The sequence below is a fragment of the Chlorocebus sabaeus genome, chromosome 20 (assembly GCF_047675955.1).
Source record: "Chlorocebus sabaeus isolate Y175 chromosome 20, mChlSab1.0.hap1, whole genome shotgun sequence".
Classification (NCBI taxonomy): domain Eukaryota; kingdom Metazoa; phylum Chordata; class Mammalia; order Primates; family Cercopithecidae; genus Chlorocebus; species Chlorocebus sabaeus.
Genome location: NC_132923.1, coordinates 108,348,024 through 108,408,971, shown reverse-complemented (window position 1 = coordinate 108,408,971; position 60,948 = coordinate 108,348,024). Strand labels below are relative to the sequence as shown.

General features: G+C 46.4%; 1 protein-coding gene and 1 non-coding gene across 4 annotated transcripts; both read left to right on the top strand.

Annotated features, from left to right (window-relative positions):
- The first annotated feature begins 4,586 nt into the window (after window positions 1-4,586).
- Window positions 4,587-52,382, top strand: GMEB1 (glucocorticoid modulatory element binding protein 1). Of its 3 annotated transcripts, none has more exons than XM_007979756.3 (10): window positions 4,587-4,700; window positions 20,159-20,316; window positions 27,303-27,385; window positions 28,788-28,912; window positions 30,408-30,511; window positions 35,334-35,491; window positions 38,145-38,276; window positions 39,594-39,731; window positions 46,008-46,130; window positions 50,839-52,382. In XM_007979756.3, the coding sequence occupies exons 2-10, from the start codon at window positions 20,189-20,191 to the stop codon at window positions 51,537-51,539; spliced, it is 1,692 nt and encodes a 563-aa protein (XP_007977947.1). In that variant the 5' UTR covers window positions 4,587-4,700; window positions 20,159-20,188; the 3' UTR covers window positions 51,540-52,382. The 3 variants fall into 3 exon arrangements, with proteins under 3 accessions (XP_007977947.1, XP_007977944.1, XP_007977943.1); XM_007979753.3 differs by having other exon boundaries at window positions 4,602-4,700; window positions 20,162-20,316; window positions 27,273-27,385; XM_007979752.3 differs by having other exon boundaries at window positions 4,603-4,700; window positions 27,273-27,385.
- Window positions 26,861-26,990, top strand: LOC119626469 (small Cajal body-specific RNA 24). The gene has a single exon (XR_005242633.2).
- Window positions 52,383-60,948: the final 8,566 nt, after the last annotated feature.

Below are 60,948 nucleotides of genomic sequence, written 5' to 3'. Positions count from 1 at the left end.
AGACGGGGTTTCACCATGTTAACCAGGATGGTCTCGATCTCCTGACCTCGTGATCCGCCCGTCTCGGCCTCCCAAAGTGCTGGGATTACAGGCTTGAGCCACCGCGCCCGGCCCGGTTTTTTGTTGTTGTTGTTGTTGTTTTGAGACAGAGTCACGTAAGCCGGAGTACAGTGGCCTGATCACGGCTCACTGCAGCCTTGAACTCCTGGACTCAAGCCATCCCCCCGCTTTGGCCTCCCAAAATGCTGGAATTACAGTCATGAGCCACCGCAACCGGCCTTGCCTTTTGCTTTGGTTGCGGTGGTGGACCCTGGGTGAGGGTAGGGTTGCGGTGGGGTGGTGGAGGAAGTGATACACCTGACTACTGCATCTAGATTCATCCTAGTCTTTTTTTTTTTTTTTGCACCAACTGGCAGAATTTCCTTTCTCTCTCTGCCTCCTTTTCTGATTCACTCTCCATCTGTTAGTGGCTTCTGGCTTCTGAGAATGTGGATGCAGAAGGGTGGGGTAAGCTGTGGGGGGTGGGGAAGTAGATACAAAAATACAGGCAGTCCTTAATAGGCTTTTAAATATTTTTTCGAGTGCTCTCTAGGCACCAAGCAATGTTCTAGGAGCTGGGGGAATCCTACTATGAATAAAATCGACTTTGTCCCTGCTCTCACAGAGGTTCCATTGCGGGGTATATATGTATGGAGGGGAGGGGAGGAGACTGTGGATACAGACGGGGGCAAGATATGTCAGGAATGGGTAAGGACTATAAAGGAGGTAGGAGTGTCTGGGGAGAAGGCACAACTTGAGACAAGGAGACAGGGAAGACCAGGCTGAGGAGCTGGGACCTGGGAGATGCAAAGGAGGCAGCTGAAGATCCAGAGGAAGAGGGTGCCGGGCCTGGCGAAACAGTACGGGGAAAGGCTGTGAAATCCATGTGTTGGAGGAACTTTAGGAAGGCCAGTGTGGCTGGACTAGAGAGACAGAAAGAAGGCAAGTCAAGGTCAGGCATGGTGGCTCACATCTGTAATCCCAGCACTTTGGGAGGCTGAGGTGGAGTTTGAGACCAGTCTGGTCAACGTGGTGAAACCCCATCTCTACTAAAAATACAAAAATTAGCCAGGTGTGGTGGTATGTGCCTGTAGTCCCAGCTACTTGGGAGAATGAGGTGGGAGAATCACTTTAACTTTGGAGGCAGAAGTTGCAGTGAGCTGAGATTGTGCCACTGCACTCCAGCCTGGGTGACAGAGTAAGACTCTGTCTCAAAAAAAAAGGAAGTCAAGAGGTCAAGAGAGGATCCCAGTGCCAGGTCCTATAGACAATGACGGGGAGTTCACTAGCAAATTTTTTTAAAGGGGATAGGAGGCCACTAAAGGAATTAAGAATGAAGATTCAAAGGCAGCAAGACAGGAAGCAGGGAGACAAATTAGGAGGCCCTGGCTGTGACAGAGGCAGATGATGATGATCTTAGACCAGCAGGGGTTAGAGAAGAGGTGATATTCTAGGGGTCTTTGGGAGGTGACTGAGAGATGAGGGCAACATTCCCTGAGGTGGGGGACATCAGGACAGAAGCAGGTTTGCTGATGACATCTAAGGGGGGCGGGGAAAGAAACGAATTCAGCTGTGGGCATGTAGAGTATGGAGAGTCGGTGGACAGCCAGAGACACTGTTCCAGGCTGGAGGAGAGACCAGATGATGCTTGAAGTTTTTGTCTTTTAAAAAATCAGTTGCCGGGAGTGGTGGCTCATGCCTGTAATCCCAGCACTTTGGGAGGCTGAGGCGGGTGGAACACCTGAGGTTAGGAGTTTGAGACCAGCCTGGCCAACACGGTGAAACAACATCGCTGCTAAAAATACAAAAATTAGCCAGATGTGGTGGTGGGGACCTGTAATCCCAGCTACTTCGGGGGCTAAGGCAGGAGAATTGCTTGAACTCGGGAGGCAGAGGTTGCGGTGAGCCAAGATGGCACCATTGCACTCCAGCCTGAGTGACAAGAGTCAGACTCCATCTCAAAAAAAAAAAAAAAAAAAAAAAAAAATCAGTTTAGGCCAGGAACAGTTGCTCATGCCTGCAATCCCAGCAGTTTGGGAGACCAAGGCAGGTGGGTCATCTAAGGTGATGAGTTTGGGGCCAGCCTGGCCAACATAGTGAAACCCCATCTCTACTAAAAATACAAAAATTAGTCAGGCATGGCAGCGCATGCCTGTAATCCTCCCTTCTTAGGAGGCTGAGGCAGGAGAAACCCTTGAACTTAGAAGGTAGAGGTTGCAGTGAGCTGAGATTATGGGGCCACTGTACTCCAGCCTGGCAACAGAGCGAAACTCCATCTCAAAAAAAAAAAATCAGTTATCATCCAGGCATGGTGGCCCACGACTGTAATCCCAGTACTTTGGGAGGCCGAGGTGGGTGGATCACTTGAGCTCAGGAATTTGAGACCAGCCCTGGTAACATGGTGAAACCCCAGCTCTATGAAAAATACAAAAAGTAGGCGTGGTTGTGCAAGCCTATAGTCCCAGCTACTCGGGAGGTCAAGGTTGGAGGATCACTTGTGCCCAGGAGAAGACTCTATCCCCCAAAATAACTAAATAAAAATAAATGGCCAGGCGCGGTGGCTCACACCTGTAATGCCAGAACTGTGGGAGGCCGAGGCAGGCGGATCATGAGGTCAAGAGATCGAGACCATCCTGGCCAACACGGTGAAACCTTGTCTCTACTAAAAATACAAAAAATTAACCAGGCATGGTGGCACGCGCCTGTAGTCCCAGCTACTCGGGAGGCTGAGGCAGGAGAATCGCTTCAATCTGGGAGGCGGAGGTTGCAGTGAGCTGAGATCGCACCACTGCACTCCAGCCTTGCGACAGACTGAGACTCCGTCTCCAAAAATAAAAATAAATAAATAAATACATAAACAAACGATTATGGTGACTCACACCTGTAATCCCAGCACTTTCGGAGGTCAAGGCAGGAGGATTGCTTGAGCCCAGGAGTTAGAGACCAGCATGGGCAACATGGTAAAACCCCATTTCTACTAAAAATATAAAAATTAGCCAGGCATGGTGGTTGCTGCTTGTGGTCCCAGCTCCTCCGGGGGCTGAGGCAGGAAGATTGCTTGAGCACAGGAGGCTGGGGCTGCAGTGAGCCGAGATCCCACCACTGCACTCAGCCTGGGAGATCAAGCGAGGCCTGTCTCAAAAAAAAAAAAAAAAAAAAAGAAAGAAAGAAAAAAGAAAGAAACCTACTTAGTAGGGTTGCTGTGAGGATTATACGAGACAGAAACATCTTCACCAAGCCATAGACCATAGAAAGGTCTTTTTGTCTGTTTATTTTTTGAGACAGAGTCTCACTCTGTTGCCCAGGCTGTAGTGCAACGGCCTGATCTCGGCTCACTGCAACCTCTGCCTCCCGGGTTCAAGTGATTCTCCTGGCTCAGCCTCCTGAGTAGCTGGGACTAGAGGCGCATGCCACCACGCCCAGCTAATTTCTGTATTTTTAGTAGAGACGGGGTTTCACCATGTTACCCAGGCTGGTCTCAAACTTCTGGTCTCAAGTGATCCACCTGCCTTGGCTTCCGAAAGTGCTGGGGTTACAGGCGTGAGCCACTGCATCTGGCCATAGAAAGGTCTTACTACGGCTGGGCGCGGTGGCTCACGCCTGTAATCCCAGCACTCTGGGAGGCCTAGGCGGGTGGATCACGAGGTCAGATATCGAGACCATCCTGGTCAACATGGTGAAATCCTGTCTTTACTAAAATACAAAAAAGAAAAAAAAAAAAAAAAAAAAAAAAAAAAAAAGCCAGGCGTGGTGTTGCGCGCCTCTAGTGCCAGCTATTCGAGAGGCTGAGGCCGGAGAATTACTTGAACCCAGGAGGCAGAAGTTCCAGTGAGCCGAGATCGCGCCACTGCACTCCAGCCTGGCCAAAGAACGAGACTCCTTCTCAAAAAAAGAAAAAGAAAAAAAGAAAGGTCTTAATACTTGTTAATTACTATTACTGACCCCAGGAACTCTCTGAAGCACTTTTCATGCAGGTATCACTTTTTAGCACTCACATTATGTCTTATCGGAAACAGAGGTTTAGAGCTGTCAAGGAATTCCTCCAGAGTCGTTTACACTTCCAGCAGGGGAGTCAAGACTTCAACGCAGAAACTCACAAGCAGGAAAAACTTGGGAAACAGCCATGGGTCAGACAATGCTTAGGGCTTGCTCAAGGACTCGTGACCAGTTACCGATCTATGCAGATCCTCTGATTGCAAATTGATAGCTGGATTGTAACTTGAAGGGTCTGATAAGATGTAAATTTCATAAAACAGGATTTGGGGAGGTAAATGGCGTAGAGTCCTCCAGAGGAGTCGAGAAAGCTAGTTTGGCCCTCAATTGTGGTTGAAGTGATTCTTTCATTTAGGGTTTATTTTCCTCATCTATGGGTGCGGGAAAGAGAGTTACTGGGGTCTCTAGCGACCTTTCCAACACCGATTTTCAAGGGTGGAAGAATCCTGCTTAGGTAAGGCCCAAATCCCTTGGCTAAGGTTAATCCTCGGTGGGGCCGGCAATAGGGACGCGTCCCCTTTAAGGCGCCAGCTCGCCGGCGGCGGCGGCCGGAAGTGTTGAAGCCCGGCCTGGCGGCGGCGGTGGCGGTAGCTGCCGTGGCGGCCTCTGCGCATGCTCCGTCGCCCGCCCGCCCTGGCCGCTCGCCGCCCGCCCGCCCGACGGAGACGGTGAGGAGGGGGAGGGGTGGGCGCGCGGGCGCGGGCGCGGGGTGGGGTGGGGGCGGGGGGGGCGGGCGCGGGGGCCGCGCGGCGGCCGGCGAGGGCGGGCGGGCGCGCAGGGGGCGGGGGGCTGCTGCCTCCGCGGGCGCCTCCCCACGCCCTGTGCGTGCCGCCGCCGCCGCCGGGGAGCGAGCGGACGTCGCGGCGCCGCGGGGGGGTGGGGGGACGCTGCCGCTGGGTCCGCCCGAGCAGCCGGGCCGCCCCCAGCGCAGCCGGCCGCGTCGCCGGGGCTCGGGCCCCAGGCCGGGGCGGCGGGAACCGGCGAGTCCACCACTTGGGGGGCCCCGGCGCCCCCGGACCGAGGGGCCCGGAAGTACTAGGCTGAGGGGCCAGGAGGGGCCGGAGTGACTCCGGACTGAGAGGCCAGGGCCCCAGGACCCTGTCGAGGGGTCTGGGGAGCCTGGGGTATCCCCAGAGGCGGGGTCCGGGGAGCACCGGGCCCTTGGATGAGGAGCTGGTTGGAGGCCTGGGTCCCGCCTGGTGGGATGGGGACGATAGGTGCTGGAAGCCCGGATGCCCGCCTGGGAGGAGACCCTCTGGGAGCCTTGGCCGGGGAGCAACAGTACAGAGTGGGTTTTTCTGAGGAAAGCAGAGTCCAGCTTCTCCCGAGGGGCGCGGCAGAGGCCTCGGCCACTCAGAACAAGGGGGAAAAAAAAGCAGGTTCTTTTCCAAAGGCAGGGAAGGAAGAGGAGCTCCAAGGGGAAGTGAGCAGGCCCAGGTCTCGCCACAGATGAGCGCGTGGTAGGAAGACTCCTGGAGCCTCTTGAAGTACGAAAGAGCAGCGTCCAAACCTGAGGGGATGGAAGGTGTCTAGGTGTCTCTTGATGTCTAGGTGGAGAACAGAGTAACTCGCTCGGTCAGAGGATGGAGAAACCTATCTTTTTGAGAGAAGAGATCGTTGAGGAAAGACGCTTAGGGTGTTCCCGCTTTCTGAAATGACAGGAATTGGCCAGGTGTTATCTAATTGAGGGGCAGGAGAGATGCAGGCAAAATCTCAACCCGAGGGTCTTGGAGGATGGTCCACCAGACAAGTGGGTGAAGCCTTGACCTAGACAGCAGAGCAGGCGCAGCCCTGGATTCTCTCAAGATGAGAGAAATCTCAAAACCACTTCCTAGTAGACACAGATGGGGCCTTGATTGATGTCTATTTAGGCGAATCAAGACGGGTTTTAGGAAAAGAGACTGCCCGACGTAATTCTAGTCTTGAGGGATTATCTTCTTCCCCCTTGCCTCTGCTAATAGTTACCAAAGTGCATTTGGGGAACCTTTTCCTTTCCTTTTTTTTTTCTCTTTTTTTTTTTTTGAGACGGAGTCTCGCTCTCGCCCACGCTGGAGTGCAGTGGTGCAATCTCGGCTCACTGCAACTTCCGCCTCCTGGGTTCAAACAATTCTCCTGCCTCAGCCTCCTGAGTAGCTGGGACTACAGGCACGTGCCACCAGACCAGGCCATTTTTTGTTACTGTTGTTTGAGACCGAGTTTAACTCTTGTTGCTCAGACTGGAGTGCAATGATGCGATCTCAGCTCACCGCAACCTCTGCCTCTCGGGTTCAAGCAATTGTCCTGCCTTACCCTCCTGAGTAGCTGGGGCTACAGGCGCCCGCCACCACGCCCAGCTAATCTTTGTATTTTTAGTAGAGACGGGTTTTCACCATGTTGGCCAGGCTGGTCTCGAACTCCTGACCTCAGGTGATCCGACATCTTCAGCCTCCCAGAGTACTAGGATTACAGGCGTGAGTCACTGCGCCCAGCCCAACCAGGCTAATTTTTTTTTTTTTTTTTTTTCTTCTGAGATGGAGTCTTGCTCTGTCGCCCAGGCTGGAGTGCGGTGGCCGGATCTCAGCTCACTGCAAGCTCTGCCTTTCGGGTTCACGCCATTCTCCTGCCTCAGCCTCCTGAGTAGCTGGGACTACAGGAGCCCGCCACCTCGCCCGGCTAGTTTTTTGTATTTTTTAGTAGAGACGGGGTTTCACCAGGTTAGACAGGGTGGTCTCGATCTCCTGACCTCGTGATCCGCCCGTCTCGGCCTCCCAAAGTGCTGGGATTACAGGCTTAAGCCACCGCGCCCAGCCAGGCTAATTTTTTGTATTTTTAGTAGAGACAGGGTTTCACTGTGTTAGCCAGGATGGTCTCAATTTCCTGACCTCGTGTTCCGCCCGCCTTGGTCTCCCAAAGTGCTGGTATTACAGGCGTGAGCCACTGTGCCCGGCCGGGGAACCTTCTCATTCAATGGTTGCACCGTCTCCTAATTTGAGAGCCTTATATCAAGGATGCATATTTAATATCTTAAATGATTTTTTTTTTTTGGTTCATGTTTACTTCAGCAAATACATTGAATAGGCAGCTTCTACTCTGCTTCATTGGGTTTATTGTGGGGGCAGTATTTTGGTCTTGCCCTAAGCCAAACTCCACCGGATTGTAGCGGGATGACTCCAAAGAACTCTTATCTCATCTCTCACTCAAACATCTACATAGTAGTCTCGTCTGTGACTTGGAATTTCACCTCTGGATACTTCTCTCAGTATTTCTGCATAATTTACTTGTTGACATCATTACATCTTGTAGCACTCTGGATCACCCACTGAATGCATGAGAAGAAATAAAGGGGATATCAAGGAGTTTTGGCCTCAAGTAACAAAGTTTTAACTTGGATTTTTCCCCCTCGTTTTAAACAAAACCGTAGTTTAGATTGGAAATTTCTTTTTTATTTTTATTTTTTTAGGGGACAGTTTCCCTCTGTCGCCCAGGTGGAGTGCATTGCGGGATCTCAGTTCACTGCAAACTCGATCCTCTCAGCTCAGCTTCCTGAGTAGCTGGGACTACAGGCGCGTGGCACTGCGCCTGCCTAATTTTGTTAGTTTTCTGGCGGGCGCTGTGATTTATGCCTTTAATGCCAGCACTATAGCATTACAGCACTAATCCCAAAGTGAGCGGCCTCCTTGGCCTCTCTTTAGCTCGAGTTCCAGACCAGCTTGGGCAACATGGTGAAACCCTGTCTCTACAAAAAATAACAAAAATTAGCCGGGTGTGGTGGAGCTAGCTGCCTGTGGTCCCAGCTACTCCAGAGGTTGAAGTGGGAGGATCGCTTGAGCCCCGGAAGTCGAGGTTGCAGTGAGCTGAGAGCTAGCCTCGGCTCTCTGGCCTGGGTGACAGAGTGAGACTATGTCTCACCAAAAAAAAAAAAAAAAAAAAAAGAACGACTACACAGTCTCCAAAAATTATAATAGTGTGGAGCAAATAAATATTTTGGGCTTGGGGCGGTGGCTCACGCCTGTGATCCCAGCACTTTGGGAGGCGGAGGCGGGCGGATGACCTAAGGCCAAGAGTTTGAGACCCACCTGGCCAACATGGTGAAACCCTGTCTCTACTAAAAATACAAAAATTGGCCGAGTGCTGTGACTCACGCCTGTAATCCCAGCACTTTGGGAGGCCGAGGTGGGCAGATCACGAGGTCAGGAGATCGAGACCTAACATAGTGAAACCCCGTTTCTACTAAAAATACAAAAAATTAGTGGGGCGTGATGGAGGGCGCCTGTAGTCCCAGGCGGAGGTAAGAGAATGGCGTGAACCCCGGAGGCGGAGCTTGCAGTGAGCCGAGAATCGCGCCACTGCACTCCAGCCTAGGCGATAGAGCAAGACTCCGTCTCAAAAAAAAAAAAAAATTAAATAAATAAATAAATAAATAAATAAAAATTAGCTGGGCGTGGTGGCAGATGCCCATAATCTACCTGGGAGGCAGGAGAATCGCTTGAACCCGGGAGGCAGAGCTTGCAGTGAGCCGAGACCATGCCATTGCACTCCAGCCTGAGCAACAAGAGAGAAACTCCATCTCAAAAAAAATTAAATATTTTGGGGTTAGAAAATTTCAGAAAATCTTGTATTCATTTTTACTTTTTTAAGTCCCCAGAAAGTGCCAATATTATTATTATTGTTTGTTATGATTGTACTTTAAGTTCTAGGGTACATGTGCACAATGTGCAGGTTTGTTACATATGTATACATGTGCCATGTTGGTGGGTGTGCTGTACCCATTAACTCGTCATTTATATTAAGTATATCTCCTAATGCTATCCATCCCCCCTCCCAAAAGTGCCAATAGTATCCCCCTTTTTTTTTTTTTTTTTTTTTTGATGGAGTCTCACTGTCGCCAGGCTGGAGTGCAGTGGCACTATCTTGGTTCACTGCAGCCTCCGCCTCTTGGGTTCAAGTGATTCTCCTGCCTCAGCCTCCCGAGTAGCTGGGACTACAGGCACACGTCACCACGCCCAGCTAATTTTTTTTTTTTTTTTTTTTTTTTTTTGAGACAGAGTTTTGCTCTTGTTGCCCAGGCTGGAGTGCAGTGGCGCAATCTCAGTTCAACGCAACCTCTGCCTCCTGGGTTCAAGTGATTCTTCTGCCTCAGCTTCCCGAGTAGATGGGATTGCAAGCATGCACCACTATGCCTCGCTAATTTTGTACTTTCAGTAGAGACGGGGTTTCTTCATGTTGGCCAGGCTGGTCTCGAACTCCCGATCTCAGGTGATCCACCTGTCTCGGCCTCCCAAAGTGCTGGGATTACAGGCGTGAGCCACTGTGCCCAGCTAATTTTTGTATTTTTAGTAGAGATGGGGTTTCACCATGTTGGCCAGGATGGTCTTGATCTCTTGACCCCATGATCCACCTGCCTCGGCCTCCTGAAGTGCTGGGATTACAGGCGTGAGCCACTGCACCCAGCCAATATTACTCCTTTTTCATTACTAGTTCCAGTGTCCTTCCCTGCAATCATGTGACACTTGTCCGTTTTTGTTTTTTTGAGATGGAGTTTCCAGGCTGGAGTGCAGTGACTGTGGCACAATCTCGTCTCACTGTAACCTCCGCTTCCTGGATTCAAGCGATTCTCCTGCCTCAGCCTCCAGAGTAGCTGGGATTACAGGCGCCCACCACCACGCCTGGCTAATTTTTGTATTTTTAGTAGAGACAGGGTTTCACCATGTTGGCCAGGCTGGTCTCGAACTCCTGACCTAGTGATCTGCCCTCCTTGGCCTCCCAAAGTGCTGGGATTACAGGCATGAGCCACCACATGCAGCCTGATACTTGCATCTTGCCACATTTTAGACATTGGATTTTCAGGACACGCAAAAATGAATTTTGAGTGGGTCAGAAGTCATTTGTTTAGTTTTCTGGTAAATATATGAGCAGTGATGTGCTTAGTTTCAAAGCGTCTTTTTTGTCTTTGAAAATAACTACAGGCTGGGCACAGTGGCTCAGGTCTTTAATCTCAGCACTTGGGGAGGCTGAGGTGAGAGGATTGCTTGAGCCCAGGAGTTTGACACCAGGCTAGGCAACATAGCAAGACCTCATGTCTACAAAGAAGTAAAGAAATTAGGCCGGGCGTGCTGTCTCACGCCTGTCCCAGCACTTTGGGAGGCTGAGGCAGGTGGATCACGAGGTCAGGAGTTCAAGACCAGCCTGACCAACATGGTGAAACCCTGTCTCTACTAAAAATACAAAAAATTAGCCAGGCGTGGTGGCGGCACCTGTAATCCCAGCTACTCGGGAGGCTGAGGCAGATAATTGCTGAACCCGGGAGGTGGAGGTTGCAGTGAGCCAAGACCCTGCCACTGTGCTCCAGCCTGGGCAACAGAGCGAGACTCTGTCTGGAAAAAAAAAAAAAAGAGTTAATGAAAAAAAGGAAAACAGAAATTAGCAGGGTTGGTGCTTGGTACCTATAGTGGCAGCTACTCCAGAGGCTGAGGTGGGAGGATCACTTGAGGCTCCGAGATCGGGGCTGCAGTGAGCCAGAAACACTCTACTTCACTCTGGCCTAGGTGACAGAGGGTGACCCTGTCTCAAAAAACAAGACAAAACAAAACAAAAACCCAAAAAACTACAGAATAGTTATTTTTTTTTGAGACGGAGTCTCTCTCTGTCCCCCAGACTGGAGTGCAAAGGCACAATCTCGGCTCACCTGCAACCTCCGCCTCCCAGGTTCAAGTGATTCTCCTGCCTCAGCCTCCCAAGTAGCTGGGATTACAGGCATGAGCCACCACGCCTGGCTAATTTTGTATTTTTAGTAGAGACTGGGTTTCTCCATGTTGGTCAGGCTGGCCTCCAACTTCCGACCTCAGGTGATCCGCCTGCCTCGGCCTCCCAAAGTGCTAGGATTACAGGCGTGAGCCACCACGCCTGGCCCAGAATAGTGAGTTCTTAAGCATTTCATGTACATTTGACATATTTCCTTAGTTCACTTAGAATTCCAGATAGAGGCCGGACAGGGTGGCTCCCTCCTGTAATCCCAGCACCTTGGGAGACAGGCGCGGGCAGATCACTTGAGGCCAGGAGTTCTGACACCAGCCCAGCCAACATGGCGAAACCCTGTCTCTACTAAAAATACAAAAAGTCGAGCATGGTGTTGTGCACATGTCATCCCAGCTGCTAGTCAGAAGGCTGAGGCGCAAGAATGGCTTGAACCCAGGAGGCAGAAGTTGCAGTGAGCCGAGATCTGCATTCCAGCCTGGGCGACAGAGTGAGACTCTGTCTCAAAATAAAATAAAATAAAAGTAAGTTTAAATTTAAAAAAAGAAAAAGAAAAAAGAATTCCAGAGTGAGTTGTGTGATTTCAGAATGAATACTCTAAAGCCCCTTCCATGAAATACTCAAAAGGATCAACTCACTCATCTTGCCTCAGGAGTTTTTGTTGCTGTAAACAAGAGCTACTTTTCCATTTACACTTAGCTTAGAGATGACCTTGCATTTAGAGCTGGTTTCGGGTTACCTGCAAGGAATATGGTGTTTAGGGTAATGAGTGATACTCAACCCAAACTTGCTTCTCTGAAGAAGGTCAGAATTGCCATGGTGAATCAGACCCATGACTTAGACTGACATTGAGAGATGTATTGTGGATGATTATAATTATCCTCTCTGATAAACTCTGAGAAGGCTAGAGAAGAAGCCAGAACATTCCTCTTGGGTGCTAATATATGGTGTGGGTAAAGGGTAAAATGTGAGTTCCTATTGAGGAAGATATTAAGAAGTTAGTCAACCATCTATTCAGAATGTTGTAGAGGGGACTTACTTTAGGGTAGAAAGTTGAAGTTAGAGACATCCTTTTAAATCTGCTGCTTTAACCATCCAGTAACCCATTTTTTTGCCTAAGGTATTACAGATTGAGTATCCCTAATCTGAAAATCTGAAACCCCAAATCTCCAAAATCTGAAACTTTTTGAGCCAACATGATGCCATAAGTGAAAAAATCCCACAGATTAGTAGTTAATGCAGGCTCTGTTTCATGCAAAGAATTATGAAAAATATTGTATAAAATTGCCATCAAGCGGCCCGGCGCCGTGGTTCACACCTGTAATCCCAGCACTTTGGAAGGCTGAGGTAGGTGGAGTTCAAGTCCAGCCTGGCCAAGATGGTGAAACCCCGACTCTACTAAAAATACAAAAAAATTAGCTGGGTGTGGTGGCGGGTGCCTGTAATCTCAGCTATTCTGGAGGCTGAGGCAGGAGAATCACTTGAACCTGGAAGGCGGAGGTTGCAGTGAGCCGAAATTGCGCCACTGCACTTCAGCCTGGGCGAAAAATCGAGACTTTGTCTCAAAAAAAAAACAAAAAAAAAATTGCCATCAGGCTATGTGTTTAAGGTGTATATGAAACATAATTGAATTTTGAATTTTGTGTTTAGACTTGTGTCCCATCCCTCAGGTGTCACATTATGTGTATGTAAATATGCCAAAATTTAAAAAAAAATCTGAAATTTGAGGCACTCCTGGTCTCAAGCATTTCTTTTTTTTTTTTTTTTTGAGACGGAGTCTCGCTGTCTCCCAGGCTGGAGTGCAGTGGCCGGATCTCAGCTCACTGCAAGCTCCGCCTCCCGGGTTTACGCCATTCTCCTGCCTCAGCCTCCCGAGTAGCTGGGACTACAGGCACCCGCCACCTCGCCCGGCTAATTTTTTGTATTTTTAGTAGAGACAGGGTTTCACCGTGTTAGCCAGGATGGTCTCGATCTCCTGACCTCGTGATCCGCCCGTCTCGGCCTCCCAAAGTGCTGGGATTACAGGCTTGAGCCACCGCGCCCGGCCAAGCATTTCAAATAAGGGATGTATAATCTTAATTTTTTTTTTTTTTTTTTGAGACAAAGTCTCGATTTTTCGAGGTTGGACTGCAGTGGCGCGATCTCAGCTGGGACTACAGGTGCCCACCCCAACGCCCGGCTAATTTTTTGTATTTTTTTCGGTAGAGACGGGGTTTCACCATGTTAGCCAGGATGGTCTCGATTTCCTGACCTCATGATCCGCCTGCCTCGGCCTCCCAAAGTGCTGAGATTACAGGCGTGAGCCACCGCACCTGGCTCATAATCTGTAATTTTTGAAAATTTAAAGCACATTTTTGGAATAATGAATTCCATAAGTTTGCTACCTGCTAAAGTAGCAAATTAAATGTGTTATAGCATGATGCTTGACAATGAGTGCTAGCTCAATAAAGGTTAGGTGATTCTTTTAATTCCGCCTGTATTTTTATGGTTCAAATTTTGAAGATATTTATTGGTTCAATTATTCTAGGATTAGATGGCATTTGTATGCTTCATCACATTCCTTTTTGGCCTTTTCTAGACTCAGCGGTCTTAATTGTTTTGGTTCTACTGTTGTTAGCCAGCTGAACCAGTTCATTGATTTTTATTATTTTTTAGTTTGGTTTGGTTTTAAGGAGCGGAGAGTTTAATAGGCAAGAAAGAAGGGAGAAGAGGCCAGGCACAGTGGCTCACACCTGTAATCCCAGTACTTTGGGAGGCCAAGGCGGGTGGATCACCTGAGGTCAGGAGTTTGAGACCAGCCTGGCCAACATGGTGAAACCCCGTCTCTACTACAAATAGTCGGGCGTGGTGGCAGGTGCCTGTAATCCCAGCTACTCAGGAGCCTGAGGCAGGATAATTGCTTGAACCTGGGAGGCAGAGGTTACAGTGAGTTGAGATCACACCATTGCACTCCAGCCTGGGGTACAAGAGCAAGACTTCATCTAAAAAAAAGAAGAAAGAAAGAAAGAAAGAAGGGAGAAGAAAGGAATAAGCTCGCCTATACAGAGACAGAGGGAAGGGGGCTCCAAAGCTGAGAGAGGAGACCTGTGATTTTCTTTTCTAGTGTTCTTTTTTTTTAGAGACAGATTCTCGCTGTGTCGCCCAGGCTAGAGTGCAGTGGCACGATCACGGCTCACTGCAAGCTTTACCTCCTGGGTTTGCCGTTCTCCTGCCTCAGCCTCCCGAGTAGCTGGGACTACAGTGGCCTGCCACCACGCCCAGCTAATTTTTTATACTTTCAGTAGAGACAGGGTTTCACCATGTTAGCCAGGAAGATCTCGATCTCTTGACCTCATGATCCACCCGCCTTGGCCTCCCAAAGTGCTGGGATTACAGGCGTGAGCCCCTGCGCCCAGCTCTTTTCTAGTTTTATATAATTTTATTTTGAGACAGACTCTTGCTCTGTCACCTAGGCTGGAGTGCAGTGGCATGATCTTGGCTCACTGCAACCTGTGCCTCCCGAGTAGCTGGGACTACAGGTGCACACTACCACACCTGGTTAATATTTTGTACTTTTAGTAGAGACAGAGTCTCACCATGTTGCCCAGGTTGGTCTTGAACTCCTGAGCTCAGGCAATCCACCCACCTCAGCCTCCCAAAGTGCTAGGTATCAGCCACCGTGCCTGGCCCTTTTCTAGTTTTTTTTTTTTTTGAGATGGAGTCTCGCTCTGTCACCAGGCTGGAGTACAGTGGCGCGATCTTGGCTCACTGCAACCTCTGCCTCTCGAGTTCAAGCGATTCTTCTGCTTCAGCCTCTGGCTGATTATGCCTGGCTAATTTTTGTATTTTTAGTAGAGACAGGGTTTCACCATGTTGGCCAGGATGGTCTCGATCTCTTGATCTCGTGATCCACCCACCTCGACCTCCCAAAGTGCTGGGATCACAGACATGAGCCACCACACCTGGCCTTTCTTTTTTTTTTTTTTTTGAGATGGAGTTTCGCTCTGTCGCCCAGGCTGGAGTGCAGTGGCGCCATCTTGGCTCATTGCAACCTCCGCCTCCTGGGTTCAATGAATTCTCCTCCCTCAGCCTCCTGAGCAGCTGGGATTATAGGCGCCCACCACCATGCTCTGCTAATTTTTCTATTTTTAGTAGAGATGGGGTTTCACTATGTTGGCCAAGGTGGTCTTGAACTCCTGACCTCAAGTGATCCACCGGTCTTGGTCTCCCAAAGTACTGGGATTACAGGTGTGAGCCACTGTGCCTGGCCCCTTTCTAATTTTAAGCCTTCAAATTGTAGAAGTTCATATTCTGTACTGTAATATCTTGCAGTTAACTTTTTCCCTGCAATATCCAATAGTGTCATGTATCTCTTCCTTCTGTAGTTCCTCAAGAGCAGGTATTGTTGCTCCTCATATCTAAGGAAACTAACTCTAGCTGATGTGAGGTAGAGACTCAATATAATATTTGTTGAACTGGCCATAATGATGAGCCATAAGCTGTATAGCTTAGCCTAGCTGCCTAAGTAAATTTATATCCCCCCCAGATAGGACGGTAGAAAGTTCTAGAAGTGGCCAGGCATGATGGCTCACACTTTTTTTTTTTTTGAGACGAAGTTTCACTCTTGTTGTCCAGGCTGGAGTCCACTGGCACTATCTCGGCTCACCCACCACAACCTCTGCCTCCCAGGTTCAAGCAATTCTCCTGCCTGAGACTCCCAAGTAGCTGGGATTATAGGAATGCGCCACCACACCTGGCTAATTTTTTGTATTTTTAGTAGAGATGGGGTTTCTCCATGTTGGTCAGGCTGACCTCCAACTCCTGACCTCAGGTGATCCGCCCGCCTCGGCCTCACAAAGTACTGGGATTACAGGCGTGAGCCACCCCACCTGGCAAGATGGCTCACACTTATAATCACAACACTTTGGGAGGCTGAGGCGGGATGATCACTTGAAGCCAAGAGTTCAAGACTAACCTGGTGAACATAGTGAGATCCTGTCTCTATCTTTAAATAAATAAATATAAAAATAATCAAAAAGAAAATTCCAGAAGTCTTTTTGGGTAAGGCGAGTCACTAATTGGACAAAAATGTATTGCATACCTGCTGTGTGCTCAGGTTTACAAAGGTTCAGATAAGCAGTTTTGTAGATAAAATATAAGTCCGATACTTGAAAACCATTTATTAAACTCCTGTCCTGGGCACTGTGGTAGCCTTGGGGGAATTGCTGAATAAGAAAAGCAATCCTGTCCAGGCACAGTCGCTCATACCTGTAATCCTAGCACTTTGGGAGGCTGAGGTGAGTGGATCACGAGGTCAAGAGATTGAGACCATGCTGGCCGATATGGTGAAACCCTGTCTCTACTAAAAATACAAAAATTAGCTGGGCATGGTGGTGCTTGCCTATAGTCCCAGCTACTCGGGAGTCAGAGGCAGGAGAATCGCTTGAACCCAGGACAGGGAGGTGGCAGTGAGCTGAGATCACGCCACTGCACTTCAGCCTAAGGAACAGAGCAAGACACTATCTTAAAAAAAAAAAAAGAAAGAAAAGCAATCCTTGGAATTCTTGTCCAGGCATGGTGGCTCATGCTTATAATCCCAGCACTTTGGGAGGCCAAGGCGGGCGGATCACCCAAGGTTGGGAGTTCGAGACCAACCTGACCAACATGGAGAAACCCTGTCTCTACTAAAAATACAAAAATTGCCGGGCGTGGTGGTGCATGCCTGTAATCCCAGCTACTCAGGAGGCTGAGGCAGGAGAATTGCTTGAACCTGGAAGGCGGAGGTTGTAGTGAGCTGAGATTATGCCTTTGCACTCTAGCCTGGGCAATAAGAGCGAAACTGTATCTGAAAAAAAAAAAAAAATGCAATCCTTGCTTTCCCAGGATGCACAGACTGGGGAGGAAAAGCCAACAAAGTGAGATGATGGTTGTGACAGGGGTACTGCAGGTTCTGAGAGATCAAGAACACAAACTCAAACCTAGTGAAGGAATTCACAGAAGGCCTTCCCAAGGAAGTGATGTTTCAAGTAAATCACAAAATGGTTACAAGGGACTAGCCAAAAAGAAAGGGAAAAAGAATTGCTTGAACCTGGGAGGCGGAGGTTGCAGTGAGCCAAGATCATGCCACAGCACTCCAGTCTGGGTGACGAAGCGAGACTGCGTCTCAAAAAAAAATAGTTTGGCAGTGACTTTGTGGAGAAGTGAGCTTTGAACTGGACTTTGAAGGGAGAAGATGAGGGAGAAAGGCATTAAAGCCATTTCAGGCTTAAGGAATAAAAGGCAAAGAAATATAAAGGTACATTATGATATGCTCAGAGTACATTAGGTGGCTGGTATGGCTAGGACTTAAGATTATTGGGGTGTCATAGTTGCAGATAAGATCAGAAGAGTATTTTTGGGCCAGTGAGAGAAACTCTGAGTGCCATGCTTAAGTATGTGTGTTAAGGCAAACAAGTGCTGTGGGAGAGGTGAGATGTGGATTAGGCCTGACTATACTTTTTTTTTTTTTTTTTTGAGACGGAGTTTTGCTGTTGTTGCCCAGCGGGGAGTGCAATGGCATGATCTCAGCTCACTGCAACCTCTGCCTCCCAGGTTCAAGCGATTCTCCTGCCTCAGCCTCCCGAGTAGCTAGGATTACAGGCATCTAACACCACGCCCAGCTAATTTTTGTATTTTTAGTAGAGACAGGGTTTCTCCATGTTGGTCAGGCTGGTCTCAAACTCCTGACCTCAGGCGATCCACCCTCCTTGGCCTCCAAAAGTGCTGGGATTACAGGCGTGAACCACCACGCCTGGCCCTGACTACACATTTTGTACTCAAACTTGCATCCATTGTGTGCCTACTCTGTTCAGGCACAGTCATAGTCATCTTTACACACTCACATATTAAAATAAATACAGTGCTCTTACCTATACTCTCTCTTTTTTTTTTTTTTTTTTTTTTTTGAGACAGTCTTGCTCCGTCGCACAGGTTGGACTGCAGTGGCGTGATCTTGGCTCTCTGCAAGCTCCGCCTCCCGGATTCACACCATTCTCCTGCCTCAGCCTCCCCAGCAGCTGGGACCACAGGCACCCGCCACCGCGCCCAGCTTATTTTTTGTTTTTGTTTTTGTTTTTTGAGACAGAGTCTGGCTCTGTCGCCCAGGCTGGAGTGCAGTGGCGCCATCTCGGCTCACTGCAAGCTCCGCCTCCCGGGTTCACGCCATTCTCCTGCCTCAGCCTCCCGAGTAGCTGGGACTACAGGCGCCCGCCATCATACCCAGCTAATTTTTTGTATTTTTAGTAGAGACGGGGTTTCACCGTATTAGCCAGGATGGTCTCGATCTCCTGACCTCGTGATCCGCCCGTCTTGGCCTCCCAAAATGCTGGGATTACAGGCGTGAGCCACCGCGCCCGGCAATTTTTTGTATTTTTAGTAGAGACGGGGTTTCCCTGTGTTAGCCAGGATGGTCTGGATCTCCTGACCTCGTGATCCGCCTGCCTAGGCCTCCCAAAGTGCTGGATTACAGGCCTGAGCCACCGTGCCCGGCACCTATACTCTCTTAAGTGACTCTTTTCAACCGTGAAGACTAATAACTGCAGAATATCTTGGGGTCCTCTGAGTTTTCATTAAGATTGGGACAATGCTTAGAGTAACTTTAGAGTCAAGGAGCACATGGTGCTGGACGCTGGTTTTCTCAGTAACTCTGCAAGGGAGATACTGGGCAAGGTTACCTCTCCATTCAGTCTGAGACAAAGAGGTATTGAAAAGTCCTAGAGGGGCCAGGCCCCGTGGCTCACACCTGGAATCCAGCACTTTGGGAGGCCGAGACAGGTGGATCATTTGAGGTCAGGAGTTCAAGACCAGCCTGGCCAACATGGTGAAACCCTGTCTATACTAAAAATACGAAAATTAGCTGAGTGGTAGTGGTGCACACCTATAATCCAAGCTACTTGGGGAGGGCGAGGCAGGAGAATCACTTGAGCCTGGGAGGCAGACGTTGCAGTGAGCTGAGATCGTGCCACTGCACTCCAGTCTGGGCGACTGAGTGAGACCTTGGCTCAAAAAAAAAAAAAAGTCCTAGAGGTCATACAAGTGAATTCAGCATTTATTAAGCAACTACATGATGTAAGTCATCTTCCTGTTCCCATGCAGCTCAGTTCACTTACTCCCTCCACAGATACTAAGTATTTTAAAGGACAGAGAACTTGAGGCAAAATGGCTGTTTGCACAGAAAGTAGATGTGATTCCTAATTTTCAAGAGCTTACTGTTTGGTGTGAACTGGTAATGTGCTGCAAACCAGCTCTCTAGAAAAACAAAATACTCTGATTTGTAGTGCTTGTCAATTTTGGGTCTGTTTACGCCCAGCATTGCTGATTTCAAGCTGTCAACTTAGTGTCACTAAACTCAAAGTTGGAAGAGATATGTATGCACAATTGGTTCTCAGGAGCTGTTAGAGCTTGCTGCAGAACACCATAGAATGAGTCACACATACTAAGAAAACCTATACTAGCAAGTGACTGTTGAGGCGTTTCTGGAAGGATCGGAGCCTGTGATAGCCCATCTCATAGTTCCCATCCTTTTTAGAGACCCATGATCTCTAGGGTGCTCTAGGCATTATCTTGGCATTCCTTTCATATGGTTGACTTTTTTTCTTTTTTTTTTTTTTTTTTTTTTTTGAGACGGAGTCTCACTCTCTCACCCAGGCTGGAGTGCAGTGGCCGGATCTCAGCTCACTGTAAGCTCCGCCTCCTGGGTTCACGCCATTCTCCTGCCTCAGCCTCCCGAGTAGCTGGGACTACAGGCGCCCGCCACCTCGCCCGGCTAGTTTTTTTTGTACTTTTTTTAGTAGAGATGGGGTTTCACCGTGTTAGCCAGAATGGTCTTGATCTTGTGACCTCGTGATCCGCCCGTCTCGGCCTCCCAAAGTGCTGGGATTACAGGCTTGAGCCACCGCGCCCGGCCGGTTGACTTGTTTTCTTTTCTCCCCTCCCCTCCCGTCCCCCTCCCCTCCCCTCCCCTCCCCCTCCCCCTCCCCTCCCCTCCCCTCCCCTCCCCTCCCCTCCCCTCTCCTCTCTTCCTTTCTTCCTTTCTGTTTTTTGAGAGGGAATTTCGCTCTTGTTGCCCAGGCTGGAGTGCAATGGCATAATCTCAGCTTACTGCAACGTCTGCCTCCTGGGTTCAAGCAATTCTCTTGCCTCAGCTTCCCGAGTAGATGGGATTACAGATATGCGCCACCACGCCCAGTTAATTTTGTATTTTTAGTGGAGACAGGTTTCTCCATGTTGGTTAGGCTGGTCTTGAACTCCCAACCTCAGGCAATCCACCTGCCTCGACCTCCCAAAGTACTGGGATTACTGGTGTGAGCCACCGTGCCCAGCCTATTAACCTCTTTTTAAACCGGATTAAGTTATTGGTGCTTCTCATTCCCGACAGCAGTCCCAGCTATCTGACTTCATGTGAAAGATGGCTAATGCAGAAGTGAGTGTCCCAGTGGGGGATGTGGTTGTGGTACCCACTGAAGGAAATGAAGGGGAGAATCCTGAAGACACTAAAACTCAAGTGATCTTGCAGTTACAGCCTGTGCAACAAGGGTAAGTGGCTAGAGATTTGGGTATTCTGAAGTATTTTGGGAAGTTTCAAGGGTGGGGAAATTACAACTTTATGGTTGCTTAGCACAATGGAACATTTAACATCAATCAGAGCTGGCTCAGTTTTCATCTGTATAATATACTGTATTGCGTGCTGTATTTGTCATTTTCGTACTTATTACCAACAGTTACATGTTTCCTTATGTCTGCTTCTCTTCTCCACCTTGAGCTCCTTGAGGGTAGGTTACATGGTGCCCTCATTTTATTTTATTGTTATTTTTGTTGAGACAGAGTCTTACTCTGTGACCCAGGCTGGAAGGCAGTGGTGCGATCATAGCTCACTGCAACCTCGAATTCCTGGTCTCAAAAGATCCTCCCACTTTAGCCTCCTGAATAGCTGGGAATATAGGCACATGCCACTGCACCTGGCTGATTTTTCTTTTGTTCTTTTTTTTTTTTAATTAATTAATTTATTAATTTATTTTTTGGGACGGAGTCTCGCTCTGTCACCCAGGCTGGAGTGCAGTGGCCAAATCTCAGCTCACTGCAAGCTCCACCTCCCGAGTTTACGCCATTCTCCTGCCTCAGCCTCCCGAGTAGCTGGGACTATAGGCGCCTGCCACCTCGCCCGGCTAGTTTTTTTTTTGTATTTTTTAGTAGAGACGGGGTTTCATCGTGTTAGCCAGGATGGTCTCGATCTCCTGACCTCGTGATCCTCCCGTCTCGGCCTCCCAAAGTGCTGGGATTACAGGCCTGAGCCACCGCGCCTGGCCTTTTTTATTTTCATAACATATTTTATTTAACCCAATATACCCAGCACATTATCATTTCGGCACATACTCAATTTAAGAATTCCAGGCCTGGCTGGGTGCGGTGGCTCAAGCCTGTAATCCCAGCACTTTGGGAGGCCGAGACAGGTGGATCACGAGGTCAGGAGATCGAGACCATCCTGGCTAACACGGTGAAACCCCGTCTCTACTAAAAAATACAAAAAACTAGCCAGGCGAGGTGGCGGGTGCCTGTAGTTCCAGCTACTCGGGAGGCTGAGGCAGGAGAATGGCATAAACCCGGGAGGCGGAGCTTGCAGTGAGCTGAGATCCGGCCACTGCACTCCAGCCTGGGCGACAGAGCAAGACTCCGTCTCAAAAAAAAAAAAAAAAAAAAAAAGAATTCCAGGCCTACATGGATGGAGCTGGATGCCATCATCCTCACCAAACCAACACAGGAACAGAAAAGCAAACACTGCATATTCTCACTCATAAATGGGAGTTAAACAATGAGAACACATGGACACACAGAGGGGAACAACACACACTGGGGCCTGTTGCGGGGTGAAGGGGCGAGGGGAGGGAATCTAGAGGATGAGTCAATAGGTGCAGCAAACCACCATGGCACACGTATATCCATGTAACAAACCTGTACGTACTGCACATGTGTTCTGGAACTTCGATTAAATAAATAAAAATTCCAGTTCCAGTCCCACTCTTGCACAGTTATGATTCTTCAGCATAACCGTGAAAGCATGATTTACTTCAAGTTCAAATGTTGACTTTTTTATTTTTTGTAGAGATAGGGGTCTTGCTTTGTTGCCCCGATTGCCTCATCTTATTTATCTGCACTATTCACAGAGGCTCCTTATGTGTCTACCAAAAGACAGTGTAGCTAGAGTCAGAGGACTTCAGGCAAGGCAACGACCATAAATTCTCTGAGCCCCCATGGAGGGGAAATGATTATCAAGATGAGTCTAGCACCTACTACAATACAATGTATTATGAAGATATTGGAAAAAGAGAAGATTTAAAAAGGAGTTTTTTTTTTTTTTGAGATGGAGTCTCACTGTATCGCCCAGGCTAGAGTGTAGTGGTGGGATCTCAGCTCACTGCAACCTCCGCCTCCCAGGTTCAAGCGATTCTCCTGCCTCAGACTCCCTAGTAGCTGGGACTATAGGCTCCTGCCACCGTGCCTGACCAATTTTTGTATTTTTAGAAGAGATGGGATTTAGCTGAGATCGTGCCACTGCACTCCAGCAGTAGGTGAGAGAGTAAGACTCTGTCTCAAAAAAGAAAGAATACAATAATGTAGACTTACCTTTTAAGCTCTAGTAAACATAATGATGATTCATAGGGAATGTTAGTATCTTACGATGCCTTAACGTTTTGAACGTATTTCATGACTTTTGACTATGGCTATAGTAGATATAGAGAATTAAGCTCAATCCATCACTATCCTGAGTGAGTTTAGATAATTTTTCCCTGATAAAAACCTTGTTTACGGCCAGTTGTAGTGGCTCACACCTGTAATCCCAGCACTTTGGGAGGCCGAGGTGGGTGAATCATGAGGTCAGGAGTTTGAGACCAGCATGACCAACATGGTGAAACCCTGTCTGTACTAAAAAATGTAAAAATTAGCTGGGTGTTGGCACGCATCTGTAATCCCAGCTACTCAGGAGGCTGAGGCAGGAGAATTGCTTGAACCCGGGAAGCGGAAGTTGCAGTGAGCTGAGATTGTGCCATTGCACTCCAGCTTGGACGACAAAGTGAGACTCCGTCTCAAAAAAAAGAAACAAACAAAAAAAGGGAAATCTTGTTTGCTTGTAAAAATATAGACTGCCTCCTACTTGCCACCCTTAAGTACAATTTACTGGTTGTTGAAATTACTTGGCCAGGCTGGGCGCGGTGGCTCACGCCTGTAATCCCAGCACTTTGGGAGGCCGAGATGGGCGGATCACGAGGTCAGGAGATCGAGACCATCCTGGCTAACACGGTGAAACCCCGTCTCTACTAAAAAATACAAAAAACTAGCTGGGCGAGGTGGCGGGTGCCTGTAGTCCCAGCTACTCGGGAGGCTGAGGCAGGAGAATGGCGTGAACCCGGGAGGCGGAGCTTGCAGTGAGCCGAGATCCGGCCACTGCACTCCAGCCTGGGCGGCCGATGGAGACTCCGTCTCAAAAAAAAAAAAAAAAAAGAAAAGAAATTACTTGGCTGGGTGCAGTGGCTCATGCCTGTAATCCTAGCACTTTAGGAGGCCAAGGTGGGAGGATCATTTGAGCCCAGGAGTTCAAAACCAGAAAGGGCGACACATCGAGACCCTGTCTCAACAAAAAATTTAAAAATTAGCTAGGCATGGTGGCTCACACCTGTAGTTCCAGCTACTCAGGAGGCTGAGCTAGGATGATCACTTGAGCCTAGGAAATTGAGGCTGCAGTGAGCTGTGATCATGCCACTGCACTCTAACCTGGGCAACAGAGTAAGACCATGTGTCAAAAAAACAAAACAAAAAAAGGCCAGGTGTGGTGGCTCACACCTGTAATCCCTACACTTTGGGAAGCCAAGGCGGGCAGATCACCTGAGGTCAGGAGTTCGAGACCAGCCTGGTCAACATGGTGAAACCCTGTCTCCACTAAAAATACAAAAATTAGCCAGATGTGGTGGCACACGCCTGTAATCCCAGCTGCTCGGGAGGCTAAGGTGGGAGAATTGTGTGAACTCGGGAGGTGGAGGTTGCAGTGAGCTGAGATTGTACTACTGCCCTGCCAGCCTGGGTGATAGGGCGAGATTCTGTCTCAAAAAAAAAAAAGACAAAAAAAAAAAGACATTATTCATACATGAGAATGTATTCTTTTAAGAGATTTTTCACACAGCGGTCAATTTAGGATGAGTTTACCAATCTTATGTGAAGCAGTGGTTTCTCATGTTTATCAAAATCCTTATCCCCTGAATAGCCATTTATAGGGTACTTTGCCATGTTCCAGTCAGTCAACTACATGCTGGGCATACAACATTGCATAAATGAATAAGCCATAATCTATGCACTCGGGGACCTCTTAGCCTGTGCTCAATGGGAGACAGACAGATAAATAAGCATACATTAAGTGTGATAGGTGTTATGACAAAACCCAAAGTACAGCTGGGTCATAAAGCAGGAAGTAAGTGGTTATACTGAAGGGATTGGGAGGGAAAGAAAAGCATCCTAGAGGCAACTTATTAAAAGACAGATAGGAGATTGGCGCAGTGGCTCATGCTTGTAATCCCAGCATTTTGGGAGGCAGAGGCAGGAGTTTGACTTGAGTCCAGGAGTTCAAGGCCAGCCTAGGCCAAATAGGAAGACCCTGTCTCTATAAAAAAATACAAAAATTAGCCAGATATGGTGGCACATTCCTGTAGTCCCAGCTACTGAAGAGGCTGAGGTGGAGGATTGCTTGAGCCAGGGAAGTTAAGGCTGCAGTGAACTATGATCACACCACTGCATTCTAGCCTGGGCAACAGAATGAGACCCTATCAAAAAAAAAAACAAAAACAAAAACGTGGAGAATAATGTTCTGGGAAATGGCAGAAGTAAGAGAAAGAAGGTAGAAGAAGATGGCACTTTTGGGAACCACAAATAGTTTGGCAGTGCCGGGGCCTGGATTTTAAGGTGAGGTTTGGGAAGAGTTGAAACCAGGGGCCAGATCTTAAAGAAGCTTAAATATCATACAAAGGATTTGGAGCTTTATTTTAACAATGAGGAGAGAGGGTGTTTGAGGGATTTTAAGGAGGGAATCACATGATCAATCTGGTGGGAATGTAGAAGATTAGTTAGATGCAAGGATACTAGTATAGCGATGATGAGGCCTGAATTAAGGCAGTAGCAGTGGAGATAGAGACAGGGAGGGAGGATGGATAGTGTTAAAGTGATGCATCCAGCAGGATTTGGTGACTGACTATGTGGAGTTGAGAAAGAGGAAAAAAAAATCCAGTGTGATTCCCAGATTTCTGTCTACAGTGTGCTGAGTGGTGCTATTAACAAGGATGGAGAGTATAGGAAGAATAATAGTTTGAGGGTGGTTGGGAAAAGGGAACTTGATGGTTATTTTAGACATAATGAATTCGTCAAAGTCCTATGAGACTTCCAAATGTATTTATTTGGCTGAGTGTGGTGGCTCACGCCTCTAATCCCAGCACTTTGGGAGGCTGAGGTGGGAGGATCACCTGAGGTCGGGAGTTCGAGACCAGCCTGACTAACATGGAGAAACCCTGTCTCTACTAAAAATACAAAATTAGCTGGGTGTGGTGGCACATGCCTATAATCCCAGCTACTCGGGAGGCTGAGGCAGAAGAATTGCTTGAACCTGGAAGGCAGATGTTGCGGTGAGCCGAGATTGTGCCATTGCACTCCAGCCTAGGCAATAAAAGTGAAATTCCATCTCAAGAAACAAACACACACACAAATGTATTTATTCATTTAGCAGTTGGCTATGTTTGAGTGTGAAATTCAGAAGGGAGGTCTGTACTAGAGGTGTCACTGTGGAGGTAGTCATTGATACAAAGGAGAATATTCAGGCAGTGCTTTTAAGTAACAAGATGCAATAATTAGCACATCAAGTTTATTATAGAAATTAAATAATGGATGTTGATTGTTGATGTATCAAGTTACATTATCTGACCCCATAAATGTAGAGATATCTTGGAGAGATCTGCATTATATAACCTTCTCTAAGTGGTGCCTCTAGTCACTCCTAGTTACTTTGGATGTAGTTTCTCTCTTACTTTTCTTCCACTAGGCTTTGCTCATGTCAATAGTTTGGTTATGGTACCTTAAAAGATGCTAAAAACAAACAAACAAACACCTCCCACCCCAACGGCAAAATACGCTGTTTCCAACAAGGGACATCAACTTTTCAGTCAGCCTGGTTCTTCCTGTCTCAAACTATCTGCTGGTACTACTTTTTAGTCTTCTCAGGGTAATTCCATAATATGAATTAGTCATATACTTGTAGCCATACTATGCCATGGGCATGTAAAGTGTTTTTTGTTTTTTTTTTGAGATGGAGTCTTGCTCCATTGCCCAGGCTGGAGTGCAGTGGTGCAATTTCAGCTCACTGTAACCTCCACCTCCCTGATTCAAGTGATTCTCCTGTCTCAGCCTCCTGAGTAGCTGGGATTACAGGTGCACCACCATGCCTGACTAATTTTTGTATTTTTAGTAGAGATGGGGTTTCACCATGTTGGTCAGGCTGGTCTCAAACTCCTGACCTCGTGATCCGCCCACCTTGTCCTCCCAAAGTGCTGGGATTACAGGCGTGAGCCACCGCACACAGTCTAATTTTTTTGTATTTTTAGTAGAGATAGGGGTTTCACCACGTTGGCCAGGCTGGTCTCGAACTCCTGACCTCAGGTGATCTGTCTGCCTCGACCTCCCAAAGTGCTGGGATTACAGGCATGAGCCACCATGCCCGACCCATTTAAAGTTACGAAGGGAGCCAGGTGCGGTGACTCATGCCTGTAATCCCAGCACTTTGGAAGGCCGAGGCGGGTGTATCACAAGGTCAGGAGATTGAGACCATCCTGCTAACACGGTGAAACCCTGTCTCTACTAAAAATACAAAAAAAATTAGCTGGGCATGGTGGTGGGCGCCTGTAGTCCCAGCTTCTCAGGAGGCTGAGGCAGGAGAATGGTGCAAACCTGGGATGCAGAGCTTACAGTGAGCCGAGATCGCACCACTGCACTCCAGCCTGGGAGAGAGAGTGAGACTCTGTCTCAAAAACAAAAAAAAAAGTTATGAAAGGAGTGGACATTTGTTTTTATTCAGTTTCTTCTCAAGGTGAAGGTAACTGTTTGTAAATGTCCTAGAGAAATATGGTAGCTTTCTGTTCACCCTTTGCAAGTAAAAAGCGTGGATTATTCCACTGCTGACATTTAAAAAATAAAGTTATGAAGGGAAAAGTCTGGTGTAATACAGTAGTAGCAAGTGGTGGTGTAAATAAATAAGTAGCAAGAATTACTTTCCTTTGAGGTGAGGAGAGTTTTCGATTCATTTCCATGATAGAAGCTGCTAAGCAGTCCTGGGAAGTTTGGAGTTTAAATATAACGGGAAACTAGTCAGAGTTATAAAGTATATTTATTTTATTTATTTTGAGATAGATTGAAACAAATTTCTTAACCCCATGCTGTGAATATTAATTTTTTCATGATTTATGTAGTTTGTTTATCGATGGACACTTTTACAACAGGATTTATGAAGCTGGGTCGGAGAACAACACGGCAGTTGTAGCAGTAGAAACTCACACGATACACAAAATTGAAGAAGGGATTGGTAAGGTTTTGTTTTGTTTTGTTTTGTTTTTGTCATTCTAATGGCTTTGACCTTAGCTTCCTTGGTTGAGTTTTCTTGCCATCTGTGCCTTATGTTTTTCTCCCATCCCTGTGTGCCCTACCAGAACTACAGCCCTCGATTTTGATGGTGGTACATCTTGAGACACCACTGACTAAGATGCTAGGGTCATCAGTTGGTTGGTTAACGTCAGTTTGGAAGGGTAACTGAAAAGACTTTTTATCTATAAAAATCCCACATAGAAATTGGAGCCTCAAAGTTGATACCTGTCATTAAAGAAGTTGTTGATGACTGATAAGGTATTGTTTAGAAGGCAGTCAGTGGAAAGAAACTGGAAAGAAACTTTGAAATTTAACAAATCTGAGTTTAAATCCCAATTTCTCACCTCTAAGTGTGTCCTTGGGAAAGTCAGTTAACCTGAGGCCCATATACTTATATTTAACACCTAGGAAACAATTAATTAATTAATTAATTTTTAAAAAAACCTTATCGAGCACAGTGGCTCGTGCCCGTAATCCCAACACTTTAGGAGGCCAAGGCGGGGGATCACCTGAGGTCAGGAGTTCGAGACCAGCCTGGCCAACATGGCGAAACCCCATCTCTACTAAAAGTATAAAAATTAGCCTGGCGTGGTAGCGGGCACCTATAATCCCAGTTACTCAGGAGACTGAGGCAGGAGAATTGCTTGAATCCGGGAGGCATAGGTTGCAGTGAGCCGAGATCGTGCCACTGCACTGTAGCCTGGGCAACAAGAGCAAGACTTCATCTCCAAAACAACCACCACCACCAAAAAAACACCACCTACACCGGGCGAGGTGACTCACACCTGTAATCCCAGCACTTTGGGAGGCCAAGGCGAGTGGATCACTTGAGGTCAGGGGTTCAAGACCAGCCTGGCCAAGATGGTGAAACCCCATCACTACTAAAAATATAAAAATTAGCCAGGCGTGGTGGTGTGTGGTATATGGCTATAATCCCAGCTACTTGGAAGGCTGAGGCAGGAGAATTGCTTGAACCTGGGAGGCATAGGTTGCAGTGAGCTGAGATCACGCCACTGCACTCCAGCCTGGGTGATAGCGTGAGACTCCATCTCAAAAAAGGCAAAAAGAAAAAAAAAAACACCTAGGAAATAATCACTGCCTCATAGGATTGTTGTAAGAACTAAATAAGATTACATGTGTAAAATATATAGTATGGTGTCTGGCACACTGTGGGAGCTTGGGAAGAGATAGCTGTTAGGCCAGACTTCTTCCAGAGAATCCCTAAACGATACCAGCAAGAGTGAAGTGTTAGTCCCTCAGAGGAACCAGGAGACTAGAGATTTTGAGTTTCAGCTTTGGGGAAGAATTGCTTGATAAATAACTGATTTTTTTTCTGTTTTCAGATACAGGCACTATAGAAGCAAATGAGGATATGGAAATTGCTTACCCTATAACTTGTGGGGAGAGCAAAGCCATCCTCCTCTGGAAGAAGTTTGTGTGTCCGGGAATAAATGTGAAGTGTGTCAAGGTAATTGTCTTCTCCATGCTGAAGCCAATTTTGGGACTCCTTGTTTTCAAAGGGTGTGAGTTCCATGCATCCTTTTTCTCTTGCACTAGATCAGGTTTTTTTTTTTTTTTTTTTTTTGGTGGCTATTGTTCTAATGTGTCACAATAGAAAAAATAAGAACTTTGGGTTGGATGTGGTGGCTCATACCTGTAATCCTAACACTTTGGGAGACCAAGGTGGGAAGATCACTTGAGCTTAGGAGTTCGAGACCAGCCTGGGCAACATGGTGAGACATTGCATGACTTTCTCTGTTGCCCAGGCTAGAGTGCAATGACACGATCTTGGCTCACTGCAGCCTCCACCTCCTGGGTTCAGGTGATTCTCCCACCTCAGCCTCCTGTGTAGCTGGGACCACAGGTGTGCGCCACTGTGCCTGGCTAATTTTTTGTAGAGATGGAAGGTTTTGCTATGTTGCCTGGGCTGGGAAACCTTGCATCTTCAAAAAATATATTGGCGGCCGGGTGCGGTGGCTCACGCCTGTAATCTCAGCACTTTGGGAGGCCGAGGCAGGCGGATCACGAGGTCAGGAGATCAAGACCATCCTGGCTAACACAGTGAAACCCCGTCTCTACTAAAAATACAAAAAATTAGCCGGGCGTGGTGGCGGGTGCCCGTAGTCCCAGCTACTCGGGAGGCTGAGGCAGGAGAATGGTGTGAACTCAGGAGGCGGAGCTTGCAATGAGCTGAGATCGCACCACTGCCCTCCAGCCTGGGCGACAGAGCGATACTCTGTCTCAAAAAAATATATATATATACTGGCTAGATGAGGTGGCTTATGCCTGTAATCCTAGCACTTTGGGAGGCTGAGGTGGGTGGATCACCTGAGATCAGGAGGTAGAGACCAGCCTGGACAACATGGTGAAGTCCCATCTCTACTAAAAATACAAAAATTAGCCAGGCATAGTGTTGGGCGCATATAATCCCAGCTACTGCGGAGACTGAGGCAGGAGGATCACTTGAACCTCGGGGCAGAGTTGCAGTGAGCTGAGATTGCGCTGTTGTACTCCAGTCTGGGTGACAGAGTGATGCTCTGTCTCAAAACAAAACAAAAAAAATTATTAGATTGACTAGCCAAAAACAAAACTGATAAAGATAGAATTGCTTATGCTGTCTTCATTAGGGCTGGATAGATTATTTCAGTATATTTGAACAGCCTTTGTTTGCCACACTAGACCCAACCACCTGATTCCAGGCATAAATGGATTTTAGAGATTTATTAATATATTTATCTCTTATCTCTGCATGTATTCTGTGGCTTTGTACCGGGAATGGAGACTGTGCTCCGAGAAGCATCGTCTTCTCTAACACAATAGTGCAGGAGTTTGGATAGTCAAGGCTTAGGATGTCATCTGGGTATTTTTTATGCAAATGATGTAGAATTATCATTTCATTATTTCCCCTCTTGGCCTGCCTAAGTTGACATTAGACTATTTTGGACTTTTCTTTTTACTTTTAGTTCAATGATCAGTTGATCAGCCCCAAGCACTTTGTTCATCTGGCTGGCAAGTCCACTCTGAAGGACTGGAAGAGAGCTATTCGTCTGGGTGGGATCATGCTCAGGTAAGCTCTAATGTTAGGCACATACCTTTCAACAAACTTTGGGGCACGTAATCATGCTAGAATCTGGGCTCTTCTCTTTAGGTTGACATTTTTATTCTTTCTGAGAAATTGGCTTGAGCAATCCATGCATTATTTGACTTTAATCAACTTATTCTTAAAAATCCTGGGAGACAAGAAAGATTTTTTGTTTGTTTGTTTGTTTTTGAGACAGAGTCTTGCTCTGTCACCCAGACTGGAGTGCAGTGGCGTGACCTTGGCTCACTGCAACCTCCGCCTCCTGGGTTCAAGCAATTGTAGTTTTTAGTAGAGACAGGATTTCACCATCTTGGCCAGGCTGGTCTTGAACTCCTGACCTCATAATCCACCCACCTCAGCCTCCCAAAGTGCTGGGATTACAGGCATGAGCCACTGTGCCCGGCCATTTAATTCTTTTTAATGGGGGGAAAAAATAAAATTTTAAAAAATAAATAAAAAATTAAAAAATAAAAATAATTATTTTTAAGGAATCTCTTTCAAGAAAAATCCATAATGCTTGTAGAGATTCAAGCATAAAGATGTTTATTACAACATTATTTATTAATGTGAAACTTATAGTCTGCTTTAATATATGGTCAAAGACTTCTAAAGTCAATTATGACCTGTCTAAATATATATGAGTATATACTATGAATGTTTTGCAGTCATTAAAATATTTCTGAAGAGATTTTACATGAAAAATGCTTATGACATAATTTGAAGGAAGAAAAATAGAAAATTTATTAAATTGATTTTGGCTGTGTTAAGACATATATGTAAGTAAAATTTAGTAGAAGAAAATATGCTAAAATGTTGACATTGTCTGTGTATTGTAGGATTTTTTTGGTTTTTTTTTGAGATGGAGTCTCGCTTTCTTGCCGGGCTGGAGTACAGTGGTGCAGTCTCGGCTCACTGCAGCCTCCACCTCCTGGGTTCAAGTGATTCTCCTGCCTCAGCCTCCCGAGTAGCTGGGACTACAGGCATGTGCCACCATGCCCAGCTAATTTTTGTATTTTTTTTAGTAGAGACGGTGTTTTATCGTGTTAGGCTGGTCTTGATCTCCTGACCTCGTGATCCACCCACCTTGGCCTCCCAAAGTGCTGAGATTACAGGCGTCAGCTACCTTGCCCGGCCTAAGATTTTAGTTGTTGTTGTTGTTTGTTTTTTTGGTGAGACGGAGACACTCTTGTTGCCCAGGCTGGAGTGCAATGGCGTGATCTCGGCTCACCACATCCTCCGCCTCCCAGGTTCAAGCGATTCTCCTGCCTCAGCCTCCCGAGTAGGTGGGATTACAGGCATGTGCCACCATGCCTGGCTAATTTTGTACTTTTAGTACAGATGGGGTTTCACCATATTGTCCAGGCTGATCTCGAACTCCTGACCTCAGGTGATCCGCCCACCTTGGCCTCCCAAAGTGCTGGGATTACAGGCATGAGCTACTGTACCCAGCCCAAAGATTTTTTAAAAAGGGCAATTGATTAAAAAAAAAAAAAAAAAAGGTCATGTTCTGTCACTAAGGCTGGAGTGCATTGGCATGATCAGCCTCAAACTCCTCAGCTCTAGCAGTCCTACAGAGTAGCTTGGACTACAGATGTGAGCCACTGTGGCCAGCTGAAAATGCTAAATATTTTCTTCACATAGGTTTTTTTTTTTTGGAGTCTCGCTCTGTCACCCAGGCTGGAGTCCAGTGGCGTGATCTCGGCTCACTGCAAGCTCTGTCTCCTGGGTTCATGCCATTCTCCTGCCCCAACCTCCCAAGTAGCTGGGACTACAGGTGCCCACCACCACGCCTGGCTAATTTTTTGTATTTTTAAAAAGTAGAGATGGGGTTTCACCATGTTAGCCAGGATGGTCTCGATCTCCTGACCTCGTGATCCAACCGCCTTGACCCCCCAAAGTGCGGGGATTACTGGCATGAGCCACTGCGCCCGGCCTTTTTTTTTCTTTTTTGAGTCAGGATCTCACTCTGTCGCCCAGGCTGCAGTGGCACAGTCTTGGCTCACTGCAACCTCCGCCTCCCAGGTTCAAGTGATTCTCCTGCCTCAGCTTCCCGTGTAGCTAAAATTACAGGAGCACACCACCTTGCCCGGCTAATTTTTGTACTTTTGGTAGAGACGGGGTTTTACCATATTAGTCAGGCTGGTCTTGAATTCGTGACCTCGTGATCTGCCCGAATCAGCCTCCCAAAGTGCGGGGATTACAGGTGTGAGCCACTGTGTCCGGCTTTTGATTTTTTTTGTTTGTTTGTTTGTTTGTTTGTTTTGAGACGGAGTCTTGCTCTGTCACCCAGGCTGGAGTGCAGTGGCCAGATCTCAGCTCACTGCAAGCTCCACCTCCTGGGTTCACGCCATTCTCCTGCCTCAGCCTCCCGAGTAGCTGGGACTACAGGCGCCTGCCACCTCGCCCGGCTAGTTTTTTGTATTTTTTAGTAGAGACAGGGTTTCACCATGTTAGCCAGGATGGTCTTGATCTCCTGACCTCGTGATCCGCCCGTCTCGGCCTCCCAAAGTGCTGGGATTACAGGCTTGAGCCACTGCGCCCGGCCTGGTTTTTTTTTTTTGGGAATTTTTTTTTTTTTTTTTTTTGAGACATAGTTTTGCTGTGTGGCCCAGGCTGGAGTGTAGTGGCGTGATCTCGGCTCACTGCAATTTCTACCTCCTGGGTTCAAGTGATTCTCATGCCTCAGCTTCCTGAGTAGCTGGGATTATAGGTGCGCACCACCACACCCAGTTAATTTTTTTGTATTTTTAGTAGAGACGGGGTTTCACCATGTTGGCCAGGCTGGTCTCGAACTCCTGACCTCAAATGCTCTGCTCACCTCAACTGCCAAAGTGCTGGGATTACAGGTGTGAGCCACCATGCCCCGCTTTTGTTGCCCAGGCTGGAATGCAGTGGTGTGATCTCAGCTCACCACAAACTCTACCTCCTGGGTTCAAGCGATTCTCCTGCCTCAACCTCCCAAATAGCTCGGATTATAGGCATGTGTCACCATGCCCAGCTTATTTTGTATTTTTAGTAGAGATGGGGTTTCTCCATGTTGGTCAGGCTGGTTTTGAACTCCCAACCTCAGGTGATCCACCCACCTTGGCCTCCCAAAGTGCTGGGATTACAGGTGTGAGCCACTGTGCCCAGCCCACATCGTTTTTGTTAGTCAGAGACACACAAACATCATTTGTGTTCTTTTTGTTTTTATTTAAAAATTTTTGGCCGGGTGCGGTGGCTTAAGCCTGTAATCCCAGCACTTTGGGAGACCGAGACGGGCGGATCACGAGATCAGGAGATCGAGACCATCCTGGCTAACACGGTGAAACCCTGTCTCTACTAAAAAATACAAAAAACTAGCCAGGCGAGGTGGCGGGCGCCTGTAGTCCCAGCTACTCAGGAGGCTGAGGCAGGAGAATGGCGTAAACCCAGGAGGCGGAGCTTGCAGTGAGCTGAGATCTGGCCACTGCACTCCAGCCTGGGCGACAGAGCGAGACTCCATCTCAAAAAAAAAAAAAATTTTTTTTTAATTATTTTACTCCTGTACTTCCAACGAAACATCATTTTTAAAAAAAAATTTCTGATGATTTGTAAGCAGAAATTAGTAATCCAATGAAATTGGGAAGGAATACCTTTATTTTTATTTTTATTTTTATTGTTTGTTTATTTATTTATTTATTTTTGAGACAGGGTCTAATTGTCACCCAGGCTGGAGTGCAGTGGCGTAGTCTCGGCTTACTGCAACCTCAGCTTCCCAGGCTCAAGCGACTCTTCAGCCTCAGCCTACCAATTAGCTGGGACTACAGGCATGAGCCACCATGCCTGGCTGATTTTTGTTTTTTTTTTTTTTGAGACAGAGTCTCGCTGTGTTACCCAGGCTGGAGTCCAGTGGCATGATCTCGGCTCACTGCAAGCTCTGCCTCCTGGGTTTCATGCCATTCTCCTGCCTCAGCCTCCCGAGTAGCTGGGACTACAGGCGCTCGCCACCATGCCCGGCTAATTTTTTTTTGTATTTTTAGTAGAGGAGGAGTTTCACCGTGTTAGCCAGGATGGTCTTGATCTCCTGACCTCATGATCCACCCGCCTCGGCCTCCCAAAGTGCTGAGATTACAGTCGTAAGCTACTGCGCGTGACCGATTTTTGTATTTTTTATAGAAATGAAGTTTTACCATGTTGCCCATGCTGGTCTCAAACTCCTGAGTTCAAGTGATCCTCCTGCCTTGGCCTCCCAAAGTGGTGGGATTACAGGCATGAGCCACTGCGCCTGGCTGAGGAATACCTTTGAGTTTTGTTGTTCTTGGTGGGTTTTATTTACCCAGAAAGCCAAGCACGTGCCAATTCTTCCCAAATGTAAAAAAGAAAATACTAAAAAATATTTAGTGAAAGCCAAGTGACATTATAACATAGAATTTACTATAATTAAAATACCCCATGGTTTTGCTCATGGTCTATAATAACGTTTTGTGGATCCAATTATAAGGACATTTTCCAGAGTGGGTTTAGTATAGTCAACTTTTTTCTGTATGCCTAGGAGAGTTTTTTAAAAGACTGAAACTTTATGTCTGTGAAACTGGCACCAGATCTTGCTGGAGTACTCATAATGAATAAACTATGGAGGGAGAAGGAATACTGGTAAATGTGGGCAGGACCAGTGAAAATTTAAAGCCCAAATTAGAATTTTTGCAACCTAATGACTTCTAACACTATTAAGTTTCCCTAATCTACACAGTAGACTCAGCAATGTTGTCCCTATTTTTCCCTGAGGCCTGGTTCCCACTATATGAAGTATAGGCTGAACTGGTACTTCTTGTCTCCCTTTGCACAGGAAAATGATGGACTCCGGACAGATTGATTTTTACCAACATGACAAAGTTTGCTCCAATACCTGCAGAAGCACCAAATTTGATCTTCTGATCAGCAGTGCAAGAGCTCCAGTGCCAGGACAGCAGACAAGTGTGGTGCAGACGCCCACTTCGGCTGATGGTAGGGGGTAGGAAACCACCTGAAAACCCACTGTGTTTTTCAGCAGAACTTTCCCCCTTATTTCTCCCGTGTGTGTGTGTGTGTGTATATATATATATATATATATATTTTTTTTTTCTTTTTGAGACGGAGTTTTGCTTTTGTTGCCCAAACTGGAGTGCAATGGTGCGATCTCAGCTCACCGCAACCTCTGCCTCCTGGGTTGAAGTGATTCTCCTGCCTCAGCCTCTCGAGTAGCTGGGATTACATGCACCACCACGCCTGGCTAATTTTGTATTTTTAGTACAAACAGGGTTTCTCCATGTTTGTTATGTGGTCTTGAACTCCCAACCTCAGGTGATCCACCTGCCTCAGCTTCCCAATGTGCTGGGAATATAGGCATGAGCCACCACACCCAGCCTCTTGTATAATCTTAATTTCAATTCTCATGAGCATTGATGTGCCTTGTAAAGTATGCTAATCTTGGATGGGATTCCATGCTTTGGAAACATGCTTTGTTTTCTTCCAAATGATTCCTACTGGCCATACCTCCTCCTTTGTTTTTTCCTTACAATGCGTTGTAAGCATTGGAAAGGTAGTTCAGTAGTTATAATTATATAAGAGTTTCACTTTGGTGCCACTTTGCATATTAAGGTTCAATTAGGCTGTTTTGAAAAATGGAGAATGGCGTGAACCCAGGAGGTGGAGCTTGCAGTGAGCCGAGATCACACCACTGCACTCCGGCCTGGGCGACAGAGCGAGACTCTGTCTCAAAAAAAAAAAAAAAACTAGCTGGGCATGATGGCACATGCCTGTAATCCCAGCTACTCAGGAGACTGAGGCAGGAGAATCACTTGAACCTGCGAGGCGGAGGTTACCGTGAGCTGAGATCATGCCTCTGCACTCCAGCCTGGGTGACAAAGCGGCACTCCGTCTCAAAAAAAAAAAAAAGATCTTTTGGTCAGTTCTAATATGCTGTGTGTAACCAGTGGGTGAGTGAAGCCAAATCTCTTGAAACCTAAATCCCTTTCAGGAAAGTATAAAATATCTGGCAGTTTGAATATTTGAACACTTGACTTTTCACTTGAAAAGTGAAAAATACTGTGAAATGTTATTTACAGTTGGCCGTTGAACAATAGGTTTGATCGGCAGGGGTCCACTTTTATGCAGCTGTTTTTTTTTTTTTTTTTTTTTTAGCCAAACATGGATTGAAAATACAGTATTTGCAGAATGCAAAACCCGCGTCTATGAAGTGTTGACTTTTACTTTTTGTATATGTGGATTCCACGGGGCTGACTTTAGGACTTGAACATGTGCAGATTTGGTTATATATGCAGGTGGTCCAGGAATCAATCCCTCATGTATACTGAGGGACAACTGTACTTCCTTTTTATTTGGCTATAAGTCCTTTACTTGATTATCTTTTGCTTGATTATTGATATCCTCCAGTGTGTAGAGTCCATATTTACCTATATTGCTTTTTGGATCAGTTTGTTTTTTCTCAATTCTCTTTGTTTAAGAGCTTTCTTTTTTTTTTTTTTTGAGATGGTCTCGCTCTGTTGCCCAGGCTGGAGTGCAGTGGGACAATCTCGGCTCAATGCAAGCTCCGCCTCCCAGGTTCACGCCATTCTCCTGCCTTAGCCTCCTGAGTAGCTGGGACTACAGGCGCCCACCACCACGCCCGGCTAATTTTTTGTATTTTTAGTAGAGATGGCATTTCACCACGTTAGCCAGGGTGGTCTCGTTCTCCTGACCTCATGATCCATCTGCCTTGGCTTCCCAAAGTGCTGGGATTACAGGCATGAGCCACCGCACCTGGCCAAAAGCTTTCTTTTTTTTTTTGAGACAGGGTCTTACTCTGTCACCCAGGCTGGAGTACAGTGGCACAGTCACGGTTTACTGCTGCCTTAAGCCCCTGGGCCCAGGTGATCCTCCCACCTCAGCCTCCTGAGTAACTGTAACTACAGATGTGCACCACCACACCCAGCTAATTTTTGTAGAAACTGGGTTTCGCCATGTTGCCCAGGCTGGTCTCAAACTCCTGGGCTCAAGCGATCTGCCCACCTTAGCCTCCCAAAGTGGTAGGATTACAGGCATGAGCTACCATGCCCAGTCAAAATCTTACTATACAAGTCATAGCAAAGGGTATTTTTTCCCCCTTGTGAATCTGCTATACATGAATCTCTTATCTGATTTTTGGTCTCCATTTCTTTTACTTTGTCTTTATAGGCTAATAAATAAGTTAGATGCTTAGTATCAAACTTGCTTGTAGTAGAGCTCTTGGCAAAGCACTATACCTTTCTCTTAAATTATTTCACGCTTTCTTCACCCTCAATAAGTCTGGAGCAGGCAGCCTAGTAGTAATGCCTATCTTCAATCTCTTTCAAAAACATATCCACCCAGGAAACACACTGCTCTTTTGTGATTTTGTAAGTTATCTTTCACTTTCTATTCAAAGTAAGAAAGCATTTTCCTTTGCAAGGCAGGTTTTCTTTAGAAAATCCAGTATTCATCCTGGTTTACCTGAGAGTCTAGTTTTTAAAATAGGGACCTGCAGCCAAGAGGCTAGAATGTTAAAATAACAAGGTCTTTGTAGCTGTTGACTATGAGATATAGGATGGCTATAATTTTTTCATTACATTCACCATTCTCACCTCTACTGGACTGCTTTTAGGTAGCATCACGCAGATTGCCATCTCAGAAGAGAGCATGGAAGAGGCAGGGCTGGAATGGAACTCAGCTCTCACCGCTGCTGTCACCATGGCCACGGAGGAGGGTGTAAAGAAAGACTCAGAGGAAATTTCAGGTATTCTTCTATAGGGCTCAGATATCTTGCAGGGTCTTGTGACCCTTATCACCATTATCATTATGGACACGGAAAACCTCTTAATTACTTTCGCTGGATTTTCTCATGCATATAAATACTAACTGTAGCTACAAACATCCTACTTTAATCCATGCAATAACCCTGCAGAGTCACATTTTACACACAAAGAAATCAGAATTCAGAAAGGTTCAGCAACTTGCCTAAGACCAGTCACAAACAAGTGTCAGAGCTGAATTTAGCTGTTTGACTATGTAGTCTATGCTTTTCATCCGATCAAACTGCCTCCAACCTTGGCACATTTCTTAGATAACCTAAGTTTTGAGATGTTAGCTGGAAAAAATAGATGCCAAGTGTTATAGAGCATGGTGATTAATGATTATTCACTTAGAAGGGACCAAGAGAGGCTTCACATCACCCTCCATTTATTAATTCATTTTTAGTTGGCACTGTTGTTAGGTGCTAGGTGCATAGATGAAAAGACAGGCCGGGCACGGTGGCTCGTGCCTGTAGTCCTAGGACTTTGGGAGGCCAAGGTGGGTGGATCACCTGAGGTCGGGAGTTCAAGACCAGCCTGACCAACATGGAGAAACCCTGTCTCTACTAAAAATACAAAATTAGCCAGTTGTGGTGGCACATGCATGTAATCACAGCTACTTGGGAGGCTGAGGCAGGAGAATCGCTTGAACCTGGGAGGCGGAGGTTGCAGTGAGTTGATATCGCGCCATTGCACTCCAGCCTGGGCAACAAGAATGAAACTCCATCTTAGAAAAAAAAAAGAGAAAGAAAAAAAGAAAAGATATAGCCACCACCCTCAGAGAGCTTATAGCCCCGTTGATCCAAATGTTTTGTTTTGTTTTCCTACGTATAGGACTAGGGAGAGTATATCTTAATTAATATTTAATTTAATATCTTTACTATTTAACTTTTATGATATTAAATATCTAATATCTCATTTTTAAATTAAATTAAAATTAAATATTTAATATTAAATATGTTTAATGTTAAATATCTTTATCGGAAGAAAATGACTATTCTTTGTAGTGAGAACTATGACAAATTCAGAGAATGACAAATTGAGGCAATTATCCCAAGCACCTATGCTGCTGAAGGGGCCAAATAATTGGGTGCCCACTCAGGAAGCATCTAGTATTCCAAAGCCTATTCCTTTTTTTCAGGAATGGCCCAATAAGAAATTCTTTTGAGTTAAAATAATTTTGAATTTCACATTGTAGAGATTTGCGTAAGTATCTGTGTAGTGTCTCTTTTTTACCCTCTGTCTTATCCTTCTTGTGCCAGAGGACACTTTGATGTTCTGGAAAGGAATAGCTGATGTAGGGCTGATGGAAGAAGTTGTCTGCAATATACAGAAGGAAATAGAGGAGCTACTCCGGGGAGTTCAGCAGCGGCTCATCCAGGCTCCCTTCCAGGTCACAGGTAAGTTCACTTATCCTAACAGTAGCAGTCATTTATTGAATACTCACCTCTGTAGGCAGGTCCTGTAAGCCTTGCAAAAACCCCGATGTATAGGTATTACTATCTTAATTTTACAGATAAGGAAACTAAGGCTCATATAAATCAAGTCACTTGTCTAAGGTTCATAACTAGGTTTTGAACTCAGATCTGGCCATGCTTTTCCTCAGGTAATTTTTGTCTTTATAATGGTGCCAGTAGTCTGGGCAACATCATGAAATGCTTTGTCTCCACAAAAAAACTTTTTTTTTAAGATGGAGTTTCACTCTTATTGCCCAGGCTGGAGTGCAGTGGTGCAATCTCAGCTCACTGCAACCTCTGCCTCCTGGGTTTTAAGCAATTATCTTTGCCTCAGCCGCCTGAGTAGCTGGGATTACAGGCGCCCACCACCATGCCCGGCTAATTTTTGTATTTTTGGTAGAGACAGGGTTTTGCCATGTTGGCCAGGCTGGTCTTGAACTCCTGACCTCAGGTGATCCCCCTGCCTCGGCCTCCTAAAGTGCTGGTATTACAGGCGTGAGCCACTGCTCCTGGCCTACAAAAAGCTTTTTAAAAATTAGTCAGCCGGGCGCGGTGGCTCACGCCTGTAATCCCAGCACTTTGGGAGGCCGAGGCGGGCGGATCACAAGGTCAGGAGATCGAAACCATTCTGGCTAACACGGTGAAACCCCGTCTCTACTAAAAATAGAAAAAATTAGCCGGGCGCAGTGGCGGGCGCCTGTAGTCCCAGCTACTCGGGAGGCTGAGGCAGGAGAATGGCGTGAACCCGGGAGGCGGAGCTTGCAGTGAGCTGAGATTGCGCCACTGCACTCCAGCCTGGGCGACAGAGCGAGACTCCGTCTCAAAAAAAAAAATAATAATAAAAATTAAAAAAAAATAAAAATTAGTCAGGTATGATTGGTAGTGGGTGCCTGTAGTCCCAGCTACTTGGGAGGCTGAGGCTTAGAAGAATCACTTGAGTCCAGCAGTTCGATGCTGCAGTGAGCTATGATCATACAACTGTACTTCCAGCCTGGGTTACAGAGCAAGACTCTGTCTCAAAAAAAAACAAAAACAAAAACAAAAACAAAAAAACAAACAGGCCAGTGCAGTAGCTCATGCCTGTAATCCCAGTATATTAGGAGGTTGAGAGTGGCGGATTACTGAGGTCAGGAGTTCGAGACCAACTGGCCAACATGGTGAAAACCTGTCTCTACTAAAAATACAAAAAAAAAAAAAAATTAGCTGGGTGTGGTGCATGTCTGTAATCCCAGCTACTCGAGAGGTTGAGGCACGATAATCACTGAATCCAGGAGGTGGAGGTTTGCAGTGAGCCGAGATCACACCACTGCACTCCACTCTGGGTAACAGAGCAAGACTCCGTATCAAAAAAAAAAAAAAAAAAGAAACTGACAGAAAGCATTCTCTTTCTCAATATATGTATTTTCTTTTCTTTTCTTTTTTTTTTTTCCATGACACGGAGTTTCACTCAGTCACCCAGGCTGGCGTGCAGTGGCACGATTTCAGCTAACTGCAACCTCCACCTCCTGGGTTCAAGCAGTTCTTCTGCCTTAGACTCCTGAGTAGCTGGGACTACAGGCTCGTGCAACCACGGCTAGCTTATTTTTTGTAATTCTAGTAGAGATGGGGTTTCACCATGTTGGCCAGGCTGGTCTCAAACTCCTAACCTTGGGTAATTCGCCCACCTCAGCCTCCCAAAGTGCTGGGATTACAGGCATGAGCCACCGCGCCCAGCCGAGATATGTATTTTCAGACTCTCTCTGTATATACTCATTATGTGTGTATGTCCACTATGTGTATATATAGAGAGTCTGAAAATTGGAGAAATCCACTTGCTTTTAGATTATTCTCGTATCCTATTAACTTAAGGCTTTCTGAACCTACTGTGTTCACTTATAGCTGTTTCTGAATACTTTCAGGGTGCTGCTGTGTAGAATGTAAAAGGATGTTCTAATCTGATAGAAATGGGGTTATGGGCCAGGCGCTGTGGCTGATGCCTATAATCCCAGCACTTTGGGAGGCTGAAGCGGGCGGATCACCTGAGGTCGGCAAGTCAAGAGCAGCCTGGCCAGCATGGTGAAACCCTGTGTCTACAAAAATACAAAAATTAGCCAGGCGTGATGGCAGGTGCCTGTAATCCCAGCTACTTAGGAGGCTGAGGTGGGAGAATTGCTTGAACCCGGCAGGCGAAGGTTGCAGTGAGCAGAGATCACACCATCGCACTCCAGCCTGGATGACAGAGTGAGAGTCCATCTCAAAAAAAAAAAAAAAGAAAGAAAGAAAGAAATGGGATTATGGTGAGACCTTGTATGTTCGGTGAATCCTTATTTGTTTGTTTGTTTGTTTATTTATTTATTTATTTATTTATTTGAGACGGAGTCTCACTCTGTTGCCTAGGCTGGAGTGCAGTGGTGTGATCTTGGCTCACTGCAACCTCTACCTCCCAAGTTCAAGCGATTCTCCTGTCTCAGTCTCCTGAATAGCTGAGATTATAGGCACACACCACCATGCCTGGCTAGGTTTTTTGTATTTTTAGTAGAGATGGGGTTTCACCATGTTGGCCAGGCTGGTCTCGAACTCCTGACCTCAGGTGATCTACCTATCTCAGCCTCCCAAAGTGTTGAGATTACAGGTGTGAGCCACCGCACCCAGCGAATTCTTATTTTTGTTAGTCATTTGTTGTTACTTATTTATAACTCATACCTTACATACCATACACTTAAGCAAACTTGACAACAGAATCTTTTTTTTTTTTTTTTCCTTTGAAATGGAGTCTGGCTCTGTCGCCCAGGCTGGAGTGCTATCTCAGCTCACTGCAACCTCTGCTTCCTGGGTTCAAGCAATTCTCCTGTCCCAGCCTCCCGAGTAGCTTGGATTACAGGTGCCTGCCACCACACCTACCTAATTTTTGTATTTTTCAGTAGAGACAGGGTTTCACCATGTTGGCCAGGCTGGTCCTGAACTCCTGACCTCAGGTAATCCACCTGTCTTGGCCTCCAACAGTGCTGGGATTATAGGCGTCAGCCACTGTGCCTGGCCTCCAGATTTGTATTTTTAAGAGATTGTTCTGGTTGCTGTGTGGAGAGTAGACTCAGACTCTATGGGGAAAAAGTAGAAACAAGACCAGTTGGGAAGCTCTTAAAGGAATTAGTCCAAGCAAGAGACAATGTATCATGGATTAGAGTGGGTAGCGGTAGATTTAGGAAGAAGTGATTAGATTGAGAATGTATTTTGAATGTCAAACTGCCAAGTCTTGCTGATGGATTGGATGCAGGGTGAAAAAGCAAGAAAGATACCAGGATGATTCACACATTTCTGGCCTGAGCTGTGAGTGGTGATGCCATTTACTGAGATGATGGCCACTGGGAAAGGAACAGGTTTAGAGAGGAAATCAAAATTAGTTTTACCTCTTAAATTGAGATGACTATTGGACCATCAAATAGAGATGTCACTCATCTAGACAGAAGTATGAATGTGGAATACAGGAAAGAGGTCAGGGCTGGAGATGTACATGTGGGAGTGCTCAACATGTGTATGTTATTTCAAACCATGGGACCAAGTGAGGTGACCGTGGAAGGAATGTAGGTAAAGTTGTCCAAGTTAAGGAAGCAATGAACACAAATACTGACCATTTTTTTTTTTTTTTTTTTTTTGAGACAGGATCTTGCTCTGTCATCCAGGCTAGAGTGCAGTGATGCAGTCACAACTCACTGCAGCCTTACCCATCTGGGCTCAATTGATCCTCCTGCCTCAGTCTCCCAATTAGCTGGGACTACAGGCACATACCACTGCAGCTAGCTAATATTTGTAGTTTTTGTAGAGACTGGATTTTTGCCATATTGCCCAGGCTGGTCTCAAACTCTTGTGCTCAAGCCATCCGCCTGCCTCAGCCTCTCAAAGTGCTGGGATTATAGGCGTGAGCCACCGCACCTGGCTTACAATTCTTTTCAGAAGTTTTATATAGAAGGGAACAGAGGGCGAGGCGCGGTGGCTCACGCCTGTAATCCCAGCACTTTGGGTGGCTGAGGTGGGCATTATCATGAAGTCAGGAGATGGAGACCATCCTGGCTAACACGGTGAAACCCCGTCTCTACTAAAAGTACAAAAGATTAGCCAGGCGTGGTGGCGGGTGCCTGTAGTCCCAGCTATTCGGGAGGCTGAGGCAGGAGAATGGCGTGAACACAGGAGGCGGAGCGTTTTTTTGTTTGAAACGGAGTCTCGCTCTGTCGCCCAGGCTGGAGTGCAGTGGTATGATCTTGGCTCACTGAAAGCTCCGTCTCCCGGGTTCACACCATTCTCCTGCCTCAGCCTCCAGAGTAGCTGAAACTACAGGTGCCCGCTACCATGCCTGGCAAATTTTTTGTATTTTTAGTAGCGGCAGGTTTTCACCGTGTTAGCCAGGATGGTCTCGATCTCCTGACCTCGTGATCCACCTGCCTCGGCCTCCCAAAGTGCTGGGATTACAGGCGTGAACCACCATGCCTGGCCCAGTTTTTTTTTTTTTGAGACACGGGTTTCGCTGTTGTTTCCCAGGCTGGAGTGCAATGGTGCAATCTCGGCTCACTGCAACCTCTGCTTCCCAGGTTCAAGCAATTATCCTGCCTCAGCCTCCCAAGTCGCTGGGACTAACATGCACCACCATGCCCGGCCATTTTATTGTATTTTTTGTATTTAGTGGTGACGGGGTTTCACCATATTGGTCAGGCTGGTGATTCATCCACCTCGGCCTCCCAAAGGGCTGGGATTACAGACATAAGCCACCACGCCCAGCACTTTGGGAGACTGAGGCAGGTGAATCAGTTGAGGTCAGGAGTTCAGGATCAGCCTGGGCAACATGGTGAAACCCTGTCTCTAATACAAATACAAAAATTAGCCGGGCTTGGTGGTGCGCACCTGTAATCCCAGCTACTCAGGAGGCTGAGGCAGTCCAATCGCTTAAACCTGGGAAGCAGAGCTTGTAGTGAGCTGAGACTGTGCCACTGTACTCCAGCCTGGGTGACAGAGCAAGACTGCATCTCAAAAAAATAATAGTAATAAAAATAATAATCTTGCATGCCAATCCTCATGTTTGACACTTAAAATATATTTCTAATCTTCATGTCTATTTTGCAGAGTAAGTATTATTAGTTCCATTCATTTTAGATGAGAAAAGTGAAGGGTGAAATGACTTACCAAAGGTTGCACAGATAGAAAATAGCAAAATTGAGATGAAACTTAACTCTATCTAGTATAGGGACCATGTTTTCGTTGCACAGATAGAAAATAGCAAAATTGAGATGAAACTTAACTCTATCTAGTATAGGGACCATGTTTTCAAAACCTAAAGTCAGAACTATAAACAGATGCAAGATATTAAAAAAAAATTTTTTTTTGAGGTGGAGTCTAGCCCTGTCTCCCAGGCTGGAGTGCAGTGGCATGATCTTGGTTCACTGCAATGTCTGCCTCCTGGGTTCAAGCAATTCTCCTGCCTTGGCTGCCTCCCATGTAGCTAGGATTACAGGGACATGCCACCACACACAGCTAATTTTTGTATTTTTGTTAGAGACTGGGATTACAAATGTGAGCCACCGCTCCTAGCCTTAAAAATTTTTCTAATTGGCTGGGCGCGGTGGCTTATGCCTATAATCCCAGCACCTTGGGAGGCCGAGGCAGGTGGACCAAAAGGTCAGGAGTTCGAGACCAGCCTGGCCAATATGGTGAAACCCCGTCTCTACTAAAACAGCCGGGTGTGGTGGCGGGCGCCTGTAGTCCCAGCTACTCGGGAGGCTAAGGCAGGACAATCGCTTGAACCCAGGAGGTGGAGGTTGCAGTGAGCCAAGATCACGCCACTGCCTTCCAGCCTGGGGGACAGAGCAAGACTCTGTCTCCAAAAAAAAGAAAAAAAAAATTTTTCAAATTTATGTAAATAGAGACAAGGGTCTCACTATGTTGCCCAGGCTGGTCTTGAACTCCTGGCCTCAAGTGATCCTCCCGCCTTTGCCTCCCAAAGTGTTGGGATTACAGGCATGAGCCACCATGCCCAGCCTGGTCTTTGTATTTATTTATATGGAAAGACTTACAAAAATATAACAATTAAACCAGAATTCGTTATACATGTAATAAATCTTTGTTAAAAATGTGTTAAAATGCAGTTAGGAGAGTCCCATAATTTCTGGTTGTTTCATATTTATAAACAGCACAATGGAGAGTGGTGTAACATATCTGTTTTAACTGGACAGGCATGTCTTTTGTTTTAAATAGATGCTGCTGTTCTCAACAATGTAGCACACACATTTGGCCTAATGGACACAGTCAAGAAGGTTTTAGACAACAGAAGGAACCAAGTAGAGCAGGGAGAAGAACAGTTTCTCTATACTCTGACAGGTATGTGTAACTTATCTCTCTTCTTTGGTGATATGCTAATATTCTTGTCTTCCCATTTTCTTGTTGACTAATGTTAGGGTAACTTTGTTTTTTTTTTAAATAGTTTCAGATTTTGCTTTTAAAAATAAAAATAAAGCCTCAGGTGAGATGTATTGATAAGAAACAAAAGAGGCACAAAGGAAATAAAGAAGGCAGTTGACATCATAGTCCCCCTTCTGTGTCTTGTGGAGGATTAAGATGTCTCTTAGATTGCTCCATTAATTCAATAATATTGGTGGCAGAAGACACAAATTGATCTTTGTCTTTTTTACATTATTGATACTGCTTGTTTGGTAGATATAAATTTAGCACTTTCTCCATTGTTTGTGGTAATCAGAAATTTTGTGTAATCCCAGCACTTTGGGAGGCCGAGGCAGACAGATCACAAGGTCAACAGATAGAGACCATCCTGGCCAACATGGTGAAACCCCATCTCTACTAAAAATACAAAAATTAGCTGAGTGTGGTGGTGTGTACCTGTAGTCCCCAGCTGCTCAGAAGGCTGCGGCAAGAGAATCGCTTGAACTCAGGCGGTGGAGGTTGCAGTGAGCCAAAATAGTGCCATTGCACTCTAGCCTGGGCAACAAGAGTGGGACTCTGTCTCAAAAAAAAAAAAAAAAAAGAAAGAAAACCTTTAAACCATCAGAAAAATGATATTTGTTAGAAATATAGGCGTTTGGTTCCTTGTCTGTATTATTTTTATTTTTATTTTATTTTTTTAATTTTTTTGAGATGTGACCCTCCCACCTCAGCCTCCTGAATAGCTGGGACTATAGGCGTGTACCACCATGCCCAGCTGTTTTATATTTTTGGTAGGGATGGGGTTTTGCCATATTGCCCAGGCTGGTCTCAAACTCCTGGGCTCAAGTTATCCACCCACCTCAGCCTCCCAAAGTGCTGGGATTACTAGTGTGAGCCATTGTGCTCAGCCCTATTAATATTTTTCAAGTTGCTACTCAGTATTATACCTGGACATTCTTCTAGGGATGACATTTATTTATTTATATATTTTATTTTATTTAGTTATATTTTTTGAGACAGAGTCTCACTCTCTCACCCAGGCTGGTGTGCAGTGGCGTGATCTCGGCTCACTGCAAGCTCCGCCTCCCGGGTTCACGCCATTCTCCTGCCTCAGCCTCCTGAGTAGCTGGGACTACAGGCGTCCGCCACCACGCCTGGCTAACTCTTTTGTATTTTTAGTAGAGACAGGGTTTCACCGTGTTAGCCATGATGGTCTCGATCTCCTGACCTTGTGATCCGCCCACCCCGGACTTCCAAAGTGTTGGAATTACTGGCGTGAGCCACTGCGTCCAGCCATTTATTTATTTATTTTATTTATTTTTGTTTTTTGAGATGGAGTTTCACTCTTGTTGCCCGGGCTGGAGTGCAGTCACATCATCTTGGCTCACCACAGCCTCTGCCTCCTGGGTTCAAACAATTCTTCTGCCTCAGTCGCCCAAGTAACTGGGATTACAGGCATGCGCCACCACACCCGGCTAATTTTGTATTTTTAATAGAGATGGGGATTGACCATGTCAGTCAGGCTGGTCTCAAACTCCCAACCTCAGGGGATCTATCTGCCTGCCTTGGCCTCCCAAAGTGCTGGGATTACAGGTGTGAGCCACCACGCCTAGCCTTATTTTTATTTTTATTTACTTATTTATTCATTTATTTATTTTGAGATGGAGTTTCACTCTTGTTGCCCAGGCTGGAGTGCAATGGTGCGATCTCAGCTAACCGTAGCCTCTACCTCCCGAGTTCAAGTGATTCTCCTGCCTTAGACTCCCAAGTAGCTGGGATTACAGGCATGTGCTACCACACCTGGCTGATTTTGTATTTTTAGTAGAGACAGGGTTTCTCCATGTTGGTCAGGCTGGTCCCGAACTCCTGACCTCAGGTGATCCACCCGCCTCGGCCTCCCAAAGTACTGGGATTACAGGCAGGAGCCAGTGTGCCCGGCCACTCTTGGCGTTTTGTAGTATAAGTCATTGGAAAAACCAAAGTGTTTTTCCCATGCTCATACACTCAGTATAGCACAGAACACTTCTGTAATCAGATGTGTAGGGGTTTTTCTGCATATACCGAGCAATCAACTCTCCAGTGGACACTGACTGGGTATATATAATTCAGTTCAATTCTGGTACTGTCCACCTGGAGATAGCATCAGATCACACAGGTAAGGCGCAGTCTCAAAAGACTGCCTCCCATTCAGCCCCAGGTTGTGACCTGTGCTTTTTTTTTTCCAATTAATTGTTGAAGGCAAACTGCAAAATGACCTGTGCTTCTGACCAACTGGCTATAAATTGGGGTTCCCACAATCACCTTCTTGTGTTTGATTAATTTGCTAAGGTGGCTCACAGAACTCAGAGAAGCAGTCACTCAATGTTTATTGGGTTTATTATAAAGGTTATTACAGAGGATACAGATGAATGACCAGATGGAAGAGATGCATGGGACAAGGTGGGAAGGAGAGTGGGACTTCCATGCACTCTGTAGTCATGCCACTCTCAGGAACCTCCAACAATCCGATGCTCTCTGAACCCTGTACTTTTGGGGTTTTATGGAGGCTTCATTATATAGGTATGATTGATTACCTCATTGGCCATTGGTAATCAGCCTACAGCCTCTCTCCACTCCTTGGAGGTTGTGGGGGTAGGGCTGAAAGTCTTAATCCTTCATTCATACCTGGTTCTTTCTGGTGACCAGCCCCCATCTTGAATCTAGCTAAAGCTTCCCAGATACCGGTCATCTCATTAAGATATAAAGACATTGGCTGGGCACGGTGGCTCAAGCCTGTAATCCCATCACTTTGGTAGGCCGAGGTGGGCGGATCATGAGGTCAGGAGATCGAGACCATCCTGGCTAACACGGTGAAACTCTGTCTCTACTAAAAATACAAAAAATTAGCCAGGCATGGTGATAGGCACCTGTAGTCCCAGCTACTCAGGAGGCTGAGGCAGGAGAATGGTGTGAACCTGGGAGGCAGAGCTTGCAGTGAGCCGAGATCGCGCCACTGCACTCTAGCCTGGGTGACAGAGCGAGACTCCATCTCAAAAAAAATATATATATATAAAATATATACGTATATATATCATACATATGTGTGTGTGTGTGTGTATATATGTAAAGACATTTAGGTCGGACGCACTGGCTCACACCTGTAATCTCAGCACTTTGGGAGGCCGAGGCGGGCGGATCATGAAGTCAAGAGATTGAGACTATCCTGGCCAACATGATGAAACCCCATCTCTACTAAAAATACAAATATTAGTTGGGCATGGTGGTACATGCCTGTAGTACCAGCTACTCGGGAGGCTGAGGCAGGATAATCGCTTGAACCAGGGAGGCGGAGGTTGCAGTGAGCCAAGATCGCGCCATTACACTCCAGCCTGGCGATAGAGCAAGACTCTGTCTCAAAAAAGAAAAACAAAAGAGATGTAAAGACATTTATTGCTCTGGAGATCCATGTGTTTTTAGGAGCTGTGTGCCAGGATCCAGGGTCAGAGAATAAATATGTATTTCTTATTATATCACAATATAACACATAGGGAGCAAAGTGTTCTACAAGTGTAACTGATTCTTGGGTGCTTATCAGGTACTAAGTAATAGAGAGGTTCCATTGTGGAACGTAACTTACCAGGGGTCACCTAGGTTGGACTGGACACTTGGGAGAGGGATAGTGATAGGCATATTATAATGCAGAAGCAACCAAGTTGATCATCAGATGATTTTTGTCCTGGCCCTACCTTTATAACCTTAAGTTAGTCACTTTCCCTCTCTGGATCCCTGTTAAAATGAATTTGTTTGAACTCTTTTTTTTTTTTTTTTTTTGTGAGGCGAAGTTTCGCTCTGTCGCCCAGGCTGGAGTGCAGTGGCCGGATCTCAGCTCACTGCAAGCTCCGCCTCCCGGGTTCACGCCATTCTCCTGCCTCAAGACTCCCGAGTAGCTGGGACTACAGGCGCCCGCCACCTCGCCCGGCTAGATTTTTGTATTTTTTAGTAGAGACGGGGTTTCACCGGGTTAGCCAGGATGGTCTTGATCTCCTGACCTCGTGATCCGCCCGTCTCGGCCTCCCAAAGTGCTAGGATTACAGGCTTGAGCCACCGCGCCCAGCCTGTTTGAACTCTTAAGACCTCTTTTAATTCTGTAATTTTTAGGGACTTCTTCTGTAACTTTCTGTAGACCTTTCTGGGCAACAATCGTAAACTGTGGCTATTTGAGTCACCAGCAAAGTAGTTTTCCAGCCAATGCAGCAAGGCATTCTTGCCTTGAAGGATAGTTTGAAAATCACTGTTTTTTGGAGTGGCCATTGTAGCTTCTTTGTAGGACTATGAGAGTTCCAAGGGACTGTGCAGGCTGGGCACACTGACTTATGCCTGTAATCCCAACACTTTGGGAAGGTGAAGTGGGTGGATTGCTTGAGGCCAGAAGTTTGAGGCTGTAGTGCGCAATGATAGCATCTGTGAATAGCCACTACCCTCCAGCCTAGGCAACATAGCAAGACCCTGCCCACAAAAAAAAACACAACAAGAAGGAAAACAATATCACAACTTGCCTGAGGCTACTTAGTAACAAAACCAGACAGAGACACCAAGTCTCCTGATTCTCAGTTTAATGCTCCCAAGATTTTACTTCCCTCCACACAAAGTCTTTTCTTTTTTTCCATAGACTTGGAACGCCAGTTGGAGGAGCAGAAGAAACAAGCCCAGGATCACAGGCTAAAATCTCAGACGGTTCAAAATGTGGTACTGATGCCTGTGAGCACTCCTAAGCCTCCAAAACGGCCCCGGCTCCAGCGGCCAGCCTCCACCACTGTCTTGAGCCCTTCTCCTCCTGTCCAGCAGCCTCAATTCACAGTCATCTCACCCATCACCATCACCCCAGTGGGTCAGTCATTTTCCATGGGCAATATTCCAGTGGCCACCCTCAGCCAGGGCTCCAGTCCTGTGACTGTCCACACACTGCCTTCTGGCCCTCAGCTCTTCCGCTATGCCACAGTGGTCTCCTCTGCCAAGAGCAGCTCACCAGACACAGTGACCATCCACCCTTCATCTAGCTTGGCGCTGCTGAGCTCTACTGCCATGCAGGATGGGAGTACACTGGGCAACATGACCACCATGGTTAGCCCTGTGGAATTGGTGGCCATGGAGTCCGGCCTAACCTCGGCAATTCAGGCTGTTGAAAGCACCTCAGAGGATGGGCAGACCATCATTGAGATTGACCCAGCCCCGGACCCAGAGGCTGAAGATACTGAGGGCAAAGCGGTCATCTTGGAGACAGAGCTGAGGACTGAGGAGAAAGTTGTGGCTGAGATGGAAGAACACCAGCATCAAGTTCACAATGTGGAGATTGTGGTCTTAGAGGATTAACTGGGGATCTCAGGGCCAGGAGTTATGTTTTGATTTGGAATTTTAATTATTTGTTTATTTTTATCATTGTCCCACTCATTTCCACATAGGACCCTTTTTAAAAAAAAACAAAACAAAATCTTATTGTTGTAACTGAAAATGTTGGGTTCCTCCCACTCCCTCATTGAAAAATGGACAAAACGAGCTGCCCTTCCAGAAGTTGAGAGTAGGTCATTCAATGTCCTAATCATCTTACACCAAGAAAGTAATTTCTTTTAGGGGAAGTGTCAAGATAATGAGTAACCCTGTCCAGAAAGCCATTTCCAGGCTCATTTCTCTGTGTAGGCATGTGGTTTTATTCTTGTAAAGATGCATTGACCAAACTCCGGAACACAGATCTGACACTGGAAGGCAACCCATTTGCATGTGGATGCAGAAGGGCACTTTATTTTGTATCCTGAAAAGGGCCTACAGAGGCCAGTACAAAACTCTGAAACAAAAGGAAGTTGACTCTGCTTTGAGGGGAAGGTGGTATGCCAGCACTAGCTTAAAAAGGGAAGTGCTAGCCAGGCGCGGTGGCTCACACCTGTAATCCCGGCACTTTGGGAGGCCGAGGCGGGTGGATCACGAGGTCAGGAGTTTGAGACCAGCCTGGCCAACATGGTGAAACCCCGTATCTACTAAAAATACAAAAAGAAATTAGCCAGATGTGGTGGCGGGTGCCTGTAATCCCAGCTATTTGGGAGGCCAAGGCAGGAGAATTGCTTGAACCTGGGAAGGCAGAGGTTGCAGTGAGCCAAGATCGCACCACTGCACTCCAGCCTGGGCAACAAGAGCGATACTCCATCTCACAAAAAAAAAAAAGGAAGTGCTTTGACAAGTATGGGCAGGGAAATCATCTTACTTCCAGAGGTGCAACTGATGCCTCTGGAGATCTCTAAAAGTTAGTACCGTGAGTGCCATTTTGAGAAGAGGGTGGTAATAAGTGGAAGGCACATCTCCACAGAACAAGTGGCAGCAGTGGCCTCTGATTTTGCAGAAATGGAAAGCCAAGGCCGGGTGCGGTGGCTCACACCTGTAATCCCAGCACTTTGGGAGGCCAAGGCGGGCGAATCACCTGAGGTCAGGAGTTTAAGGCCAGCCACTAAAAAAAAAAATTAGCTGGGCATGGTGGCAGGTGCCTGTAATCCCAGCTATTTGGGAGACTGAGGCAAGAGAATTGCTTGAACCTGGGAGGTGGAGGTTGCAATGAGCTGAGATTACGCCATTGCACTGTAACCTAGGCGAGAAGAGTGAAGCTCTATCTCAAAAAAAAAAAAAAGAAATGGAAAGCCAAGGATGATGCTACAGCTGTGCTTTGGGGTTCAAGGTAGTAGCTTACTTTGTTCCACACTTTGTCAAAGCACTCACCCTCCTAAGCTAGGATCAGTCTATTCATTTGAAACTGTGCAACGTGATGTAAATTGCTCTGGTTCTTGGACTGTGGCTGTCACAGGGATGGGGCTCCAAGGCCATCATTTTCATTGCATGACTCCAGGATCAGGGAGTTCCTCCATCACACCAGCTGCCATTTTTGGTGGGGCCATTTTTTTGGCTTTAGAACCAAAAGCAGCCACTCATTTGGTGCTTCCTCTTGTTCTGCCCTCCATCCCTCAACTCTTAATGGCATCTGTCTCCTGGAACCCACGCTCTTCAGCTTTTTGGCTGATTTGGAGAACAGTGACAGGTGCCTGCCTGCCTTCATCCCCTTTTAGATTCATTTATACCACAGATGTTTCTGTGAGATACTGAGATCATAAAAAGCTTTAGGCTTGGCAGAGAGGACTCAACACCCCCAGGCTTTCCTGAGGCACCAACTAGATGTCTCCTGAGTGAGCTGGACTCCCTGGGAAAGAAGCATTGTCTGCAACATTATATTATAGGAAATGTACCAGGAATGTCAATAATAATGTGTGTGTGGGGGGGTGTTATGTTGTTTTGTTTTGTTTTTAATGTTGTTTGTATATTTAGAGCTGGGCCATTTTCCGTGTTGTGATTCCTTCTCTTTGACCCTCTTCAGTGTTTGGGGCAAGAGTGGACCCTGGTTTTTATTTCTTTGATTGCATTGTTTACTGCACTAGGAAAAATATAGGGATACAGGGAAACTACAGACAAATTAAAGGAAAAATAGGTCAAAAAAGAAAGCACACACCTTAGGAGTGGGAGGAATTTTTTTTATTAAAAACATAACTTTGACCTGTAGTTTCTTTTTCTTTTTTATTTTTAAGAAGGCATCTATCAGAAGCCATGTTTCTTCCAACAGATGTTGGAAACTCCATCAAGCAAGTAAAAGTTTCATTCTCCATCCCTCAGATGGCTGTATTTGGCCAAAGAAACCCTGTAACATGGGAAGGTTACTCTTTTTTTTTTTACCCGAGACGGAGTCTTGCTCTGTAGCCCAGGCTGGAGTGCAGTGGCACAACTTCAGCTCACTACAACCTCTGCCTCCTTGGTTCAAGCGATTCTCCTGCCTCAGCCTCCTGAGTAGCTGGGATTACAGGCTCCCGCCACCACGCCCGGTTAATTTTTGTATTTTTAGTAGAGAGAGAGTTTCGCCATGTTGGCCAGGCTGGTCTCGAACTCCTGGCCTCAAGCGATCTGCCCGCCTTGGGCTCCCAAGGTGTTGGGATTGTAGGCATGAGCCACCGCACCCAGCCTGAAGGTCACTCTTAAGAATGAGATTTATGAACTCCATACAGTTGTAGATTTCAGTTTTTAAATAGTCTGGGGTTTTATTTTTCTTTTCAAAATATCTAATAGACTTAGCAATCACTTTAGAACAAATATTTGGCCCTTAATATATCTTTAGTGAGGGAAGTAGCTTTTATTTCCTGCTTCTTTAGGTTTTCTGTTGGTACATAAAAACAAAATTGCTATCTAAGACTGAATCTACTTGAATCTAGGAAGGCACATCTCATCCGTATTGTGGTTTGTAGGGACACTTTTCTCTTTCCCAGAGATGAGAGGACCAATTCAGGACAGAAGAGCCCTCGTGAATACCAACATGCTAGCTCAGGTTCCGTTCTTTCCTCCATCAGAGCTATTGGTCAGGCTTTTAAGGTAGTGTGTGCATCATGCTTCCAAAGTCAAGAGATTTCCTCAAACAGCCTGTTTACTAGATGAATTTTCCAGCTGGTGAAATACATGAGCTTTGTTGTTTTCCCGGTCTTCCAATAGCCTGTCATTATTGTTAGATATTATGGCATCTGTTGTTGAATGTGGGTTCCCTTGCAGCCCTGGTCTAGATGATCCTAGATGGGGTGAGACATATGCAAGCCATTGGTATGTGCATAAGCAGTTGCAATGAACCATTCCTTAGGCTGACTTGGTAGTAGCCATTTATCTTTCTGTTCATGCATTGAATAAACATTTTTAAGAACCATCTATGTGCCAGGCTTTGTGCTAGGCACTGACAGTAGAGAGATGAAGACATAGTCCTTGCACTCAAGGAATTCATACTCCAGATGTCTGGAGTTAAGAAATACATATTTCCACCAGGCACGGTGGCTCACACCTAGAATCCCAGCACTTTCAGAGGCTGAGGCAGAATTGCTTGAGGCCAAGAGTTTAAGACTAGCCTGGTCAACATAGCCAGACCCCATCTCTACAAAAAAAAATGTAAAAGTCAAGTGTTGTGGCTCACACTTGTAGACACAATTACTCAGGATGCTGAGGCAAGAGGATTTTGCTTGGGCCTAGGAGTTCAAGGCTGTAGTGAGCTATGACTGTGCTACTGTACTCTAGCCTAGGCAACAGAGCAACACCCCTAGCTCAGAAAACCAAAACTACACATTTCATTATAATTGGTTTCCTTTGTAATCCTACGTATTTTATTTTATGCTTTGAAAAACATTATTTAAGAATTGGTTCATAGGTTTCAGCAGACTGCCAAAGGTACAAACAAGCAGCTCTCCTCTACTGAGGTACTGAAACAAATGCTACTGGGATAAGTGCTGTGTGTGATAGGGCTATTGGCTAGGAGCTGAGAGAACAAAGCATGAAGCACCTAACCCAGCTTAGGGGTGTGGAGGTGGGGTCAGCAAATAAGGGAGATCTTCCTGGAGAATGCATATACCTAAGCTGATTTAGGAGAGACCACTTTTGGCTAGGTTTATTGTACTGGTTGATTTTCAAGTAATTGGGCTTATTTATTCTAGAGAAAAAGTCTTCAGTCTCTTGCTTCTGCCTGCAGAGCAAGGCAGAGTCAGCAACACGGGCAGTCTCTCCACTGGAGAACGCTGAGTCATGCATGGGCTTCTCCAAGTTTCCATCAGATGGGACCCAGTGTTGAATCCAGTGCAGGACTGGAGTCTAGCTGGCAAAGGGTAAATGCCCCAAGCCTTCCTGCCATATGGTTTCCACGAAGGCCTGAGAGTCAACTGTACAACTGTCTTGTGTTGGCCATGTCCCTGTTTGGTCCCTGCCTTGTTCTCTTCCCTTTCTCAATTTCCAAGCTCCACCCACTCCTAAAAACACCAGTCATTCTGAAGTAAAAAATGGACAATAAACATGAATATTCAAGATTCAAAGCCACTTCATATGAAGGTTCTTTCGCACCTCTGTCCTTATTAGGGAAGGAGGACCAATGTTAATCCAAACATCTGGAAAATTAATATTCAGTTCAGGTAGTTTGTACACCCACTAGTAGCATTTTATCCCATTTCATGAAAGGCATTAAAGGTAAGACTATGGTGGAGAGTGTTGATTATGAAGATAGTAAAAGTCAAGCATGAAATGTGGAATTAGTAGTCGAGTTACAGCATCCAGGTTTTAGTACTATCAAAGAGATGGAAAGGGGCCGGGCGCGGTGGCTCAAGCCTGTAATCCCAGCACTTTGGGAGGCCGAGACGGGCGGATCACGAGGTCAGGAGATCGAGACCATCCTGGCTAACACGGTGAAACCCCGTCTCTACTAAAAAATACAAAAAACTAGCCAGGCGTGGTGGCGGTGCCTGTGGTCCCAGCTACTCGGGAGGCTGAGGCAGGAGAATGGCGTAAACCCGGGAGGCGGAGCTTGCAGTGAGCTGAGATCCGGCCACTGCACTCCAGCCTGGGCGACAGAGCCAGACTCCGTCTCAAAAAAAAAAAAAAAAAAAAAAGAGATGGAAAGGACAAAGGAAAGGTTGAATTCAGAAAATAAGGCTTGAGGTTGTGATTCACCTTGGGCAGTACTCCTGAGGAACTCGTCCTCTCTGAGACATAATGTCATACACTAGCCTAGCTCCTGCATTTTGAGACAACTCTCCTAGTACAATTGATCACTTTCCTGGAGGTGCAGCACATCCCTTACTCCAGGATAGTTCCTCCCTGGGAAATCCTCCCTGGGAAATTTTTGTGTAGTCTGAAACGTACTGCCATAACAACCAAGGTTGTCAGGGACCTCAAGGGTGTGGTGTAATTATGTTACACTTGGACTCTTGGCTGGGCACGGTGGCTCACACCTGTAATCCCAGCACTTTGGGAGGCCGAGGTGGGCAGATCACCTGAGGTCGGGAGTTCGAGACCAGCCTGACCAACATGGAGAAACCCTGTCTCTACTAAAAATACAAAATTAGCCAGGCATGGCGCATGCCTGTAAATCCCAGCTACTTGGGGGGCTAAGGCAGGAGAATCACTTGAACCCAGGAGGTAGAGGTTGCGGTGAGCCAAGATCGTGACATTGCACTCTAGCCTGGGTAATAAGAGTGAAACTCTGTATCAAAAAAAAAAAAAAGATTTGGACTCTGTCCCTAGAATTTCTGTTCTTAGGCAGCCCTATTTGAGCCCTTTCCAGGTTTCCTTCCCAAGTCCTGGAATACCTTAGCCCTGAGTTAGGCAATTTGACTTCCTCTAGAAGGTTCTACTTGCCTCAGACTCCCGTATCCAGACACCTACATCATCCTTCTTCTTTAGCTCTTTTGGGTACCATGATTTAGTTCCCAAATTCTGCCATGTTAGTAACTTTGCCTTCCTGCCATGGCAGTAACTCTTTCAACTCTTGAGATGATCATCTCTTCCCAACTAAAGTAATGCCACCCCCAGGACCCAAACCTGAGCATACATTCATAGACCGCAGTCTTCACTAACTACAACAACCTTGCTGACACCGTTAGTCACCAGAATTGAAGCCCTTTTGTGATGTGCTTACATAGTGACATTAGGCAAGTTCCCCTAAGACAAACAGACTCTAAAAAACTATCTTCTACACCTGATTGATTACCCCTGGTCCATGGCCCCAGGCTTAGACATACCTTGTTTTCCTGGGTAACTTACTTCAGCCCAGTATGAGTAACAATACATAAACACATGGATTTATTTTTCTAGTTTGAGAACAAGAATGAACAATAGGTTTGGATCGCATATAATGGTAAACCTGAGGCTGAATAAGGACCCAGAGAGAAAGAGCTTCCTCACTGGGCTTTGTAGGAGATACTCTAAAGAAAGCACACATAGAAGGAATTTACCTGATTTCAAAGTTTACTTTTTTTTTTTTTTTTTGAGATGGAGTCTCACTCTGTCACCCAGGCTGGAGTGCAGTGGCGCAATTTCATCTCACTGCAAGCTCCGCCTTCCGGGTTCACGCCATTCTCCTGCCTGAGCCTCCCTAGTAGCCAGGACTACAGGTGCCAGCCACCACACCCAGATAGTTTTGTTTTTGTATTTTTAGTAGAGACAGGGTTTCACCGTGTTAGCCAGGATGGTCTCGATCTCCTGACCTCATGATCTACCTGCCTAGGTCTCCCAAAGTGCTGGGATTACAGGTGTGAGCCACCGCGCCCAGCCTCAAAGTTTACTTAAAAAAAAAAAAAAAAAAAGGTCTCTGATGTTTTCTTTTTCTTTTCTTTTCTTTTTTTTTTTTTTTTTTCCTTTGTGAGACGTAGTCTTGCTCTGTTGCTGAGGCTGGAGTGCAATGGCACGATCTCTGCTCACTGCAACCTCCACCTCCCGAGTTCAAATGATTCTCCTGCCTCAGCCTCCCAAGTAGCTGGGACTACAGAGACACCCCACCACGCCTGGCTAATTTTTTGTACTTTTAGCAGAGACGGGGTTTCGCCATGTTGGCCAGGATGGCCTCAAACTCCTGGCCTCAAGTGATCAGCCCGCCTCAGCCTCCTAAAGTGCTGGGATTACAGGCATGAGTCACCACGCCCGGCCCTCTGATGTTTTCTTAAAGATGTCTATACATGCTGGGCGCGGTGGCTCAAGCCTGTAATCCCAGCACTTTGGGAGGCCGAGACGGGCGGATCACGAGGTCAGGATATCGAGACCATCCTGGCTAACACGGTGAAACCCCGTCTCTACTAAAAAATACAAAAAAATAGCCGGGCGAGGTGGCGGGCGCCTGTAGTCCCAGCAACTCGGGAGGCTGAGGCAGGAGAATGGCGTAAACCCGGGAGGCGGAGCTTGCAGTGAGCTGAGATCCGGCCACTGCACTCCAGCCTGGGCGACAGAGCGAGACTCCATCTCAAAAAAAACAAAACAAAACAAAACAAAAAAAAAACAAAACAACAACAACAACAAAAAAAAAACAAAACAAAACAAAAAAAACTAGCCGGGTGCGGTGGCCGGCGCCTGTAGTCCCAGCTACTCGGGAGGCTGAGGCAGGAGGACGGCGTAAACCCAGGAGGCGGAGCTTGCAGTGAGCCGAGATCCGGCCACTGCACTCCAGCCTGGGCGACAGAGCAAGACTCCGCCTCAAAAAAAAAAAGAAAGATGTCTATACATTATAAAGCAAACTGGATGCCCACGGCCATGATTCAGCCTGAAGACTGACTTACATTTTTTTTTAAGATGGAGTTTCTCTCTTGTTGCCCAGGCTGGTGTGCAATGGCGCGATCATGGCTCACCGCAACCTCCGCCTCCTGGGTTCAAGCCATTCTCCTGCCTCAGCCTCTCAAGTAGCTGGGATTACAGGCATGCACCACTAAGCCTGGCCGATTTTCTATATTTTAGTAGAGACAGGGTTTCTCCATGTTGGTCACGCTGGTCTGGAACTCCCAATCTCAGGTGATCCTCCCGCCTTGGCCTCCCAAAGTGCTGGGATTACAGGCATGAGCCACCGCGCCCAGCCTGACCTACATTTTTGTTGTTTTTATTGTTTATTGAACATGTATACACGAATGAATACAAATCATAACTGTACAACTTGATAAGGCTAGTCAACACCCATGAAACCAGCTTCTAGATCAGAAAAAATAAATTACCAGCACCGCACATGCAAGGGTAACCACTACCTACCTCTTTAAAACTATATCTTGCTTTTGCCTCTTTTTGAGCTCTTTATGACTGGCTTTCTTCACTCAACATTATTGTTGAGATTAATTCATAATGTTGTTTGAAGTTGTAGTTAGTTCCTTCTCACTGCTACATAGAACATGTGACTTTGCCACAAATGATCCTTCCTACTAATGGTGGGTAGTTTCCAGTTTGGACTACTATAATAATGCCTCTGTGAATGTTCCTGGGACTGGGTGTGGGGGCTCATGCCTGTAATCCCAGCACTTTGAGAGGCCCAGTTGGTACCATTGCTTGAGGCCATAAGTTTGAGACCAGCCTGGGCAACATGGTGAAACACCATCTCTACAAAAAAAAATACAAAAATTAGCTGGATGTGGTGATGGCGTGCCTGTAGTCCCATCTACTCAGAAGGCTGAGGTGGGAGGATCACTTGAGCCCAGGAGGTCCAGACTGCAGTAAGTCATGATTGTACCACCACACTCCAGTCTGGGTGACAGAGTGAGACCCTATCTCAAAAACAAAACAAAATGGCCAGGTGCAGTGGCTCACACCTATAATCCCAGCACTTTGGGAGGCCGAGGTGGGTGGATCATGAGGTCAGGAGTTCAAGATCAGCCTGACCAACATGGTGAAACCCTGTCTCTACTAAAAATACCAAAATTAGCCAGGTGTGGTGGTGCGCAACTGTAATCCTAGCTACTCAGGAGGCTAAGGCAGGAAAATCGCTTGAAACTAGGAGGTGGAGGTTGTAGTGAGCCAAGATCGCGCCGTTGCACTGCACTCCAGCCTGGGTGACAGAGCGAGACTCCATTTCAAAAAAAGAAGAAGAAGAAAAAACAAAAACAAAAACAAAAAAAAATTACCACCAGAAGGCTTGACAACAGTGGGTTCATATTTCCTCATAGTAACACTTGACTGGAACTGACACATCTTAGGACATGACATCTTCACAGACCCTGCCACTTCCTATTACAAAAGCAGATATGCAGACATATTTATTTTGGTATCCCCTATTTTTTTTTTTTTTTGAGACAGAGTCTTGCTCTGTTGCCCAGGCTGGAGTGCAGTGGCACGATCTCGGCTCACTGCAACCTCTGCCTCCCAGGTTGGAGCAATTCTCCTGCCTCTGCCTTCTGAGTAGCTGGGATTACCACTATCGTCGGCTAATTTTTTG

Bases quoted from the DNA above. Each gene is read 5' to 3' on its own strand.
- GMEB1 (XM_007979753.3), top strand. From the start codon at position 20,189: ATGGCTAATGCAGAAGTGAGTGTCCCAGTGGGGGATGTGGTTGTGGTA. The intron at 35,492-38,144 runs GTAGGGGGTAGG...GACTGCTTTTAG, and splicing joins GACGCCCACTTCGGCTGATG to GTAGCATCACGCAGATTGCC. The intron at 38,277-39,593 runs GTATTCTTCTAT...TTCTTGTGCCAG, and splicing joins AGACTCAGAGGAAATTTCAG to AGGACACTTTGATGTTCTGG.